The following is a 72,089-nucleotide window of genomic DNA, read 5'->3' on the forward strand; positions in this document are numbered from 1 at the left end:
CCTGAGGCGGAAGTCGAGGGCGGACCTGCTGAGCCAGTGGTGGACCTGGAAGAAGAAGAAGCCGAATAGGACTTCGAGGAGGAACTTAGCGATGATGGTGATTCAGACGCGGAGTCCGAAGTCATCAACCCCCCTTACCCAACTAGGGTGCCCGCTCATCGGATGGGCCCGACTGGCCCTACACCCCCCTGGGGTATCGATCTTTGGAGGTGGAGCAGACAGCAGGGACATCGACTCCCATTTGGCATGGCACGCGAGTTCTACGACTCGAAGGAGGGAGGACCGGCTGATCGCGTGCTTCCGGTCATGGTGCGACGATTGCGGAACACTGGCGACCTAGCTCAGAGCACCGCCGATCAGATGCACCAGATACGGACTAGAGTCGAGCGTGCAGAACAGGAGACGCGAGAGGTTATCCGAGAGTTCCACATGAGGCAGGTTAGGTGGGAGACTCGACTCTCAGACGCGGAACGACAGGTGGCTCGCCATTAGGGAGCGTCCACTTCCTCAGCACCACCCCCCTGGCGCATCCCACCATGACTAGGGCTAATCATATCTATCTTTAGTATTATGCTTATATGATCTATGCTATGTACCATCGACTCTATGTTTAAGTGATTACACTACTCATGGAGTCGTTATGCTGTCGAACTTGCACCACTTATGTATGCTCCTTCGAGCAAATTTTCATGTATCAAAGTACGGATATTATTAATGGAAAATTTTATGTGCTCTATTGTGATGTTGTTATGTGTTATGTATCCATGATTGCATGTTAACATGTGAAACTACTTAAGTACACGTAATACACCTAGTTTATAGGACCACAAACTCACAAAAATCATAGGCACTCAACATCTTTCCGTTCAATGACAGAAAGATGCCTCAACGACCAACCCATGGAAACCCTGGACCAACCCCACCCGAAGTCAACTCAGCTGCATTCCAAGCAGCTGTATCTGCTGCGGTTACTGCAGCCATGGCGCAAATCCACCAAGGGAACAATGGTGGAGGCAATGGACAAGGGGCTGGAAGTTCGAACAACGGAATAAATCAAGGACCTACCAAGACGTGCTCTTATAAGGATTTCACCAATACCAAGCCACGAACCTTTAATGGTATGGGTGGAATGATAACCCTAAAGAGATGGATTGAGAAGGTGGAATTGGTATTTGAGATATGCGAATGCCCCGAGGAGATGAAAGTGAAGTTTGCTGCATCCACATTCGTTGACCAAGCTCTCACCTGGTGGAATGGACATGTAGAGGCCATGACTCTCCCCGTAGCCAACGCCATGCCATGGGCGGAGTTGAAAGAAATACGGATGGCCGAGTACTGCCCGCGAGGCGAAATCCAGAAAATGGAGCAAGAGTTATGGAATCTCACCGTCCGAAACTCCGACATAGATGCATACATATCAAGGTTTAGCGAACTGTCACTGTTGTGCCCTGGCATGATTACTTCAGAGGGAAAGAAAATCGAACGATTCATCTGGGGATTAACCTCCCCAATTCAAGGAAATGTGATATCTGCAAATGTCGAAACCTTTGACAGTGCCAAGAGGTTGGCCAAGAAACTGTACGACCACAACAACAAGAAGGGCGAGAAGCCAGTGGAAACTGAAGGCAAGAAGGAGAGTGACAACAAGAAAGGAAAGAACAGCAAGAGAAAAGGGCGACAAGGCTCAGAGTTGTCAAAGAAGCAACAAACAGTGACAGTCAATGTTGCAACCACCCAAGTTCCCTCCACACCACATGCTCCAGTCTCAGCTAACCCAAGTGCCCCTAGGCAGTATTCCGGGAATCTCCCAAAGTGCAACAAGTGCAGTCTCCATAATAATGGCGAATGCAGGGAGATACATTGTATCAGTTGCAATCGGAAGGGTCACACGGCAAAATATTGCAGGACCTATCCTCCCCAGAACCAGCAGCAAGGAAACAACAACAACAACAACCGCAACAACAACAACAACAACACCAACAACATCAACAATATCGGTAATAATGCAGGATCAAGCCCCACCTGCTATGGATGTGGAAAGACTGAGCATATCCGTCGAAACTGCCCCAACATCAACAACCCTGGGATTGGAGGAGCAGGAAGATTGTTGACCATGGGACACGGAGAAGCGGTTCATGATCCCGTTGTTGTTACCGGTACGTTTCTCCTAAACCACACTTATGCATGTATCCTATTTGATACCAGGGCAGAACGAAGTTTTGTGAGTAATAAATTCAAACACTTGTTAAAACAACAACCCCAGAAGCTTAATGAAACCTTTACGGTGGAAATGGCTAATGGGAAAACAGAATCCACTGGGGAAATCTACATCGGATGTACCCTGACCTTGAACCATCACGTCTTTCAAATAAACTTAATGTTTGTATCCATTAGGAATTTTGATGTGATTATCGGCATGGACTGGTTAAGCCCCCACCATACTGAAATTATGTGTCACGAGAAGGCCGTTCGCCTTTACCTCCCAAATCATGAAACCATAACTATATACGGAGACAAACCCAGCACGAACCTTCGTCTCATTTCGTGCATTAAGGCACAAAAGTCTCTACGAAAGAAGGACTTGACGTTTCTGGCTCACATAGTGGATAAGTCCATAGAAGAGGTCCATATTCGAGACATCCCGGTGGCTTGTGAATTCCCGGATGTATTTCCTGAAGACCTTCCGGGGATACCCCCATCACCAAATCGTCCTACAGATTGGCTCCTGCAGAAATGCAAGAGTTGTCCAGCCAAATCAGCGAACTTTTGGACAAAGGATTCATCCGACCCAGTTTCTCACCTTGGGGAGCTCCGGTTCTCCTTGTTTAGAAGAAAGACGGTACCTTTAAGATGTGTATTAACTACAGGGAACTTAATAAGCTCACTATCAAAAATCGCTATCCACTTCCGAGAATCGACGATCTATTTGACCAACTCCAAGGAGCAAGTTACTTCTCTAAGATAGATATGCCATCCGGATAACATCAACTCAAAGTCCGGGAGGAGGATATCCCCAAAACCGCCTTCCGAACTCGTTATGGACATTATGAATTTGTTGTAATGCCCTTCGGTCTAAAGAATGTCCCTGTCGCATTCATGGACCTAATGAATCGAATCTGCCGACCATTCCTTGACAACTTTGTCATCGTTTTCATCGACGATATCCTAGTCTATTCTCGAAGCGAAGAGGAACACGGCCGACATCTCCGATAAATCCTGGAAACCCTGCGAACTGAAAAGTTATATGCAAAACTCTCTAAGTGTGAGTTCTGGCTTCGTAGTGTGAACTTTTTGGGTCATGTTGTTAGTCAGGAAGGGATACATGTGGATCCTTCTAAGGTCAAAGCCGTTGAAGGATGGGCGATCACAACAACACCCGCAGAAATTCGCCAATTTTTAGGCGTCGCAGGCTACTACAGGAGGTTCATTCAGAACTTCTCCAAAACAGCCAAGCCACTTACCTTGCTTACGCAAAAGGGCGTACCCTTTGAATGGATGAATAAGCAAGAAGCTGCATTCCAAACTCTGAAGCAAGCACTCTGCAGTGCACCAGTGCTATCACTACCAGAGAGAACAGAGGACTTTGTAGTTTACTGTGATGCGTCGAATCAGGGTTTAGGCTGTGTACTCATGCAGCGTGGAAAGGTGATAGCTTATGCGTCCCGACAACTAAAGACCCACGAGGTGAATTATGCCACCCATGATCTTGAATTAGGAGCTGTGGTCTTCGCCTTGAAGATTTTGAGGCACTACCTTTACGGTACAAAGTGCACCATTTTCACTGACCATAAGAGTCTCCAACATATTTTAAATCAAAAGGAGTTAAACATGAAGCAACGAAGATGGGTTGAATTGTTGAACGATTATGAGTGCGAGATCAAGTACCACCCAGGTAAAGCTAACGTAGTAGCTGATGCCTTGAGTCGAAAAGAATATTCGAATCGTCGTTTGAAGACTCTCTCCATAACCATCCAATCCCACCTGACCTCTCAAATCAGAGCAGCCCAGTTCGATGCCATGAAGGCAGAAAACAAAACAAGCGAAGCGTTACGTGGAATGGAAAAGAATTTCGAAGTGAAGGAGGACGGAGCATATTACTTCATGAACCGCATTTGGGTCCCTAAACTTGGGGGATTCAGAGAAGTAGTCTTGAATGAAGCCCACAAGACACAATACTCCATCCATCCGGGTTCGGATAAAATGTACTCGGATGTCAAGCAACATTATTGGTGGCCTAACATGAAGGCAGAAATTGCCACTTACGTTAGCAAGTGCCTCACATGTGCTAAAGTAAAGGTGGAATGTCAGAAACCCTCGGGATTACTATAGCAACCAGTAATTCCCGAGTGGAAATAGGAAAGGATTACTATGGACTTTGTGACCAAACTACCCAAGACGACTGATGGTTTGGATACCATATGGGTAATAGTTGATAGGTTGACAAAATCCACTCATTTCCTGCCAATAAAAGAATCATACAAGATGGAATGATTGACAAGGATCTATATCAAGGAAATCTTGAGACTCCACGGAGTGCCAATATCTATCATCTCAGATAGAGATAGTAGGTTTACTTCACGCTTTTGGCAATCGCTTCAGAAAGCTATGGGAACACAACTTGACATGAGCACTGCCTACCACCCACAAACGGATGGTCAAAGCAAGCGAACCATTCAAACGCTAGAAGATATGCTTCGCGCATGTGTGATAGACTTTGGAAGGTCGTGGGATAGCCACTTTCCTTTGATCGAATTCTCGTACAATAACAGTTATCACTCAAGCATCAAAGTCGCTCCTTTCGAGGCATTGTTCGGGCGTAAATATAGATCACCGTTGTGTTGGGCTGAGGTAGGAGACACTCAGCTAGCAAAAGGACAAACACCAGACAATGCATTAACAGGACCGGAAACCATACGCAAAACGACCGAGAAGATAATTCAGATCAGGGCCTGACTGCAATCATCACGAGACAGACAAAAGAGCTACGCCGATAAGCAGCGAAAGCCCTTGGAATTTAAAGTCGGGGATAGGGTGTTATTAAAGGTCTCTCCCTGGAAAGGGGTGATTCGTTTTGGGAAGCGGGGAAAACTAAACCCTCGATACATTAGACCCTTCGAGATCCTTGCCCGAATAGGTCCAGTGGCTTATAGACTGCAGCTACCCGCTGAGCTCAACAGTGTACACGCCGTGTTCCATGTTTCCAATTTAAAGAAGTGCTTATCCGACGAAACTCTCGTCACTCCATTAGAAGAAATCGAAATCAACGAGAATCTCCTGTTCATCGAAGAACCAGTCGAAATCATGGACAGGGAAGTGAAGCGTACTAAGCAAAGTCGCATTCCGATTGTTAAAGTTCGGTGGAATGCGAAACGTGGACCAGAATTCACATGGGAACGTGAAGACCAGATGAAACAGAAGTACCCTCACCTATTCGTGCATTCTCGAATTTAGCTTTAAAAAGAATTTCGGGACGAAATTCCCGCTAACGGGGGGATGATGTCACAACCTGGAATTCGGATACCTTGTAAAACCCTTAACAAAGATAACATTGTAGTTAAAGCTTGGAAAACATGTATGATGCTTGTTCAATGATCACCAAATTCCATCAAATACTCTACACAAACATTCAAGTAGTCAACAAAGGTTGGACACCTTAAAAATCCCGGTTCAAGTCCATTTTGGACTAGGATTTTCTTATTGGGCCTAATGGACCACTAAGCTTCCAATTTGACTATTTTGGGCTCAGAACTCTTGTATGGGCTCTAATTGGACCCACTTTCATGAAACTTAAACTTTTGGGCCTTATAAGCCTAAAATGGACTAGTTTATCTTTAATGGGCCTCATTGGGCCATAACAAATCTAATTAACCTAAATGGGCCACAAAACCCATTCACTTTGACAAATTGGGTCGTAAGCTGTCAAAGGAGCCCAATAGGCCGAAAAATAATTATTGGGCCTCATAAATTTAGAACAAGATCAAACAATGGCCCAACATAAACTATTTCCTTCCTCCTAAGCAGAATAAATTCGGCCCAAGATAAAAAAAAGAAATAAGAATAAAGGGTGATTAAGGGGGGAGTGACACCTCATAATTATACTTTGGATATCCATGCACCCATCTCATACTTCCAAGCATCTATCACTTCACTCTCTCTCTTCTCCCCTCTCTTTTTCTTCTTCGGCCGAGAACACAAAGGAAAAACACACACACCTCACAAATTCTCTCCAAACACTCTCAAAGAACACTCTTGTTTCTCCATCAAAACTTTCGAGATCTAGGGCATTTCAAGGAGGTTTTTCCACAAAAATCATCATTCTAGGTAAGTTAATGCTTAGATCCATGGGTTAGCTTCTTGAAATTGTTATAAATCTCCTTCTAACTCATGAAAGTTCATGATCATGCTTCTTAGAACCTATCTAAGCCAAAGTCTTCTCAAGAAGCTTTCTAGGGCCGAGAATAGCATCAAACTTCTTCCATTTCTTCTTCAAATCGAAAACAACAAGCAAAGGTGAGTTCATACCCCTCTATTTTCGGTTTTCACAAGTTTTATGGGGGAGAATACAAGTAAAATGTGTAGATCTATGTGTATGTGTATGTTATGTATGATTTCATGTATATATGTGTGATTTTATGTGTTTATGTGGTAAAAATGTAACAAAAAGGGAAGAAATCTCGAGATCTATGGCACAAAAGAGGAAACAAACATGATCTAATATACTTTTCATTGAACAAGTCAAGAAAAGTTTCTAACCTATGTCATTATAAACAAAATGCAACATAAAACTCATTCTTGGGCTAAATTTGTAAAATAAATAAAAGTTGAGTTGAAATTTATCATTTACGGTTTTCTTAATGATTAAAAGAGTCAAAACAGTAAAAACAAATGTTTTTATGAAACTTATACTCTTTAAAGGACTTGAAATGTAAATTGTAGCTTAATGGGCTAATTTTTGGGATTTTCGACCCATAGGCCCAAAAATTGCAAAAAAATACGATTTTTAAGGAGCTGAAATGGTACAATTCCCAAAACAGGGGATAAAAGGGGTAAACAAAACTATTTCAAGGGTTAAAATGTTTTTCTTTTCCAAAAAGGATAAAAAATGTAAAGTTTTTGGAATTTGGGCCAAAATTGTAAAAGTTGCAAAAAAGTTGGACTTTAACCGAAAGACTCTTTGCTGGAAGCGCTGAAACTGTCAAAGAGTAAATTTTGAGCTAAAAACATTTATTTAAACAAGTCTATGGGTCAAAAATGTCAGGATAATGAGTTAAGGGCCTAAAATGTCTTTTTCTTTATGTAAGGGACTAAAATTGTCATTTTTATTAAAAAGGGGCTGAATGGGTCAAATCAATATTTTGAGTCAATTATTTTGGTTTTAAGATATTTGGGTCAAAAGAACACCAAATTACAACTTATGAAAATAGAATGAAGAATATACATATATTTTCAAATATCGTTATAAACAACCGACAGGTTTCGTGCCGTTTAGAATTTAACAATTGTTCAATCAAACTTCCGACCATTATACTATACCTAAAACAAGTAAATATTCAAATAGTTGGGCTTGAAAGATCTTAATCATGCTTATTGGGACTTCGTGACCCATTGACATGACTTTTGGGCCCAACAATAATAACACATGTCTATTGGGCCTCCTGTGACCCAATTACATGTTTAAGGGACCCTCAATGGCATATATGTGCTATTGGGCCTTGGTGGCCCATTAGCATTGCTAGTAAGGTCCAAACTAAATCAAATATGAAATGGGCCAACGCGTCCTTCGTATAACCAACAGCCTAAAATAACTCACGTAATTAGCAAGACTTTGTAATCCTCTTCTCCTCGTTTGTTATGCTTACTTGCAAGCAAAGTAAACAAATTCAGGTCGTTAATCAATAGTAATCAATTTTGTTTGGATTAAGTGAGTAATAACGGGCGACACCTCTAAGTGTCGTTCGTAGTCTGTAGTTATAATCAAAGTCTCCTGGAAGGAGAGCGAGAGTTTGTGTATAGATCTATACGGGGGTGACTCCGCCACACCTCAGCTGTTCGCTATAGTTAGACTCGGCCAGTCTAGGGTGACAAAATCTTAAGATCAATTTTGGCGTTCTTTAGGATGCCAAGACAGGCGAACTAGTCATTATTATGCATGGTTATAACGACTCACGAAATTAAATAAATCCAATACTATCCGAGTAATCAAGGAAAAGTAATCAAAATCACTTGTGTGGCGGTTTACAATTTGAAACAATTATATTATGTTATCGGAAAACATCGGGTTTTTCGAGGAAAATCAACGCCACTCGCTTGTATTTTCAATAACTATAATGCAAAACTTCCCATTTATACACGTTTTGAAATCATTCATGCACCAACTTATGGATCTTCACACTTCGGTATAAACATTTGTCTTTTCAGAAAATATCGGATTTTCTGGGTTTTATAAACTACACAAATCATTTTTATCACACCCTGCTTATGAACTCACCAATATTTCATATGTTGACGTTTTCAAAATAACTTGTATTCTCAGGTAACAGGTAAGCTGAAGGGTAATATCAAGTATGTTAGGATGTTATGTTTTGAAAACACTCGAACAATTGATGTTATGGATATGTAATATTTAAACAATGTACTGGATGTGAACAATTTCAATCGTTATGTATTAATGCATGGTGAAGTTTATGTTGTGTTTCATGTATAATCATTGTGATGATATTCAATTTAAGTCACGCGAGCCCTCAGACGTTTCCGCCGTCTGGTTCGGGGGTGTGACATTGTGACATATCCTTATCGCACTTTCTGAGTCACAATAGAGTTGAATCTTCTTCATACTTAGCCCATAGTCTCTTAGTTGGCTTTGTATCCATATTACTTGAGAGGTACAGGATGTTGCAGCTATATACTCAGCTTCGGCTGTTGAAAGTGACGCACATGTTTGCTTCTTGGACTGCTAGCTAACAAGTTTACCGTCGAGGAATTGGCATCCACCAGTAGTGCTCTTTCGGTCCATACCACATTCTCCATGATCAGCGTCAGAAAAAGCTCGAATAAAAAATCCAGATCTAGCAGGGTACCAAAGACCGAGAGACGAGGTTCGCTTCAGGTAACGGAAAATATTTTTCACTGCCACCATGTGAGGTTCTCTTGGATTAGCTTGAAACCTGGCACAATAACAAACAGAAAACATAATGTCCGGTCTACTATCTATTAGATACATAAGGGACCCTATCATTTGACGATATAGTGTTATGTCAACAACAGGTTTTTCCAGAGATGGTGTTAACTTAGTGCCAAATGCCATAGGAACCTTCTCTTTCGAATCTCCCATCATACCGAATTTTGCCAGCAAGTTCTTTGTGTAGGCCTCCTGGTTGATAAAGATACCTTCTGGTCCCTGTCTATTATTCAAACCAAGGAAAAAATTAATCGGACCCATTGCGCACATTTCAAATTTAGTCTCCATCAACTTCCTGAATTCAGCCGTTAAGCTAGGATTCATGGAACCGAAGATGATATCATCGACATAAATTTGAACTATCATTAGATGTTCGCCTTCTTTCTTTCGGAAGAAGGTTGGGTCAACCAAACCTTGCTTAAATTTCGACATTTTCAGAAAGCGAGTTAAAGTTTCATACCAGGCCCTCGGTGCTTGCTTCAAACCATATACAGCTTTATCCAGCACATAGCAATGATCAGGGAATTTCTCGTTCACGAACCCAGGTAGTTGCTCAACATACACTGTTTCTTCTAGTTCTCCATTCAAGAAAGCGCATTTTACTTCCATTTGGAAAACTTCGAAGTTTTTGTGAGCAGCATATGCCAGAAAAATTCTAACTGATTCCAACCTTGCTACAGGAGCGAAGGTTTCCTCATAATCAATCCCTTCCTCTTGGCCATATCCTTTCACCACCAACCGAGCCTTGTTTCGAATAACGTTCCCCTCTTTGTCCAATTTATTCCTGAAGACCCATTTCAAGCCAACCACTGAAGCATCCTTTGGTGTGGGAATCATCCTCCAAACTCGATTGCTTGAACCCAATCAGAATGATCAAGTGCAGCATTAACTGTTTTTGGTTCGACTTTGGAGACAAACGAATTAAACATACAGAATTCAACATTACAGAATAATGCAGTTTGTTTCGCTTTCAATTGAGAACGTGTTAGAACTTTCTCAGATGATTCACCAATTATTTGTGTTTTTGGATGGTCCTTAGTCCATTTCGTTAAAGGAGGGTAATTCGGATCATAAGCTGGATCCAACTCAGCGTTTACTTCTTCTTCAAGCTCTGATTGATCACCTTCGTCAGTTGTGTTCTCTTTCTCCCCCTCAAATGACAAAGTGTATCCCTTGTCAGGTTCAGAGTTTTCCTCTTCTGTGGGAGTTGGATTCTCCCCCTCGATTGGACTATCATTGGGTGGTGTTGGAGTTGGATTCTCCCCCTTGACTGGACTATCATTGGGTGGTGTTGGACTTGGATTCTCCCCCTCAGCTGGACCTTTACGGGTTGGGGATGGTGTAGGCTTCTCCCCCTCTAAAGACATTTTGGTTGTCTTTGGTGCAGAAGAACTCTCCCCCTTGAACATTGAGTTGTTGTTTGGAGAGTCGGTTGAGGGTTGACCACCAGTCGGTTTAGGAGGTTCATTTGCCATCTCTTTTGCAGCTTCATCTATGATCTTTTTGAGATTGTCGATTTTGTGGTCTGCTGCTTTCGCCTCTGAGTGTGCAGCTTTCTCTGGTTCATCAAATAGCCAAATGTACTCTTCAAACAAGTTGGATATAGGAACCGAGACTTGTCCTGATTCAGGAAATATTTCCCCCAAGGCACTTTCGCTCCTTTGAACTTTCTTCATGTAATTATCGTCAAAGGTTACATAATATGTTTCTTCAATTCGTTTGGAGCGTTTGTTCAAAACTCTATATGCCTTTGAAGTAAGTGAATAACCAAGAAAAATTCCCTCATCAGCTTTGACGTCCAACTTGTTTTGGTTCTCTTTTGAATTAAAGATGAAACACCTTGAACCGAACACATGGGAAAATTTGACATTGGGCTTTTGATTGTTCAGAATCTCATATGGAGTGATTGAGAATCTTTTGTTGAGCAAGGATCGGTTCTGAGTGTAGCACGCGGTTGCAACTGCATCAGCCCAGAAATATAGCGGTAGAGAAGCGAAGCTAAGCATGGTTCTGGCAGCCTCACATAACGAACGGTTTCATCTTTCAACAATTCCGTTCTGCTGTGGTGTATAGGGGGCCGAAAAGTTGTGAGATATCCCCTTGTCAGCCAGAAAATCTTCAAAATCTTTATTCTTGAATTCCAGCCCATTGTCGCTTCTGATATTCCTCACTGTCTTTCGCAGCTGCACTTCCACTTGCTTGATGAACGTCTTCAACTTGGGAGTTGCATCTGATTTCTGTTTAAGAAAGAAAACCCAGGTGAAGCGTGAAAAATCATCTACTATGACAAGAATGAACTTACTACCACCGAAGCTTTCGATAGCCGAAGGTCCACATAAGTCAATGTGCAGAAGTTCAAGAGCTTCAACAATCTTTGTATTGATTCGTGTAGGATGGCTCTTTCTGCTTTGTTTGCCCATCTCACGCGCTGCACACAGATGTTTCTTATCAAACTTGAGAAGAGGAAGGCCTCGAACGTGATCACCAAGCACCAACTTATTAATGTCTTTGAAGTTCAGGTGTGATAGACGTCGATGCCATAACCAGCTTTCATCAGTGTTCACCTTTGATAGCAGGCATATCGCTGGTTTTCCTTTAATTGGGTTGAGATTTAAAGGATACATCTCTCCCTTGCATTCAGACTTCAACAGAACCTTTTTAGATTGCTTCTCAATTATTTCTGAGCCCTCATCATCGAATGAAACCTTCAATCCTATTCCTACAACTAATTATGATACACTTATGAGGTTATGCTGCAACCCTTCCACATAAGCTACTTTTCGAATCGAGAAGTCTCCGTTGGTTATCATGCCATATCCTTTGATTGTGCCATACGAGTTATTGCCATACTTCACACATCCACCATCCTTTAGGGACCGAAACTCCCTCAGCTCTTCCTTCCTTCCTGTCATGTGACGCGAGTAGCCACTGTCTATATACCATTCATCATCGAACTGCTCGTCACTTAACACCTGCAAATTCAAGCAGATTTAGGAACCCAAAGTTTCTTGGGTCCTGGTAAGTCTTTCACAGAAAGAGGAATTGTAGTAGAAATATCAACCAAATAAGTTCTTTTTATTAGAGTGGATTGATCTTTTCTTTTGATGGTGTACACCTTGATTTTAGTTTTATCTTGTTTAACTTTTGGTGTATTAGATGGTGTGTTGTTAGATGGTTTTGGTGTTTTCTTTTGAATCCTAGGGTTAGCTGACTTTTTCTTATTATCAAATGCAGAATCAAGCTTTCCCTATCCTTTGATGTCCTTCACTGAATTTGATTTTCTTTGGGAGTTGGAAGGACCGAAACTCGACTTGGGACCGAAACTTGTCTTGGGACCGAAACTTGACTTGGGACTGAAACTTGACTTTCGGTTCTGAGCGCCGGTGTTGGAACCGAAAGTAGACGTTTGCTTGGTAGCCTTGACATTTGGACAAAAAATAGACGTTCGGTTATGCGCGCTAGTTTTGGAACCGAAAGTAGACGTTCGGTTCTGAGCTTTGGAATAGTAGGAATTTGGACTGAAATTTTCTTTTCCTTTTAGCTTTTCCTTTCCTTTGTCAATTGATTCTTTCTTGGAAGGAACGTAGTTGGGGTTTTGAGATTGCCAATAACGTTTTCGCTCATTCAGATTTTTCATGTATCTTTGATTTCTTTGGCGTTTCTGTTCAGCTAACTCCTTCTGAGATATGTGGATATTGAAGCTAGCCTTTGGCTTTTCCTTTTGAGTTTCGGTTGACTTAGTAGGAACAATCGATGTTCTCTTTGGTTCTTCAGGGATTTCTTTTGTTCCACTTGTGCTTGGTTTGTCAAAACTCAAGGGTTTGTTGATAGGTTCAGCAACATATCTTCCTTTTACCCTCCAGGAGGTTTGCTTAGACAAGCCGATGGTTTCGTCTGCGTTATCAATAGGGGTTGACCAGAAATAATCATCGCACCCTTCAGCATTGTCTTTGTCAACCAAGATTTTCAATTCTGCTGTTTGTTTTGCAGTGACCCCTGTAACAGCATATACCTGATTCGGCACAGTTTGAACCTTATGATAAACCATTGCTTTCTCTTTAAGTTTCTGTGGCTTGTCTTTTGACAGGCGAGCGTATTCAACCGAATTTTCAGAAATGAGGGGTTTCTCATTCTCGGTTTCGCTCTTCATAAACTCTGAGCAATCAACCACGTCTTCTACTGAGATTTCACTGATCTCACTTTCCTCATCAAATTCAGACGTATTTTCTATGTTCATTTTATTTTCTGAAATTAATTTGGCGTTAGACGAATCAAACGATTGAATAGTTTCGGACTTAATTTTTAACCTATCATTTTCATCTAAAAGATCTTTGAGCATACATTTATGTTCCTTAGAGTCGATGAAGGTTTCTATTTTGTCCAGTCCGATGTTGTAATGGATGGATGTCTCTTCTGAGGACACAATTGATTCACATTCACCTATGACTTCATCCTCCTTAAATTCAAGGAAGGGTAAAATCATTTTATGAATCTTTTTCCCTATTTCACAATTTAAATGCAATTGAGTAATATTAGTATATAAGAGCTTTGCAATTAAACAAAAAACATTCCTTTGTTTCAAAAAATTTAAATTGTCTCGTTGCAAATAAATACTTTCATCCCTAGCCCTATTTAACTCCGACTCCTTCAGCTCAATCCACATCCTTCTCTCCTCACCCTTTGAAGACACCCTGCTGAGTTGGTCAGTTAGGTTAGAATTCGCTAAGCGAGTTTGCATGAGACTTCCACTTAAGTTAGAAAATTTAAATTTTAATTCGTTTAATTCTTCTTCATAATTTGTTACTAGAACTTTAAGTGATTCAAGGATGGATTGTACCTTTTTGATCAGCCGATCACATTCGTCGATCTTCTCACTCACGGGCTTGGCTGCAAAGCACTTGTCCTCAGTTAGGTTCGGCTCCTTACTTGCACTTTCGGTTGATCCACCAGCTGTGACCATCAAACATCTTCCAGCCGAACCTGCTTCCTTTGCCACATAAGCTCTTCCATGAGTGGGCTTTCTCACCTCTTCATCCTCAGAATCGGTTGACTAAACTTCAACGCTACCGAACTCATCTTCATCTGTATTCTCCTGCACAATCAAGGCATTCATTGAACTGTTAGATGCCTTCTTTTTCTTGATCTCTTCTAACTTTCGCATGTAGTACACCTCATCGTCTTCACCATCTCTTTTCTCAGCCATCTTCCTCAGCATGCAATCTTTGGAAAAGTGGTTCTTGCCATGGCAGTAATTGCAGTTGAATCCAGAGTCTCCTGCAAGCTTGCTCTCCTTCTTGTCATCATCCTTTTGAGAAGTAATTTTCGGTTCATCTTTCACCTTCTCAGAACTGTAACTTCCCTACCAGTTTCGGTTCTTATTGACAGGAAATTTCCTTCTGCCAAACTTCTTTGGATTGGTGACCATCATAGCGTATTCTTCGCTTGTAAGGTCACATTCAGACATATCTGAATCCTCTTCATCTTCTGCAACACTTTTTCCTTTTCAAACAAGGGCCAATGATCCCACACCCGAAACTACCTTCGCCTCCTTGGTTACCACATTCTCATGGGACTTAAGTATTCCCACAAGTTTCGCTAGTGAGTAAGATTTAAACTGTTCATGTGCTTTCACTGTTGAAACCACAGCCATCCATTATGGTCTCAGACCGTTCATGAAGGTTACCTTCTGCTCGATCAACTTTCTTTCTATTCCATGCTTGATCATCTTACTTAGGAGATGATTGAACCGGTCGAAAGTTTGTATCAGTTTTTCTTCAGGTTTCCGTTCGAAAACTCCAAATTCTGAGAGCAGCATGGTTTGAATAGATTGTTCTAGATCTTCATCGATTGAGTAAATTTCTTTCAACCTATCCCAGATTTCTTTGGCCGTTGTGCATGAACCAACTAACCGAAAAGTGTCAGATTGCAAGGCGAATCTGATCATTCTCATGGCCTTCACATTACACAGCAACCTGTCCTTCTCATCCTGTGGCATCTTGTCTACGTCCGCCACCAGCTTGTTATATTCTTTTTAGGTCTTAACAGTCGTGTTCGTTCCAGAATGAACAAACGGCCCAAGCGTGATGGCTTCCCAGATGAGATAACCATTATCTTCAGATCCGACCACATAATCTTCAAAGTGATGTTCCCATACTTCATAGTCTTGAGTGTAAAGAATGGGAATCCTGGTAGTGGATCCAATGCTGTTACAGATGTTGATGGGATTTGTTTGAGAATCTTCGTGAGACATGGTGAGCCGCTGGAATCAGACATGTAAACTTGAGATTAGGGTTTTATCGGAAACAAGAGTTAACGTTGATAGGAAGAAGACGACTTCTATATATTCGATAAAAGCGGAAACCCTAAAGAATTCTTAACACAGAAGGAATGTGTATTGATCACACAATCTCCTGCTCTGATACCAATTGTTAGAACAAAGTTCTATTAGGATCGATAGATTCTATGCAGGCAAACAATTAAGAACGTAATTATGAACACAAGAATGGCTTTAAAGATGTCGTATGATTAAAACTTTAACACCTCAGAAGAGCTCGATTAAGAACTTCGACTATAGAGGTGTTTAGGGTTACAAAACAATAATAATGATAATCAAGATCGTATCTAATGCATACATGCATGCACTATTTATAGTTAAACCGTACTAGATAATCACAGATGGACAGGCCCAATCCGAATATACAAAACAAGCCCATGACGCAACACAATAATACCCAACAAAGCTGCAGCTAACCGCCGAGCTCAGCAACGTACACCCAGAGTTCCACGTCTCAAATCTGAAAAAGTGTCTATTAGATGAAACCCTTATCATCCCTTTGGAAGAGACTGAGATAAACGAGAACCTCCTGTTCGTCGAAGAACCAGTCGAGATTATGGATATGGAGGTGAAGCGTACAAAGCAAAGTCGCATCCCGATCGTGAAGGTTCGATGGAGCGCGAAACGCAGACCAGAATTCACGTGGGAACGTGAAGATCAGATGAAGCAGAAGTACCCTCACCTATTCTTTCCTTCACAATCCTAGTTTTCAAAAGAATTTTGGGACGAAATTCCCTCTAACGGGGGGATGATGTCACAACTAGCATTTTAGCTAGGAAATTCTATTCCTATGTAACCATTCAACTATTGTAAATCTTATACTCTAAGTAAATCTCACTCAATGCTCATTTAGATGCATCAATTATGTTCCTCAAAGAGTCTGAAGTCCTAAGAACCATGGTTTGAGTCCATATTGGACTAGAAATTTCTTATTAGGCCTAATGGACCAATAAGCACCCAATTCAACTTTATTGGACTTAGAAGCCCTAATTGGATCCTAATTGGACCCAATTCATAAATATAAAACATTTTGGACCATTTGGGTCTAGAATGATTCATTCTAACCCTAATGGGCCTTATTGGGCCATAACTAATCCAATTAACCATAGTGAGCCATAAGCCCATTCTTTTTATTCTATTTGGGCTGTGAATGCTTCCAAGAGCCCAATGGGCCGAAAATTTTTATGTTTAGGACCCAAAAATCCTAACTAAAGTTAATGGGCCCAAACTACTCCACCCTTTCTTCTTGGCCCAAAAAAACTCGGCCCATGTATAATTCAAAAAAAAAAGTAAAACGGGGGGAGGTTGACTTTGGAGGTGCCACCTCCATAATACACACCATGTATCAAGACATGGTTTCTCGTGTTCCCATGCTAGTCACCTCACCTCTCTTTCTCCCCTCTCTTCTTCTACTCTCGGCCGAGAGCCACAACACACACACACACACACTCAAAAATCCTCTCCAAACATCTCTAAAATCATCCTCTTCTTTCATCAAAGATCACAAGGTTTTGTTTGTGCTTCAAAAGTAATCTTCAAGGTTTCAACTTATTGGTAAGTGTTTATTATATATAAACACATATTATCCATCTTAATGCTAAAAATCTTTTCTTACATAACATTCTTTCATGCTCTAACTCATTACAAGCCCCTAAGTTCGAAAACTACTCAAGGGAGTTGCTAGGGCCGAAAATCACTTCATCTCTCTCCATTCTTCTTCACAAACTGAAACATTAAGCTAAGGTGAGTTCATACCCCCTTTTTTTCGGTTTTTCATATGATTTTTGGGGGAGAATGCAAGTAAAATGTGTAGATCTATGTGTTATATGCATGTATTGTGTGAATTCTTAGTTTATTTGGTAATAATGTGTTAGATCTTAGCAAATATCGAAATTTTAAGTATTAGTTAGCAAATATCTATGAACTATGACATTATATACATCACATTATCAAGCCAAAAGTGATTACATGTTTAAGATACAAAAGATTTCAACAAAAACCTTGTTAGAGGTCAAAATTGTCAAGAAAACAAAAGGTAAGGGCTAAAAGTGACATTTATGTTTTTATAAGGGCCAAACAGATCCTACATGTATAAAAAGGTGTGTTTATGTTAAACATACTTTAAAAAGGGCCAAAAATGCAAATTTAAGCTTAATGGGCCAAAACTTTTGGGCCTCACGGTTTTGGGCCCAATTTGCTAAAAAAAATGAAGTTTTGGGGTTAAAAATGTTATTTGGCCAAAGTTTGAGTCATAAATGTAAATAAACCAAATTTAGGGGTGAAAATAACATTTATTTTCAAATTGGACCAAGAATGTAAAATTTTCCAAAATTGGACCGAAAGTGTAAATTTTTACAAACAAGGGGCTGAAAATGCACTTTTCTACAAAACAGGGTTCTAAATGTGAAAATATAAATTTTTGGGGTAAAACCATAAATTTTTAGAAATTTGGGACAAAATTGCAAATTTTTATAAATTATGGATTAAAGTGTCATTTTTACAAAACTTTGGGCCTTAATTAAGAATTGGAGGATTATTGGCCAAAAACGTCATTTTTACAAAAAAGTAGGATTTTATCATCAATCTATTAAACCCCGAGCTAAAACGAACAACGGAATAATACAAACGAACGGAATACATCGATAACTATTTATTAGGCCTAATATACACGTTACTTGGCCATTGGACCCTAAGGGCCCAATTAAGTGTATATTGAGCCCAATGTTTTCCATGATGTGTTTATTGGGTCTTGCGACCCACTTACATGTTAATTTGGGCCTAAGTCATGGATTACATGTTATTGGGCTTTTGTGGCCCATTTGCGTGCCTAGTGGGCCTAAATTACTCTCTTATATGTTATCGGGCCTTTGTGGTCTTATTACACGCTAATAGGGCTTGGAAATGGAAATTTCACATGTTAGTAGGCCGTAACTATACCTTTGCGTAATCATTAAACTTCGTATACTTTTATATGTACCTTTCGAATACAAAAACATACCACATATACGTAAACATTAAATGTAGAACAAAAAGGGGTTGAGAATCTAGTGAGACATGTCGGTTGGCACCTCCGAGTGTACAATCGTAGCCTGTAGTTATAATCAGAGTTTCTTGGTAGGAAAGCGGGAGTTTGTGTATAGATCTATACGGGGTGACCCCCCACGCCTTAACTGTTCGTTACAACTAGACTAGGCCAGTCTAGGGCAACAAAAATCCTTAGCAAGACCGGCTTTTGGAAAAATACCAAGACGGGCGACCTAGTCATTATCATGCATGGTTATAACGGCTCATATAGGGATTCAATACCAAAAGTTTAACCTTTTGAAGATAAACTCTTTAATTGTGTCAATGCAAAACGACTTATTTAACGATACAAGAATCTAGACGATGTTATAAAACAGAAAATATCGGATTTTCTGGGGAAATTATTCATATACACTTATCATTTATTCAAAATACAATGAATCTAAACTACACTCATACAAGTTTTAACTACGAAATTCACACATGCATTTATACCTGATTACACATCATTTTCAAACATTTTACAGAAAATATCGGATTTTCTGGGTTTTTATGAAAGATACTGTGAGAACCCGAAATTTCTTTCGTTCAAAATCGTTAAAAATAAATCATTCTGGAATTTATTTCTGCTCTTGCTGTCATTATTTTAAGCTTAATTAAATATTCTAGGCTCGGTCCAATTAAGTTTTGGGTTCAAAATCGAGGTTTCTAAGTCAAAGCATAGCATCCGGGCCAAACACCCGCTTCGAGAGGAGTTTACGGCCGCAAACTCAGTTTACGACCGTAAACCCTGTTTACGACCGTAAACCATGTTCACGGCCGTAAACCCCCCACCCCTTGGCCTTAAACTCACCCCTATATAAGGGATGAGTGGCCTTCATTTCAAGCTTTAAGCACTCTAAAGGCTTTCTCTCTCTACTCTCTCTCTACCTTCATCGAAAATTCTTCAAGATCTCTAAGTGGTAAGTGTTTTTCACCTCTAATTGTTGCTTCATTCCTCTATTTAGTGGTAAATCAATGTTCCTATCTCATTAAATCTCATCTTTGTCTAGATTTTCTCTCTCACCAAGAACACCAAGAACACATACTAGTTCTTGGTGGCTAAAAACCTCATTCCAAGCTCCTTAACAGTAAGTAACTACCATCTGTACTTGATATCCGCTAGAAACCATCGATTTTCGCCTAAAAATCGAACCAAATCATGAACACGAAATGAGTTTACGGCCGTAATCCCTTCAATGGTCGTAAACTCCCTTTTTGGTCGATTATTGGCCTTTAAGCTCTTCCTTGAGCTGGGCACAAGGCTTAGAACACTTCCAAGAGGCTAGAAAGGACCTTGAAACACCAAAAATCGCACCTTTCACCAAGTGTTTACGGCCGAAAACTCATGGGCCGTAAACCCATGGACCGCAAACACTTGGGCCGCAAACTTGTGGGCCGTAAACCTGGTTGGGCCGCAAACCCCTGACCGTATACTCCTGATTACGGCCGCAAACTCCCCATCTTCAATCACGTGTGATTCTAACACTTTTTTTCAAGTGTTTTCCTAGTCCCAAATGTGGTTTCCTTCCATAACAAATAGTGTTATGTCCCCATCTAATGCATATATGTATTATCATATGTTAATAGGATCCACTTGCGTACGAAACATCAGTTGACACTCGGCATTCACACCGACCTTACGCTCGGGTCTTACGTCAAACTGTGAGTTCATACCCCTACCTTTTTCCATGGTTTTAATGTTTTCAGGAGGGGGAATACAAGCTAAACTCAAAGTATTTTATTTAGTTTTAAACTTATTAATACAGTCCAACGATTTCCACGTTTAATAACATACTCGTATACTTAATCCCTTTTGTAATACGTTGAGCATATGGGAAACTGTTATTTTGGAAATTTAACTTCACGGCTTTCAGAAAGGTTTTACAAAGCATCTCCACATCAACTCTAATAAATTATAATGGGTATAGTTTGGGATAACCCTCTAGACAGTCTCTACTAAATCAGATTTCATGGATGAATATATATAAACTATGGCAGATTTAGTTTATGTTATATATGTTTTCTCAGAAGTATAAGGTACATTTATTCAAGGATAATTACTGTTTCATACTCTTTCACGCTAGTAAACTAGATTATACAGAATTGTAAGGCTCTACTTCAATACTGTTTCTCTTAGGTGTACAATGATAAATCCTTTTAGTATAACCAGAGTCTCCTGGAGGGAGAGCGTGAGATTTGTGAATAGATCTATTCGGGACTGACAATCCCACACCTGAACTGCTAGCTACAGTTAGGCGGGCACGCCTGGGGTGAACAAATGTCATTTAGCTTAACGCCTGAAGAACGTTATAAAGGTCTCTCGGTCATATCAAGTATGGTTATACGACTCACAAAACAAGTATAAACTATTTTTGGTCTACGGACTCTAATCTTCATTTGTTTTATTTTGAGTAATAAAACTACTTTTATGTATACTAATAGTAATCAGGGATCTGTAGACTGGCATCTCTACCTCTAGTACAGATAACCTGTTTTTAGGGAAAATATAGGATTTTCCCAGGATAACACTAGTATTTCTAAAACTGATGGTTTACTTTCTACCGCTAGATACTCTTTCAACACTACTTTTCATAAGAAAATATGGGATTTTCTTAAGGAACACTTTTCAAAAGGATTTCGAAGGAACATTTTTCACCAAAACTAAATGCTTATGAACTCACCATCTTTATGCTGATATTCTTTCAAACCGCTTGTACTCTCAGGGAATCAGTAGACAGGTACCTGCTGGATTTTGAGGAGCCGGAGCAATAAGAGTTATATTTTTATATGATTACATACTTTTGATGTACTTAAAACAAGTTTTAAACTGATGTAAACACTTTTTCATATTTGTATTCAATGTTTGGTTGTGTTTACTATGCTTGCTATACAATCGTTGTGATACTACGCATGACGTCCTCCACCCCGGAACGTTTCTGCCATTCTGGTTTCGGGGTGTGACAGATACAAAGACTTTTACTCAAACATACTTATGAACTCACCAACATTATATATGTTGACCGTTTTCAAAATAACTTGTATTATCAGGTAATCGTTAAGCTGGAAGATATGCAAGTGTGTATGGTTTCGTTTTATGTAACAACACTTATCGTACTTTTAACAATTGGAACTGATGTATTTTAACAATGTACTTGATGTGAACAATGCTAGTTGTATTATGTAATGTTGGTGATGAATGTGTTATGTTTCATGTATATTCATTGTGATGATTATTCAATTGTTAGTCACACGAGCCCCCGGACGTTTCTGCCGTCTGGTTCGGGGGTGTGACATGATCATATATTCCTCCATTCTAGATATCACATGGACTGAGACATGGATTATAATCATTCTCTTTTTCCATTTGTTGTTTCCTGATTTCTGATTTATGACGACCGACTAATTTAACAAATCAAATCAGTCTAGGCCCAGCCGAGCACTTACGTTTGTCACCACTAAATCATTGAGAGGCCCACAGATATCGATTTTATCCATCCAAGGGTAAAAGGAATGGATAAACTTCGACCCAAATGTTCGCTTGTACTTACTCATCAAATTACACACAACGATATGTTTTATAACAACCAAGTTACTGGTTGCGTTTACATATGTCAATGTGTAACCGACGCGCAACTACAACTAACATGTCTCCGTTTGAAGAATATAATATATTATCATCTCATGATCACTCGTGATAAAATTCATGAAGAGATTCAAATGAGCGTGTGTTTAATCCAATACTCGAATCTCATTCCAGGAGCACTCATGAATGTTACAGCAACTTTTGCTATGTCTAAACACTTTAGACATCTACAAGCCCAATTCATGATAGTCTTGATTCATACCTACTTCCAAAGTATGATTGACTGTGGAGAGTTTGAATAACCTAGTTATTCAGGAAGTCAAAACATGCAAAGTGAAACACAAGAACAATCGAATCCAATATGGTCTCAGAACTTATAAATATAAATAAAACACCTTTTATTTATCACCATATTTATTGCACGTTATTCATTGCATAATGTTTCAAATAATCAACTTAATACTTGAATTAAAACAATAGTTGTCCCATGCTCCAAGCATGCACACCATGTTTTCTAATCAATAGTTACGCCATACTCCAAGTATGCACACTATGTTTGTCTATGATCCTTACTTTGTGAAATAGATCAATTGAACATGATCCCAATGATGCTCATTTCACAATCCCAAATCCTTACCGCAAATGTAAGAATACAAGATTCTTTGCCATTTACCGAAATCTGTTAGATTCTAAACTTATATGCATTTATCCTCTTGTAATGACTATACACAAAGGTCACAAAGACTTGGCAACGGATATTTACAAAATATTCCAATGGAGAGCAATTCCATGGGAACGAAGTCTCAAATTTAAAGTACATTCCTTTGAACATCCTTCTTGAATTAAGTTTTCTAATCTTACCCATATTTAATGAATAACTTCCACCTATGGAAACATTTCCACATACCCATTTTGACTATCACTTCTGAACAAGAGTTGCCTCCTTTCAGAATATGTCAATATGGTCCTTCCAAAATTAAGACTATACTTCGAATTGTCCATGAGCAACCAATCTTTAGTAAACCTCAGATTGTCCTCGACAATTGCTTAATCATTTTAGTCATATCCAGTTCTAGTACTTTTTCCCTCTTAATGCTATAGGCATTTGGAAAAATTTAGAAAGGATAAATATTATAGCACATGTAATCGATCCTATACCCGAAGCATATGGGATACGATTCATGATGTCTCACATAAAGACATGATCCTAGACCAGTCTTTTGCTACAATATTTTTTATTTGCCATGTTTTCATAATTCGACTATGAAGAGGGATGCCGTAATCATAATCGAATTTTGAGAACGCAATATATATAGAATTTCCTTATGTTGAACCATTCCAACATAAAATTCATATATATATCCTTGACTAAAGATGATTAAAATCTCAATCTATGCTTTTAGAATTGAAATGAAGTATAATTTCCTCTCCCTTAAAGCAAAACAACTTTTCCCAATTGAAACTTTTTGTTTTCTATAATTAACATTGCTAACTTGCAACACTTATCATAATTGATTATGCTCCCACTAGCATAATAATTACTAGCATAACAATTATGCTCCCACTAGCTTTGACATGTGTCCACAAATCAGTTGGACTTCTAGAAATCAATACTTTATTGACTTTCTTACCAAAGTTCAGATTTCTGATACGAGATGCTTTGATAAGACTTTATTAATATCATACACCTTTCTTTAGATAGCTCATATGTGTGTCTAAATAATTTTTAGAACTATGAAAAGGGATGCCGTAATCATAGTCTCAATTGTTTAGACCTTTTCCATTTCTCACAAGTCCATGTTAGTGTGTCGGTTAACCACACACGCTCCACTAACGACTTTGAGAATGCAAATATCACAATTACTATATACTTAAAATATACTTAGTGAAATCTTTTCTTCACCATCATTTTCATGAATCGAAGAGAAAAATTATGACACTTCGATTTTTACGGTGTATGTGTTCCTATCCATGTAAATTTGTCATAACCACAAGAGGAGGTTAGTGACAAATCCAAACTCATATGGATTGAACTTGTTTCAATCTTAACTTCTTTCCACTTGGCAGCACAAGGTCCTACCATTGCTTCCAAGTAGTTATGAAAACAACTGAGAACTCATAGAACTCACATGCATATTCAACTTTTAACTGGAATGGGCACATAAATAAGAATATGTGAACACGATAGGTTGCAAACCTCAAGTCGTGTGCTGGTGTTAAACAACAGGTTTTATTCTTGATTAGTTCTTGAAACTTTTCAAGATCTTTAAGACTCCCACTGACCTCTTGACATATAAGATTCTCTTGTCAAGAACCATTCCTTGACAAAACAAATATTCAAGAGTTAGTGCGGATACTTATCAAGATAAACACTTCACACAATTGGTCTTAGTTGGTCTTTGATTTATCCAAAACATCACAAGTTACCAATTTCAAATGTACAAGAGTAAGAAAACATTTTCCTCTACATTTGAAAAGTGTTATAAATCTTCTAAGGATTATGTCACTCAAGTTACAATTTTGGAGCATCACTCTAAGAATTGTTTTGGAACGAAGTATGATTCATCTTCTTGATCTAACCATTTCAACAATTCACGATTCCTCTTATTAGCCAAACAAATGCACAAAGATGTCCTTAGAGAATCAATTGTGATATGGTTCCATAATCATTAAGATAACCATAAACAAGATACTTAAGTACTCTTCCATCTTTTCAGATTGGAGAAACTTTTATCTTTCTGCCTACTTTGATTCTTCTCATCCGTTCTGCCTTACATTGAAACTTTTCCAATGTTTCAGAATTACACTTAAACTTGTAAGCATAACCATATTTACTAAACATTAGTAAATCATGACGAATAGTCTCATCCATCTTTGTGGTGGACTTGACCAGTGCACAACCAAGTGTACCCAATCTCCTAGTCCTTCACTTGACTCACATATACATGTGAACAAGGAATTAGTCTTAATTTCCCAAAGATGAAAATTCTCATTCATCATACAATACAAGTTGCATGATTCCAAGTTTATATCCAACTGAAACTTGGGTGATGAGAATCTTTCCTTATTTTGTAAATTATGACACTACCACAAACAAAAGAATCAAATCCATTTTCCAATATTGCTATCAATGGAATCATATAAACAACAATTTTCACAAATGCCATTGTAATGATACTTAAAATAAATAAAATCAAAAACTTTTCTTTTATTTAAAACTTGTGGAAAAACTTATCCTTACGATGGAAATACATACGAAGATTATGTTATTATGCATTCCTAAGCAATCTGTCATAACTCTTAAGCAGCAGCTCAAAATTCTGATCATCGAACCATGCGATCGAAATCCATCTTCGCGATCAGAATCAAAATATTCTTCTTTTAATCTTCCTCTTTTTTCTTTGATTCTTAAAACATCAAAATGCGACCTAGTCACATCATGTAATAAGAATCTCAAAATAGGAACTTAACAAAGTTAGATAGAGGACTTACCTGAAGTAGAGTCATACATTCTGACTTTACAATCTTTATGATTCTTCAGGTAAATAGGGCATCTTCGAAACATATATCCCTTCTTTTTGGCAATAGAAACATATGGACTCTTTGGGAATGGTACACGGTACTATCTCAGACTTGGCCTTTCTCTTTACCATTTGGTCAACCGAGTTGACTATGGCCGATCCCTTTCCATTGGGAAGAGAAAAGCTTTTCTGGATTTCCAATGTCACCATTGTCAATGTCCATAGAAGTTTGGGAAGTAGATCTTCCAATCAAATTTGCTTTACCAATGCTCCAAATCATTGATGATTCAGTAGCAACAAGCAAATAGGTAAGATCATTAAGGGTCATGCCGTGATCTGTCATCAGGAAGTGACTAAGGAACCCAGTCAACAGCCAACTTCTTCGAGACTTTGACACCCAACTCTCCCAGCATGTTAATATGTAACTTCATCTCCAAGATGTAAGCACATATAGACTTTGCTTGCCAATAGGGATTGAGCGACCTTCAACTTTTTCAAGAACTTGTGGGTTAAGGAGAATAATTTGAGGAGGTGGAGTAATAGAAGTATGATTTCCATGATCCAATCGCGGGACATCATCTTCATTTAGGAAAGCTTGTTCCAAGAGATTTGGGAAGATCATAGTTGTCTGAACCAGACATCTACAATTGGAGAAATTCAAGTTAGTTGATTTAGGTCCTTAATATAACATCCAATATGAAATAATAAGGCAAGGACCCAACACAATACTTTATAACTTGGAAGAGGGATGCCGTAGGCGAATGACGATTCACCAATTTCCACCATGAAAAATGAAATAGGTATTAGGTTTTTATTGGATTGAAACTCCTAGATCTTTTGAGGTTCATTGAACTTTTCAATGGCATGTTTAAATCTCGATTGTGCCCTCTCAAGTTTGTGATTGGGATGTCGAGGATCACAAACAAGGTGTGAATAACAATGCAAATTAACATGGTACCCTTAATTTTATCACCTAATCGATGTGTCGGTTACCCACATGCGCTCCAACGATCTATGATAAACATTAAGTCACCATTTACCACTCTTACTAGTCCATGTTAGTGTGTCGGTTACCCACACACGTTCCACCAACGACTTGGTAAGGTACAAAGTGTAATTTCATGGGTTAGCACCAATTTCACATTTTCCTAAGTAACTAAGGTTGGGAGTTTATAAGTGTTTAGTTACTTAGTATTTATCATTATACTTTTAATGAAAATTATAGTCCTTGTCCTACCCGTTCGGATAACGACCCTCCACCAGTCAAGGAAGCGGTGGGTGAGAGTGGACACCCATTAAACTGCCATTTTATAGGCAATAACCTTATACCCCCTTATAGCCGGCTTCATGAATGAGGCCTACTAACGGTAAGATTGACTTTTACTCTTATACATATATATAAATATTAAACCTATAATATTATAATAGTATAAGGGTTGAACTTTAAACTATTTAAATTTCTAGGAATTGGAACTAAAGTATTCAAAACTGTAACTTTACAAATTCCAAAACTTGAGGGCAAGTTTTGAACAATTCAAAATCTTTTGGTTTCCATAACTTATGAGTTTAAAGTAGTTTTAATGAAAGAACTCTTCAAGTTCCATAACTTGAGGACAAGTTATGGAAGACTTTAAAACATTTAAAAATGAGACTCTTCATTTTCATAACTTATGGAAATCTTATGAGTTTTAAAAATCATAAATGAGCCTTTTCATATAACTTGAGGAGAAGTTACAAAAACACATTTTATGAACAACTTTTATATCAATTTGGATCGAAAACAAATTATCACATAATTTTTCTATTAATCTAAACTAACTCATAAGAACAAGATAATTCAAATCATCAATCTTCAAGAAATTAACATGAACATATAAACTAATACAAATCTTGAAATTATGACAATTATCTTTGAAATTGGATTAGCATGAACATTACCACATCAAAAACAGGTTTATAAGTTCAAAAACAGCTTAGGGTAATGTTCCTAGTCCAATTCCAGCCAAAAACCTCGAAAATCTGTTGTCAGGGGCTCCAACTCGCCGAGTGCAAGAACAAACTCGACGAGTTGGATGAGTTTGTTCATGGACTCGTCGAGTCCCTCAATGGACTAGTCCAATCCCCTGTCCAGACAGCAAAAAACTTCGATTTTCAGCCATTTGCATCAAGTATAATTGAAAACGAGCCTTGTCTCTGATACCACTGATGGGTTTTAGTATACTACAACATCCTATGGTGCACATACAACCCTAAATACCTTGGATCTATGTTTTCACTAATTATACATGCAAACGGTTTCCAAGGCATTAAACCTATAACTAGCATGCATTTTGACATAAACAATATAAGACACTAGTTAGGATAACATACCTCTTTGTTGTAGCTTGATTCCAAGGAGCGTAAGAGCCTAGTGCCCCAAGTGTGACACCTCAAATGGTTCACACAACACCACCAACAACTTGGAATAACTTGAGAGAAAAGTTCTTATGCTAAAAAATGGGTAGCCCACTCATATCAATCCTTAGGGCCGATTTCTTGAGCTATGGAGTCTTTATATATTGTGGCTATTAGGGTTACACCATGTAACTCATGACTTTCCATATTCCTCATGATCCATGGGTTTTAACCTCCTTGGAGTATCTATGGGTTACTCCATGCGTTTTGCCCAACATGGAGAACTATGGATCATAAGCCCACATATATAAGAATGAATGATTTACATAATCAATCCCCATATATTTAGTTAGTCTCTTTTGATCACAAAATTAATTCCAAATTAATTCTTGATCAATACTAATTAAATAATATGATTTCATATTAATATATTAGAACTTATAATATATTAATAAATCATAAATATCCTTTACTCACAAAAGTCTATCCAAATTGTTCCGATGTCATGCAACCCAAATGGACCATGCCAAATCGGGTGAAGTACATACCAATTATAGTTATGGACTTAGACACTAATCCAACAGGTACTCCACTTGCCATCTCACAAACTCAAGTCTCAAAATAATCCAAAAAATTTGGGCGCCACAGTCGGATACCCCGGTACACCATCACAGAATCTCACGATGTCTCGCCTCAACCATTGATCTTCCACTCATGACATCATACTCGGGTACCGTAATACACCCTCTCAGAATATCACCATGTATTGCCTCGATAGTAATCTTCCACTCGCACAACTCGTGACCTCGAAATACTCTAACTCACAACTTGAAACACGGAGGAAACATCAATGACTAAGAACACGTTGACAACAATCCGAAACTCCATCCTCTACTGTTCAAAACCCATGCGAGAGTACTCCTACCGACTCTGAAGTTGGTTGCCAAAACAACTGCTGCCCTTCCTGGAGTGCATATAACAACCTACACATCGAACTAGAAATTCTCAATAGTCGAAACTGGACGTCAACGAGCCAACCGCCTCGAACTCAATCACTACAAACTGAACACGATGAGTTCATAACCACAATAAGGTCTCTGGCCAACTGCTACTCACTGTGGATAAACTCATCCTTTCCTGAATTTGTGCAACATGCATCATCTCGCTTTGCACCTCTCCTCATCCACCAATAACCCGAGCCTCATGTGTCCATACCGTAGATCTCCACAAGAAGTTCTCCAACCGTCCTTGAACAGATCACTTATCCTCTCAATAGAATACCCAGTTCTCCCCCCCCCCACTCAGGGTTCGAACCATTACCAAATGGCATACCAACAGTCTACTCCATAGACTGTTTCACCAGGTACATCATATTTGACTCTTGGAATCGTACAAAGTAACACTCGATGATCTTCCCGATAGAGACCAAGCAACTCCAGATATCCTGAATCTCAGATGAAATCCTCAGAACCCTCCCAACGTGACTACCTCTAGTCATCCCGAAATCTCATACCGACACACCATCGGACATCCCAACTGTCTTGAACTAGTCAAGACTCTCAACATGGAAGTAATGCACTATCACACACCGTGTCTCCGATCCCTCAACCAACATTCCATCACGTGGATCATCATAGAAACAAGAGACCTCACTCTCACAGTCGATACACAACGTAGGCAACGAGGGCCGCTGCCCCGGTATACTCCTCTTGATCACCTAAATCTGCTACTAAAAAGTATGCCTTACTCGACCAAGGCATCTCCTTGTCCTCATCTATCTCAGTCCCCACCAATGACTCTTTCACAGTATTAGAAATACCTCGTAGCAACAAATCACAATTACTCTGGTGAAAATATCGCAACTAAATGATACCCCACATAATTACCTCCAAACTCTGGAACCGGAAGCTCGTTATCTCTTTTGCTCCACATAAGAAGAGGAAAATAGTGTAATCTTCGTCACAGGATGTGGCATCTCAACCATCGGTCGATCGCTCAACCCAGACTGAAATTCTCCTCAACATATCACCTCTACTTTTCCTCAAGCCCTGCGGCTCCAACTGGCAGCCCACCGGTCAACTCCTCGGGATCTAAACTCAATTCCCTTACAAGGTACACTCCATCGAATCCCGGTCGACATGGCCTTCTGGCCCCACAGTTTACCATATCCTCTCTCTCAATCCGAACACCTATTGTCGGATAACTGGTAAAGATGAAAATACCCTCTACTACGAATCATGGTACATGAACCGTGCTATCTCCCCTTAACCTTCTATTTAGAGCCTCTGGGATTCTCCCTGCTTCGAGTATGGGTCCTCTGCTTTCAGTAGTACGGGCCCATACTACCTGCCACATCTACCCATACTTTCCACACGGATCGTCCCAAATTTCCTAAATAGCTGCTCAACCTCCTCGATCACCAATCCCGTTACAGATGGTCGCTATCCGGCGAATACTCTCCTCTATCAGCGTACTCATCTGACTAAAGTCACTCCCCAGGCTCTTCCTAGCTTCTCACACTTCTCTGCCATCAGCTGCTGAAGAACTCCTCATGATGCCAACCATCTACCTCCAAAATATCATCATATTCACTCGGTAGCTGACTCCCATCATCAAGAGTTCCACAAATCACAAAGCAAGTAGCATTCGGGCATCAAATAATCTCCACCAGCACGTAAAACCACTATGGCATATAAATCCTCTCACTCTGTCCACAACTCAAAAGGCATCGCCGACTCAGGCAGCCCTACCTCTCGTGGCATCTAACTACCCTCTCAGTAGATTCCTCCAATAGCAGATCTAGGTATCTCTCTTAGATTACTCCACTAATCAAAGCTCTCTCTAAAAGATTCATGCTAGATACTCCTCCTCAGCACATACTCAAGACACATAACAGATAGCAACAACTCTTAGGCTAAGGCATCACAAGTCAGGCAACTCTAGCCCTAAAATATGAAATACCTAGCCTATCCTCTAGCATGCATCAATAATATCTTATAACACAAATGAGTAAGGGTATTTTGGTAAATCACCGTTCGGGCTCTGGCTGATTGTACACACTGCTCCAACTCGTTTTCTCTTAAAACTCTTTCTCATTTTAGAAAAATCATTTCTTTTGAAAAAAAATTTCTCAAATCCTTTGAGTCCAGACACACCCGAAGGTACATCTGAATCCCTCAAACCAAGGCTCTGATACCAACTTGTAACACCGTAAATTTTCAAACAAATTTTTCATTTAAAAATCACATTTAATATCATTAACACAATCTCAGAATCTCCAAAAATGTCAAATTATCAAAGTCACACGTTCATAAGTTGATTAAATCACAATCCAGGATCCTCCAAAAAACATCTCCAACTCGTGCGTACAATCAAGCCAGTGCCTTCCCGCGATCCTGAGAAGTACTTGAAACACATAACACATAACACGGTAAGCACGGAACTTAGTGAGTTCCCCAAAATACCACATACACAAATAATAAGCCTCTCATGGCTATACTCGGCATGGACCCTCCAGTCTCATGCGTCTCGGTGTGGACCCTCCGGTCATGTGTCTCGGTGAGGACCCTCCGATCTCACAGCTCGGGTTGGACCCTCCAGTCCTATATCTCAGTGAAGACCCTCCAGTCTCACAGCTCGGTTTGGACCCTCCGGTCCGATCTCAGTAAAACACGGAATAACATAGCATATATCACAAAGATAGAAATGCACAATATCACATAACTTAATATAAGCACATAGGACCCTCTGGTCATAGCTCAAATGAGACCCTCCGGTCACTCGGTATTACCATTCAGGTAAGTATAGTGAGAAGACTCACCTCGTAAGCAAACAAGGAAACTGAATACCCCTCGAACAGTCTAACACCCGCCTACATGTAATAAGCATCTCTAATTAACACTTAAAGATCACAACTCTAAATAAATTCATGATAGTCCCTCTTTAACTCCTGGGATGGGTAAAAGACCATTTTACCCCTTCATGGTCCCCATAATGTTGGATTAATGTGTAAGTCCATAACTATAATTGGTAAGACTTGACCCGACCCGGCATGGTCCATTTGGGTTGCATGGCATCATGCATTTGGATAGACTATAATGAGAGAAATAACACTTAAGGTTGGTTAATATATTATAAGTTCTAATATATTAATAAGGTTATTTAATTAGTATTGATCAAGAATTAATTTGGAATTAATTAAGTGATCGAAAGGAGACTAATTAAATATATGGGTTGATTGTGTAAATCATTCATTCTTATATATGTGGGCTTGTGATCCAAGATTCCTTATGTTGGACTAAGTCCATGGGGTGACCCATGGATACTCCATGGAGGTTAAAATCCATGGAGCATAAGGAATGGGTAAAGTTATGAGTTACATGGTGTAACCCTAATAGCCACCATATAAAAGAATCCCATGGCTCAAGAAATCGTGCACTAATGTGTGAGTGTGAGGGCTAGACGATTTCAAGGAGTGTTCAAGTTTCTCTCAAGTTATTCCAAGTGTATTTGGTGTTGTGTGAACCATTTGAGGTGTCACACTTTGGGCACTAGGCACTCAAGCTTCATGAAGACATTCTACATCAAAGAGGTATGTATTCTATCTTGTTATATTTATTATTTTGTATGCTAGATTAGGATAATACCTTGGATGTTCATAATTGTATGTATAATAGAGAAAACATAGATCCAAGGTATTTAGGGTTGCATGTACACTTAGGAGTGTTAGAATGCTCATAACCCAACAGTGGTATCAGAGACTGGTTTTTTTTCTTGTTATACTTGCAAAAGTAGCTGAAAAATCGAGTTGGATGCATATATTCGATTGCTTTGGCTGGAATTGGACTAGGTACATTACCCTAAGATGTTTTTGGACTTATAAACTTGTTTTTGATGTGGTAATGTTCATGCTAATCCAATTTCTAAGATAATTGTCATAATTTCAAGATTTGTATTAGTTTGTATGTTCATGCTAAGTTCTTGAAGATTGATGATTTGAATTATCTTGTTCTTATGAGGTTCTTAGATTAATAGAAAAGTTGTGTGAAATAGTTGTTTTCAATCCATTTTAATCTAAGAGTTGATTCCAAAGTGTGTTTTTGTAACTTGTTCTCAAGTTATATGAAAAGTCACATTTAAGAATCATAAAGCTCATAAAAGTTGGCAAAGGTTACAAAATGAAGAGTCTAGTTCTAATTAAATGGTTTTATGACTCCATAACTTGTCCTCAAGTTATGGAGGTTCAAGAGTCTCTTCATTAAATTAAAAAAAAAGTGTAACGTTAATTAGTTCCATAAGTTACAATAAAAAAAAGTTATTTTTTTATTAATTAGTTTAAAGTCTTCCATAACTTGTCCTCAAGTTATGGAACTTGAAGAGGTTTTTTTTTTTTTTTAAAATTAAAACTACTTTAAACTCATAAGTTATGGAATTAATTAGTTTTGAATAGTTTCAAAACTTGTCCTCAAGTTTTGGAATTTGAAAAGTTTTCACTTATGAATACTTTAATTCCAAGTTAGCCCTTAGAATTTTAAAAGTTAAAATTCAACCCTTATAATATTTATATTTATGTATAAGAGTAAAGTCAGTCTTACCGTTAGTAGGCCTCATTCACGAAGCCGGTCTATAAGGGGGGTATAAGGTTACTGCCTATAAAATGGCAGTTTAATGGGTGTCCACTCTCACCCACCGCTTCCTTGACTGGTGGAGGATCGTTAGCCGAACGGGTAGGACAAGGACTATAATTCTCCTTTCATTAAAAGTATTAATGATAAATACTAAGTAACTAAACTCTTATTAATACCCAATCTTAGTTACTTAGGAAAATGTGAATTTGGTGCTAACCCATGAAATTACACTTTGCACTTTGCTTAAGTCGTTAGTGGAGCGTGTGTGGTTAACCGGCACACTAACGTGGACTTAACAAGGTAGGCAAAGGGTAACTTAATATTTATCATAGTATCGGTGGAGCGTGTGTGGTTAACCGGCACACTGATTAAGGGGTAAATATTAAGGGTACCAAGTATATTTGCATGGTTATTCACACCTTGTTTTGTGATCCTCGGCATCCCAGTCACAAAACCTGAAGGGCACACTCGAGATTGAAACATGCCTTTGAACAGTTCAATGAATCTCAAAGATCTAGGACTTTCAAATCCAATTAAAACCTAATGAATTATTTCGTTTTTCATGGTGGAAATTGGTGAATCGTCATTCACCTACCTTCAAATATTTTATAGCTTGGATTACGGCATCCCTCTTCTAAGTTATAAAATAGTTTGTTGGGTCCTAGCCTTAATATTTCATATTGGGTGTCATATTAAGGACTTTAAATCAATTGTCTTGAATATCTCCCAAAAAGATGTCTGGTCTAGACATTTATGATCTTCCCAAATCTCTTGAAACAAGCTTTCCTAAATGAAGATGATGTCCCATGGATATCATACTTCTTTCACCTCCTCCAATTATTCTCCCTAACCCACAAGTTCCTAAAAAGTTTAAGGTCACTCAAGCCCTATTGGCAAGGCAAGGTCTAGGTGTAATCACATCTTGGAGATGTAGTCACATATTGACAAGCCGGGAGAGTTGGGTGTCAAAGTCTTGAGAAAGTTGGTGGCTCAACTACTTTCTAAGTCACATAGTGAGTTCTTTTGGGAATCCTATGAAACAGACTAAGACAAGACCCTTAATTATCTTATCTATTTGCTAAGATCAACTTCCTAAAACGCTATGGACATTGACAATGATGACATTGGATATCCAGTAAAGCTCTCTCTTCCCAATGGAAAGGGATCGGCCATAGTCAACTCGGTTGACTCAATGGTAAAGAGAGAGGCGAAGTCTGAGATAGTCCCATTATCAAGGGTCCATATGTAACTATTGTCAAAGGAAGGGGCATTGGTTACGAAGCTGCCAAATTTACCTAAGGATGTTAAAGTCAATAAGTTTGGCTCTACTTCAGGTAAAGTCCATTGTCTAACTCTATTAAGTACATGCTGATTCTGATCGCGAAGATGGATTTCAATCGCATGGTTCGGTGATCAGAATTTTGGGCTATTACTTAAGAGTTATGATATTTATATTGCTTAGGAATAGATAACAACAAGGTTTTCATATGGATTGTAAGGATAAGTTTTTCCGCAAAGTTTTAAAATAAAAGAAAAAGGTTTTGATTTTATTTATTTTAAGTATCCTTACAATGGCATTTGTGAAAAGTTGTTGCTTATAAGATTCCATTGATAGCAATATTGGAAAAATGGATTTGATTCTTTCGGTTGTGGTAGTGTCTAATATTACCAAATAAGGAAAGATTCTTATCACCCAAGGTTCAATTGGACCGAAACTTGGAATCATGCAAGTTGTATAGTATGATGAATGAGAACTTTCAGCTTGGAAAATTAAGACTAATTCCTTATGTGAATAAGGAAAGGACTAAGGGATCGAGTACACATTCTTGTGCACTGGTCAAGTCCACCACAAAAGATCAAGAAGACTATTCGTCATGATTTACTTAAGTTCAGTAAATATGGTTATACTTATAAGTTTAAGTATAAGTGTGTAGCATTGGAGAAGTTTCAATGTGAGACAGAACGAATAAGAAGAATCAAAGTATGGCAGAAAGATAAACGTTTCTCAAATCTGAAAAGATGGGAGAGTACTTTAGTATCATGTTTATGATCATATTAATGATTAAGATACCATATCACAATTGGTCCTCTAAAGTCATCTTAGTGCATTCTTATGACTAAAAAGAGGAGTCATGAATTGTTGAAATGGTTAAATCAAAAAGATGAGTCATACTTCGTTCCAAAACAATTCTTAGAGTCATACTCCAAGATTGTAACTTGAGTGACATATCTTAAAGAGGGTTTGTTAACACTAGTCAAATGTAAGAGTAAAAGGTTATCTACTCTTGTACATTTGAAATTGGTAAGTTGTGATGTTTTGGATAAAACAGAGACCAACTTAGGCCAATTGTGTAAAGTGTTAGTCTTGATAAAGAATCCACACTATCTCTTGAATATTTGACAAGGGAGTCTTATATGTCAAGAGGACAGTGGGAGTCTTAAAGCTCTTGAAAGTTTCAAGACTTAATCAAGAATAAAACCTAAAATCCTTCACTAGCACACGACTTGAGGTTTATAACCTATCGTGTTGAAATTTTTGTGCCTATTCAAGTTGGCTTTGCATAGGAGTTCTGAGAGTTCTCAATTGGTTGCACAACTACTTGGAAGCAATGGCAGGCACCTGAGCTGCCAAATGGCAAGAATTTAAGATTGCACAAGTTTAATCAATATGAGTTTGGATTTGTCACTAACCTTGTCTTGTGATTATGGTTTTGACAAATTCACATGGATAAGAACACATACACTATTAAACCTAAGTGTCATAAGGTTTCTCTCCGATTCATGAAAATGATGGTGAGGGAACACTTTCACTAAGTAGATTTTAGCTAGATAGCAATTGTGATATTTGCATTCTCAAAGTCGTTAGTGGAGCGTGTGTGGTTTACCGGCACACTAACATGGACTTGTGAGAAGTGGCAAAGGTCTAAACAATTGAGACTATGCTTACGGCATCCCTTTTCATAGTTCTAAAATTGTTTAGACACACATGTGAGCTATCTAAGAGAGGTGTATGATTTTGATAAAGTTTTATCAAAACAATCTAGTATCAGAAATCTGAACTTTGGTAAGAAAGTCAGCTGATTTCTGAGTATATGTCAAAGCTAGTGGGAGCATAAGTGTTATGCTAATAATCATCATGTTAGTGGGAGCATGATAATTATGACAAAGGTTGCAAGTTAGCAATGTTAATTATAGAAAATAAAAGTTTCAATTCGTGAGGTTGCAGGGGTTGAAAAAGCTGTTTTGCTATAATTAAGGGAGAGGAAATTATACTTCATTTCAATTCTAAAAGCTTAGATTGAGATTTTAATCAAGGATATATATATATGAATTTCATGTTGGAGTGGCTCAACATAAGGAAATTCTATATATGGGTCCATTATTTGCGTTCTAAAATTCGATTATGATTACGGCATCCCTTTTCATAATCTGAATTTTGAGAACTTGGCAAATTGAAATGGAAATATTATAGCAAAAGACTGGTTTAGTCTTTATGTGAGACATCATGAATCGTGTCCCATATGCTTCAGATATAGGATCGATTACATGTGCTATATTCATCCTTTCTAAAATTTTCCAAATGCCTGGGGCATTATGAAGGGAAAAGGTCTAGAATTGGATATGACTAAAATGATTAAGCAATTGTCGAAGACAATCTAAGGTTTACCAAAGACTGGTTGCTCAAGGACAGTTGGAAGTATAATGTTAATTCTGGAAGGACCATATTGATATAATCTGTAAGGAGGCAACTCTTGTTCAGAAGTGATAGTCAAAATGGAATATGGAAATGTTTCAAAGTTAGAAATTATTCAATCTGTGTAAGATTAGGAAACTTAATGAAAGAATGATGTTTCCAAGGAACTGGTCTCCTTTGGAATGCTCTGTAATGATTGTTGTCAAGTCTTTCTGACTTTGTGCATAATCATTAAGAGGATCAATGCATATAAGTTTAGAATCTAACAGATTTCAGTAAATGGCTTGAATTTGGAATTCTTGCATTTGCAGTCAGGATTTGGGACTGTGAAAAGAGGATCATTGGAGTGATGTTCAATTGATCTATTTTACAAAGTAAAGATCATAGACAAACATAGTATGCATACTTGGTGTATGGCATGACTAGTATTTAGAAAACATAGTGTACATGCTTGGAGTATGGGACAACTATTGTTTTAAATTCAAGTATAAAGTTGATAAAACCGAAACAATGAATAATGAGTAATTAGTATGGTGATAAATAAAAGTGTTTATTTATATTCATAGGGTTTGATACCATATTTGATTCATTTATTCTTGTGTTTCACTTTGCATGTTTTGACTTCCAGAATAACTAAGTCGCTCTTCCTGAATGATTAAGTTATTCAAACCATCCACAGTCGGTCATATGTTGGAAGTAGATATGAATCAAGACTGTCATGGGTTGGTTTGTAGAGGTCCAAGTTGGTGGACAAAGTGGTGGTACAACACTCATGAGTGCTCATAAGTTCTGAGTATTGGATTCAACCCGCGCTCATTTGAATCAATTCATGGATTTTATCACGAGTGATCATGAGACGATAATATCTTATATTCTTCAAACCTAGAGATATGAGTTATTACTATGCGTTGGTTATACATTGATTGCACGAAAACGCATTGGTAACTCGATGTTATAAAACGTGCCTTTATGTATGATTCAACAAGTAGTAGAACAAGCCATATGAGTCGAAGTTTATCCATTCCTTTTACCTTCGGGATAAAAGCGATATCTGTGGGCCCCTCGATGATTTAAAGATGATACATGTGAGTGCTTGGCCAAGCCAGGACTGATTTGATTTGTTCAATCAGTCAGTCATCATGAATCGGAAATCGGGAAACAACAAATGGACAGAGAGAATGATTGATAATCCATGTCTCAGTCCATATGATATCTAGAATAGAGGAATATATGATCCCTTATCTAATGGACAAGTCATTGACAAAGGTCAGAGTTCATCGACAAGGTCAGAGTTCGACAGAAGCTTTTGAGAGCTACGATTGTTGATCGGTTCCTGAAGTCATACGCAATAATAGTTTTAGACTTATCCAAGTGGGAGACTGTTGGATTAATGTCTAAGTCCATAACTATAATTGGTAAGACTTGACCCGACCCGGCATGGTCCATTTGGGTTGCATGGCATCATGCATTTGGATAGACTATAATGAGAGAAATAACACTTAAGGTTGGTTAATATATTATAAGTTCTAATATATTAATAAGGTTATTTAATTAGTATTGATCAAGAATTAATTTGGAATTAATTAAGTGATCAAAAGGAGACTAATTAAATATATGGGTTGATTGTGTAAATCATTCATTCTTATATATGTGGCTTGTGATCCAAGATTCCTTATGTTGGACTAAGTCCATGGGGTGACCCATGGATACTCCATGGAGGTTAAAATCCATGGAGCATAAGGAATGGGTAAAGTTATGAGTTACATGGTGTAACCCTAATAGCCACCATATAAAAGAATCCCATGGCTCAAGAAATCGTGCACTAATGTGTGAGTGTGAGGGCTAGACGATTTCAAGGAGTGTTCAAGTTTCTCTCAAGTTATTCCAAGTGTATTTGGTGTTGTGTGAACCATTTGAGGTGTCACACTTGGGGCACTAGGAACTCAAGCTTCATGAAGACATTCTACATCAAAGAGGTATGTATTCTATCTTGTTATATTTATTATTTTGTATGCTAGATTAGGATAATACCTTGGATGTTCATAATTGTATGTATAATAGAGAAAACATAGATCCAAGGTATTTAGGGTTGCATGTACACTTAGGAGTGTTAGAATGCTCATAACCCAACACATAATCCCTGCCTTGACCAAACCCTAAAGTCAACAGAAGTCAACACCCGAGTCAACTGTCCATGTTGACCTGACTCGCCGGGTGCACCTATGTGACTCGCCGAGTCCCCTTTGTTCCTCAGAACATCGCGAAAACCCAACTTAACTTGATCCAAGCTTTGATGCTCTCCATTTCTCTTTCCAAAGATCAAAAAATTTCCAAGATTAACTCTCTTTTCTCTCTTAGCTCACTCTAGGCGATTAGGGTTTCACTCTAGGGAGTAAGGTAGCTGGTGAGGCGGAAATAAGGGCTTAAGGTCCTTTAAATAGGACCCAACCCTGGAGATTTAGGGTTTCTTCACACAGCGCCAACTCGGCGAGTCGGCTCTCTGACTCGTTGTAACGACGTAAATTTCCAAAACAATTTTTCATTTTTAAATCATACTTTCAATCACACGATAATCACAAAACATAATGTATCCACTGTGTCATAATAAAACAAGTCCCGGAATCTCAATAACATAAACTCTATAAGTGTGTAAGGATCATGTCGGCGCCTTCCCGCGATCATCACTAGTACCTGAAACACATAATATAACAACTGTAAGCATAAATGCTTAGTGAGTTCCCCAAGATACCACATACAACACATACGCCTTTCCAGGCCATAACTCTGTAGGATCTTCCGATCCATGTGTCTCAGGGGACTTCCATCCCGAATCCCGGTAGACCTTCCGGTCCTACCCGTATCTACCTTCCGGTCCGTAACCACTTGACCTTCCGGTCCATATCATCTTGACCTTCCGGTCCATATCATCTTGACCTTCCGGTCCTTATCGTACATAACATACATAACACATACATATCACAAAACAACATACAGCTCATACATCTCATAGCATATAAGACCTTCCGGTCACACATAGGTACCCTTCCAGGTACAGTATAATGAGAAGACTCACCTCAATGAAGTCGGATAAACTTTCGTGCTCAACGTCCCGGCTTAGCCTCCTCCTATTATTCAAATAACATCCCCGATCAATATTCTCTCGTGATCTCATCTCTATAGATTGGGTAGAAGGCCATTCTACCCTTCCCTGAACTCTCTTGAATCAGTCTTGACCAGAACCCTAAGGTCAACGAAAGTCAACAGTCAAACTTTGACCCGACTCGTCGAGTCCACAAGGGCGACTCAGCGAGTCCATGCGGGTCCTGTGAATCCTTTCAGCCTCTCTTGGCTCGTCGAGTCATCCTTCCACTCGACGGGTTACACCTGTCACGAATCGCGGGGCAACCCCGACTCGACTCGTCGAGTCCACTTATGGACTCGGCGAGTTGTTCCCATAACAACTCTCAAATGACCTTCTGAGGTCAGATCTGCTTCTCTAAGCTATAGATCTGGCCTTCAAGTGCTCAAAGGTCACGTAGAGGTGCAACCTTTACGTGCATGCAACCCACATCAAGTCATAAATGGAGAAATAACTCTAAAAATGGCAACCTAGTCTCCAATCCTCCATGAACAAGCATAAAGCAGAATGGGAAAGGTTCTCTGGACCTCTATGGGTCCAGATCTGAGGTCTAACCCAGCAAGGGACCATAACCTCAACCTTTCAAGCCTAAAAAGGTTTATAGAAAACCCTAAATCATAGATCTTAACCCGAAACAGAAGGGAAGTTCGATTTGATACCTCAATAGTGTAGATCTGAACTTGAAAACCCTGGATCCACAGCTCCCTTGACCTCTTCTTGTTAGAAACTACTTCTCTTTTGCTAAAACACACAAGAAATGGTGAATTAGCCTTCCTCTTGCACCACAAACGTTCTCTTTCTCTCTCTAGGGTTTCTGAGGGGTGAAGTGGCCGCAATGGAGGCTATAAAGGCCTTTAAATGGGGCACAGGCCCCGAGAATTAGGGTTTCACTTAACAGCGCGGACTCGCCGAGTCCACGCATCGACTCATCGAGTCCTTCATTAAATCAGACCAGAAATGCGCGATCCCACTCGGCGAGTCTGAGTGCCTACTCGCCGAGTCCCTCTCTAAAATTCAATATAAATACTTAAAATAAGATACCCGGGAATCCGGATGTTACAATTCTCCCCCACTAGAATCAGACTTCGCCCTCGAAGTGCTGCTCGGCAAACAACTCTGGATGCTGCTCCCGCATCTCCAACTTCGGCTCCCAGGTCAGCTCGGACCCTTTCCGATGTTGCCACTGGACCTGCACCAGGGACACTTCCTTGTTCCTCAGAACCTTGATCTTCCGATCCCGGATCGCGATTGGTCTCTCAGCATAATTCAGGCTCGCATCCACCTGAATATCCTCCAGCGGTACCACCGCCGATTCGTCAGCTATACACTTCCTCAACTGAGACACGTGAAAGGTATCATGAATCTGTCTCAGCTCCTCAGGTAGCTCCAACCGATAAGCTACCCTGCCCACCCTCGCGGTCACCCTAAATGACCCGATATACTAGGGACCCAGCTTGCCCCTCTTCCTGAATCGGATCACTCCTTTCCAAGGAGACACTTTCAGGAGTACGAAATCTCCCACTTGGAACTCAAGCTCGGATCGTCGCCTATCCGCATAACTCTTCTGACAACTCTGAGCCGTCAATAACCTTTGTCTAACCTGTTGTATCTGCTCTGTCATCTGAAGCACTATCTCAGTGCTACCCATCACACGCTGTCCTACCTCTCCCCAGCAAATGGGAGTCCGACACCTCCTACCATACAACAACTCGAAGGGAGGCATACCAATACTCGAATGGTGGCTGTTGTTGTAGGAAAACTCAGCCAACGGCAAGTACGTGTCCCAACTTCCTCCGAAGTCCAACACAGATGCTCGAAGCATGTCCTCGAGTGTCTGAATCGTCCGCTCACTCTGTCCGTCCGTCTGGGGGTGGTAGGCGGTACTGAAATGCAACCTCGTACCCAACTCCTCGTGGAACTTCTTCCAGAACCTGGAAGTGAAACGTACATCTCGATCTGACACAATCGAGATCGGTACTCCATGACGCGAAACCACCTCCCTCACATACAACTCTGCCAAACTCTCAGCAGAAGAGCTCTCACTGATAGCAAGAAAATGTGCGCTCTTCGTCAGCCGGTCGACGATCACCCAAATTGCATCGACACCCCTTGCGGTCCTCGGCAATTTGGTGATCAAATCCATGGAAATCTATTCCCACTTCCACTGGGGAACCTCAAGCGGCTGCAACTTGCCATGCGGACGCTGGTGCTCGGCCTTAACCTTGCGACAGGTCAAGCACCTCACGACAAACCACGCGACATCCCTTTTCATACAGGGCCACCAATAATCTTTCTTCATGTCCAAATACATCTTAGTGGCCCCGGGATGGATCGAGAACCTCGATCTATGCGCCTCCTCCATCAGAATGGTACGTGCCCCGCCTGCATACGGCACCCAAATCTGACCTTGAAAGGTCATCAGCCCTCGACTACCGGTAACGAACTGGGACACCTGCCCGATCACCCGTTTCCTCTTGCGGTTCTCCGGTATCACGGCCTCTGCCTGGGCCTCCCGAATGGTGTCCAACACCGGAGTCATCACTGTCAGTCGCATGCAAATGTCTCGAATCGGGCCACTCTCCGCCCTACGGCTCAGGGCGTCAGCTACGACATTAGCTTTGCCCGGGTGGTGCAGGATCTCACAATCGTAATCCTTTACCACGTCCAACCATCTCCTCTGGCGCATATTCAGATTGGGCTGATCCATCAAATACTTCAAGCTCTTGTGGTCCGTGTATATGGTACACCGAACCCCATATAAATAATGACGCCATATCTTGAGGGCAAACACCACTGCCCCCAACTCTAGATCGTGGGTGGGATACCTCGTCTCATGAGGCTTCAGCGGCCTCGATGCATACGCTATCACATGCCCTATCAGCATAAGCACCGTACCCAACCCTGATATCGATGCGTCACAATACACCACAAAAACCTCCATCCCTTCCGGGAGGGCTAACACAGGGGCTTCGCATAACTTCTGGCGAAGTGTCTCAAACGAGGTCTGCTGCTCCAGACCCCATGAAAAAGCAACACCCTTCCGGGTCAACCTGGTGAGAGGCACGGCGATCTTGGAGATATCTCTGATAAATCTCCGATAGTAACCGGCCAATCCTAGGAAACCCCGGATCTCGGTGGGAGATCTCGGCACCTCCCAGCTCATCACTGCCTCAATCTTGGCCGGATCGACCAAAACCCCATCCTGGTTGACGAGATGCCCCAAGAACTGGACCTCCCGTAACCAGAACTCGCACTTGGAGAATTTGGCATAAAGCCTCTCCGCCCTCAATACCCCGAGGATCTCTCTCAAATGCTCCTCGTGCTGCTCTCTAGATCTCGAATACACCAGTATATAGTCGATGAACACGATCACCGAACGATCCAACATCGGTCTACACACCCTGTTCATGAGATCCATGAACGCTGCTGGTGCATTGGTGAGCCCGAAAGGCATCACCACGAACTCGTAATGCCCATAACGAGTCCTGAATGCCGTCTTCTGGATATCCTCATCACGCACTCTCATCTGATGATATCCAGACCCCAGATCAATCTTGGAGAACCAAGACACTCCCTGCAACTGATCGAACAAATCGTCGATCCTCAGTAATGGGTAACGGTTCTTGACCGTCAACTTGTTCAACTCCCGGTAATCAATACACACCCCGTGTAAACCATCCTTTTTCTTGACAAAAAGGATCGGTGCTCCCCAAGGGGAACTACTCAGTCTAATAAACCCCTTCCCCAGCAGCTCCTGAAGCTGCGAGGATAACTCCTGCATCTCTGGCGGCGCAAGGCGATAAGGCGCCTTGGCGATAGGCGCTGCCCCCGGAACCAAATCGATGCGGAACTCTACCTGCCTCTCGGGAGGCACACCCGGCAACTCCTCGGGAAAAACATCCGGGAACTCACGCACTATCGGAACGTCATCCATCGAACTTGGCCTCCCAGCGGCCTCTCGTGCGTCCATCACATAGGCTACAAACCCGTTGCAGCCCTGCTGTAAACTCTGTCTCGCTCTGGCAGCCGAACAAATCGCCGACCCACATCGGGTACCCTCGCCGTACACCGTAAGTACTCCCCCACTAGGGTCTCGTATCGTCACCAACTGTCGCTCGCAGTCTATAACAGCCCCAAATCGGCTCAACCAATCCATGCCCACTATGACACACACGTCCCCCATCGCTATCGGGACCAGATCTATCGGGAACTCAACACCGAAGATCTCGAGTACACATCCTTGTATCACATCCGTAGCATACACCGCTCGCTCGTCAGCTATGGAAACTCGCAGAGGTCGACTCAACGCCTCTCGTCTGCTACTGATGTGTCGACTAAACGCTATCGACACAAATGATTGACTCGCACCCGAGTCAAATAACACTAAGGCAGGTACAGAACTCATAAGAAAAGTACCTACGCTTATCATCATATAAGCACAATATCTCAACTCAGCATAAATAAATAAGAATACATACCAGCCACTACATCGGGCACTGCGCGGACCTCCTCCGCTGTCAACTGGAAAGCTCTCCCGCGAGCCTTTGGTGCCTCGGCCTTCGCTGGCCGAACCTCGGTAACCCTAGCAGCAGGGGCAGATCCCTGTGCTGATCCCTGATGTAACTGCGGGCACTCGGCCTTCCGATGGCCAGTTTGGTTGCAATGAAAGCAAACCATAAATCCCTTGGGGCAATCCTTGGCGATATGCCCCTCCTTGCCACATTTGTAGCAAGCACCTGATCGACAGACCCCATCATGTCCCTTGCCGCACTTCCCATAATTGCGATCCTTCTGGCCTCCAGATCTCGTATCAGCGGACTTTGCCCGCTTGGCTGCCGGCTGAGACTGTGCCGGCCGCCGATCCATCCTCTGAGACTCGGCCTCCTCCCTGGCCTGAGTCTCCAACTCAATCTCCCTCTTCCGGGCATTTTCCTGGAGCTCAGAAAATGTCTGGTAAGTCGAGTTCGACACGAACTCCCGAATATCCCTCCTCAAAACGCCCAAATACCGGCTCATGTGTGCCTGTTCAGTAGACACCTGCTCAGGGCAGAACATCGCCCTCTCATGAAACTTCCTGGTAACCATAGTAACCGAATCAGTACCCTGCTTGAGGGTCAAGAACTCCTGAACCAACCGTTCCCTCTCCACCGGGGGAACATACTCGTCTCTGAACATGGTGGTGAACCTCTCCCAGGTCACCGCTGAAATCTCTGCAAGGGTGAAGCTCGCCGTCACAAACTTCCACCAATCCTTCACTCCCAAGCGAAGCTGGTTCAACGCGAACCGTACCCTCAGATGCTCCAGACATGAACACATGTAGAAGCATCCCTCGATATCAGAAATCCATCTCATCGTAGCGATCGAATCCTGCGTCCCATCAAACTCTGGTGGCTTCGTGTTGCTGAACTCTCGAAGCAACAACGAGTCACCTCCCTGAGGTCTGGCAGCAGCTACAGCTACAGTAGCTGCAGCAGCCGTAGCCTCAGTCACCGCTGCGTACCGCTCATCAAAAGTCTCAATCAATGTGGTCTTGATAGACCCAAACATCTCCGGAATCTCGGCTCGAATCGCCGCTCCCACCTCATCGTGGATCATCTGACGAAGCTCCTCGTCACTCACGCCACTCGGCTCAGGTCTGTGACGTGTCCCAACCATGATGTCTTTGAAATACAACATAAAAATATCAGAGACTCGCTCGAGCATACTTGCACTCGATAACTCAACCCTACTTGTTCCTTAGTACCCAAAGGATTCTTACTTAGAGTGCGCACTGCTCCGGTGTCTTCAGTAGTACGGGCCCTATACTACCGTCCACACCGCATCAGTATTCACCCTAAGTCCTCCTCCTTGGATCCCAGATCACAAGTACTCTATATCTTACTGGCATAGGCTACCCTTGGTAGACCCCTCATCAGCTCCTCACTGCTACCTACTCGCTCTCAAGCATCACATAGCAACAAAATCCTTCCTAGGCTAAGGCATCACAAAATCAGGCCACTCTAGTCCTAATATGAATACCTAGCCAACTCTATCATGCATATCATATCATAACATATCTCATAACACATAATGTAAGGGTATTTTGGGAAATCACCGTTCAGGCGCTGGCTGATCGTACACACTGCTTCCTTCTGCCTTTCTCAAAATCTTTTACTCTCTTAAAAAAATTGTTTATTTTAAGAAAAACTTTCTCAATTCCTCAGTTTGAGTTCAGATTCATCCGAAGATGCACCCGAATCCCTCAAACCAAGGCTCTGATACCAACTTGTAACGACGTAAATTTCCAAAACAATTTTTCATTTTTAAATCGTACTTTCAATCACACGATAATCACAAAACATAATGTATCCACTGTGTCATAATAAAACATGTCCCGGAATCTCAATAACATAAACTCTATAAGTGTGTACGGATCATGCCGGCGCCTTCCCGCGATCATCACTAGTACCTAAAACACATAATATAACAACTGTAAGCATAAATGCTTAGTGAGTTCCCCAAGATACCACATACAACACATACGCCTTTCCAGGCCATAACTCTGTAGGATCTTCCGATCCATGTGTCTCAGGGGACTTCCGTCCTGAATCCCGGTAGACCTTCCGGTCCTACCCGTATCGACCTTCCGGTCCGTAACCACTTGACCTTCCGGTCCATATCATCTTGACCTTCCGGTCCTTATCGTACATAACATACATATCACATAACAACATACAGCTCATACATCTCATAGCATATAAGACCTTCCGGTCACACATAGGTACCCTTCCAGGTACAGTATAGTGAGAAGACTCACCTCAATGAAGTCGGATAAACTTTCATGCTTAACGTCCCGACTTAGCCTCCTCCTATTATTCAAATAACATCCCCGAGCAATATTCTCTCGTGATCTCATCTCTACAGATTGGGTAGAAGGCCATTCTACCCTTCCCTGAACTCTCTTGAATCAGTCTTGACCAGAACCCTACGGTCAACGAAAGTCAACAGTCAAACTTTGACCCGACTCGTCGAGTCCACAAGGGCGACTCGGCGAGTCCATGCGGGTCCTCTGAATCCTTTCAGCCTATCTTGGCTCGTCGAGTCATCCTTCCACTCGACGGGTTACACCTGTCACGAATCGCAGGGCAACCCCGACTCGACTCGTCGAGTCCACTTATGGACTCGGCGAGTTGTTCCCATAACAACTCTCAATGACCTTCTGAGGTCATATCTGCTTCTCAAAACTATAGATTTGGCCTTCAAGTGCTCAAGGGTCACGTAAAGGTGCAACCTTTACGTGCATGCAACCCACATCAAGTCATAAATGGAGAAATAACTCTAAAAATGACAACCTAGTCTCCAATCCTCCATGAACAAGCATAAAGCAGAATGGGAAAGGTTCTCTGGACCTCTATGGGTCCAGATCTGAGGTCTAACCCAGCAAGGGACCATAACCTCAACCTTTCAAGCCTAAAAAGGTTTATAGAAAACCCTAAGTCATAGATCTTAACCCGAAACAGAAGGGAAGTTTGATTTGATACCTCAATAGTGTAGATCTGAACTTGAAAACCATGGATCCACAGCTCCCTTGACCTCCTCTTGTTGGAAACTACTTCTCTTTTGCTAAAACACACAAGAAATGGTGAATTAGCCTTCCTCTTGCACCACAAACGTTCTCTTTCTCTCTCTAGGGTTTCTGAGGGGTGAAGTGGCCGCAATGGAGGCTATAAAGGCCTTTAAATAGGGCACAGGCCCCAAGAATTAGGGTTTCACTTAACAGTGCGGACTCGCCGAGTCCACGCATCAACTCATCGAGTCCTTCATTAAATCAGACCAGAAATGCGCGATCCCACTCAGCGAGTCTGAGCGCCTACTCGCCGAGTCCCTCTCTAAAATTCAATATAACTACTTAAAATAAGATACCTGGGAATCCGTATGTTACACTCGTCGAGTTGGTCATTAAACCCACGTGGCCAATCCGACTCTACTCGTCGAGTGACTCAATCAACCCCAAAAATAAATATATTAATATTATACCTGGGAGTCGGGATGTTACACTTTGGGAATGTGGTAGAGCAACAACATCAAATCACCTTCAATATACAATGGATAGTTTGAAGAAAATTAATGATGAAGCTCTTGCTTGGTTGTGTAAGATTCCTATAAACACATGGTCGAAATTTCACTTCAGTGGTATGTCACTAAGAAGTTGTTGAGTTTAAAGTTTTTTTAATATAAAATGTGTAATTTTCTTTTTTAATATGTTTTACACAGGTAGGGCACACACTGATTGTTTGTTGAATAATCTTTGTGAGGTATTCAATGCTAAGATAGATGAAGGTAGGGAAAAACCAATCATTACCTGCTTAGAGTATATTAGAGAGTATATCACGAAGAGATTATGTGTTGTGTAAAAGGAAATAGATAAGTGTCAAGGGGAACTAAGTACTAATATAACTATAATTTTAGAAGAGATGAAGACTGAAGCAACGAAGCATGTAGCTAAGTATAACGAGGAAGGAAAGTACCAAGTTGCAAGCACATGGCAGGATCAATATGTGGTAAACTTAAATGAAAGAAGTTGCACTTGTAGGTTCTGGGAGATTATAGGTTTTCCATGTAGACATGTTGTTTTTGCTATATGGAAGAAAATTGAAAATGGAGAAGATGCCATTGATGTTGAGGATTGAGTCCATCCTTGCGATAGGTTATCAACATAGAGAGTCATGCATCTGAAAAAAATTTACCCAATAAATAGTCGTTCAATGTGCAAAAAAGTGACTGTCCATTCACTTTAACTCCACCAAAACATCACACAAAGGTTGTTATTTCAACTAGGATAAATATCTACTTTGAATGTCAACATGTATGTTTATGTTTTAACTACAATATATGCATATGTGTAGGTTGGGAGGGAAAAAAAGAAGAGAAAGAGAGGCGTTGATGAGCCCAACAGCCAAACCACTAAATTCAGCAGGAAATTTCTTGTAGTCACATGTTCAAAGTGTCATAACAAGGGGCACAAGTCCAGAACATGTAAAGGGCGGGGAGGCATTGATGAAGTTGGAGGAAAAGGGAAGACACTAGGAAAGAGGAAGACACAGAGAAATGGGAAGAGGGCTGGAAATTTTGTTAAGTAGTTAGTTGGATGTTTGTGTAATTAGGTGTTTTGAAACTTAAATTATGGTTTGGTTGTTTAAATTTGTAATGTCTGTATGGGTTAAGACCTTCCAACATTAAGTATTTTGAAACTAAGTCTCATGTTTAAACTTTGGCATGTAATGGTTTTATCAACAATGTGCTTATGAATTACCATCTCCAAACCATTCTAAAAAAGATGCATGTATAACAATGTACATTTTGAAATACCATTCCTAAGCATTCAAATAGATGCAGTTATAGCAATGCATTTACGGAAGCGAACATGAAAACTACTAATTTATAACAGACTACATTACATTAAACTTCCATTGACTTAATGTGTTACATAAACCTTCATATATGTAAATGAAACAAAATATCCTCATTCCATCATAATCCAAAAATCCCTAAACTAGTTAGATGGTTACAAAAGAAACCAAAAACCCCATCCCATTACCATCCAAATCCTACAATGACCTTACTGGTTAAAAAAAACCAAAAAAAAAAAACATCCACGAACATAACAACATTAGGCGGTAGTTCCACAGTTCTGCACTTGTAATCGCAACCCTCTCTTCCAATCGATTCATTGATGTTATCAAACCTGGAATCACCACCAATTCCCCAGCACACATTGAAGGGTCAACCCACCTTACACAACCACATCTTGAACAATTCAAAAATTGTCTGCCAGGGTTACGCTCCATCCACAAGGTCACCTTCGTTGTTTCGATTCCACATCTACAAATCGCCATCTTCGACACCTGCAAAAGAGTTTTCCAAATGGATACACAGTAGAGTGAGAATAGATGAGGGTGCGAGAAGGGTTTTCAAAATGACCAAACATGCATTTGGTTATAAAGAAGAGGGTACAAGTGAAACGACCAATTTACCCTTCTATTATTTTAATAAAATAAGAGTTAACGATTGGGTTCTAATGGTGCGAGAGTTAATGACTAAGCGTCAACAGTTTTGAAAGCACATGGATCATCTATCAAATTTTTGAAACCTAAGAACTAAACTTCAAATCTGGAGAAACCACACGGACCATTTATAATGTTTTTTCTTATTTATATATAAATATATTGTTAAACCCCAAATAAAGAGTATCTATCACATCTATTGTAGTATATTTTCTTAGATTTATTTCAAAACCTTAGTTATTTGTACAAAATAATATGTGAATAATCTTATTATACCCTTGACTATCTTTTGGATTTGGTTATAACTCGATAGAAAAAATATTAATATGTAAAATTAAATGCAAATATTGTCAACAATATTTGATTAAACCTTCAATTGACGTGCCGTTCCAACGATTTTGACAAAATGGTATGTTTTCTTAAAGGTAAACAAATTAACATAAGATTAAAAAAAAAAAAAAAAGTCACAAAGGGCAAAAACAAAAGTTTCATACTTGTTGAACCACTATGAAAAACAGATACCGGAATCTAGAACATGGAAGAAAGGCGAACAAAACTAAGAATAAGATTATAAGAAAGAAAGAATCATGCGAGCGGGTTGATATATAAATTATAAACTAATTAAACAAAGAAATTTTTTCAGTAGTGTAATCTTTTTAGGAAAAAATTTTAAGATACCCTTTTAATTACTCCCCTTCACTTTGATCCCCTTCACTTTGATCCTGCTGCTGATCTCATGGATGTGATGGCTTTCTGAATTAGTTGAGACTGTTTGTGAAATAAGTGTACCCGTTTCTTAGTACGCCTTATCTCTTCAAGATGATACTCATTCCATTCATCTTCCATATCATCGAGTTCCTTTTCAGAATTATAAACCATGCATTTTCTCATCATTTTCTTTTCATCTCTTGTCAAATCCTCAAATAGTTCGATCTCATTTAGACCTGCATCAGTACGGGGATACTTGGCACGGAAATCTCGTTCGCTCATTATAGGCTGTCTCCTCTTCCCATTTTCTTCTTCCAAAGACTTTTCTGACATCCTGTTATTCTTCTTTTTTGGTTCATCTGCAGAATCCATCGGATTTTTCTTCTTCTTTTTTGGTTCATCTGCAGAATCCATCGCATTCTTGTCGAGATCAGCATCTTTGTTTTTGTCTTTCCTAGGTGAACAACTTTTTTCTGGGACATCGATTACAGTGTTATTCATTTTTCAAGGTAGTAATTGATGATGAGAAAAAGTATTAAAATATGTTATACATATATAGATCCTAGCTACCTTAAGGAAAACTACTATTTCTCCACGATTTTCTACAATCTTTTCCTTTTCTATACAAATAATTATATAAATGCCTATGATTATATATATATAAGACAACATCCAAATATACATGGATACACATTTTGTTAATTATATGAATAAATTCTTAGTCATAAATAAATAAAGGGTGATGATTCTTTCATAAAATTTTCTCATCCATATATACCCCTCATTTAAATATATAATGTATTTTAGTTTAGGGGTTGATATGTTTCCTTATTCCTCGTTCTTCCTCCTTCACTCGAGGCTAACGCACATGATTGGTTTCCAAAAGATCCCAAGATAATCTTCAAATCATATGATTTCATGTGTATCGAATTATAATCTTCACGTGTATTATTATGTATGTTTCTGATTTCATGTTAATTTTCTAAGTATTGAAATATAACCTTCACAACCTATGTTTCCGTGTCTATGTGTGATTCCATGTGTACGTATATATATGTTAATTATATGATACAAGTTCCATTCTCTTTCTTTTCAAATGCATCTATTACCTCCAAGAAATCAAACCATAAACTCTGTTTCTTTTTTTCCCTGTAAGAATCAAAAACAAGCTTTTAGTTGATAAGAATCAGCAATAGAAATGTAATTGTCAAATTGGAAAAACTGAAAATATTGCAGAATCATTTGCTATAAAAGATAGAATCTTATAGTCGATATACCCCCGATTTTGGTAAAGGTTACTGAAAACTGAATGTTTTTACAGTGTCGAAGACTTAATAGTATACGTACGGGGGATGCAAGGAAAACAAAATGCATGTAACCTAGCTCTTTGAACAAAAGATTAGTAGATCTTCAACTGAATCCCCTTTAGGTTACCTTTATTCTATTCCCAAAATCTTCACTGCTTTAGATATGAACTGGGATTGGGGTTCTATCAATAAACTTTCTTGACTAACTAACTGTGGTAACAATTATCTTTATGTCTGTTTTCTGAATGCAAGGATGAACTGGGATTAGGATTGAATCAAACAGATCCGTTCACTAATTGACTACAGACTATTTCTAATTGGAATTTGATAATTGATATTAACATATAACCTTTAGATGACATTCAATCCCACCTCAAGTATTATGATTATTTAATTATGAATTGAGTTTATATACCCTGTTATAGTTCATACCAACACAAAGATTGGTAAATTACTATTCTACCCTGCTGCTAGAGATGAAAGATGATCTGAGACTACTTTTTTGCTTTATTCAGGTCCCTCTGATGCCCATCCTGTTGCAGACAACTTTCTCAAGCTACCAGATTTATAATGACATCCTTTTCCTATTTCCACTCAATTATATTCAATAAAATTATTACATATCTAAAATAAATGAAAAGGAAGTAAACTGTAGAGGTGAGAAAAAATCGGTGGTAATATTCAGACATGAAAGTTACATATCTTTCTTAATTTGTTAATAGGGGTAAAATTGGAAATACCATCTCATAGGAGGTGATAATGACACAACAAAGGCTCTAAAACAATCTTTGTGAGGTTTATATATGTGATGTGTTTTGAATCTGGTGTGAGTTTGCATGCTACAGTTGCTATGTATATGTTCAAACTACATAAATTGTTCTTAATTTGTTATCTATTTTGCAGGAACACCTTAAATCTGTTTTGTGGCGTTTATATTTGTTATGATATTTGAATACGGCGTTTATATTCATGTTAACTGATTCAATGGAGGACGAAGTTGATTCAATGGAGCAGGGATTTGACAGATATAAAATCGTGTTTCTTTTCACCTTAATATAAACAAACGGGTTTGACGGGTTAACTGATAGAAAAAGTGTCTTTATTCATTAAGACTTTATTTTTTCAAAGCTATCCTTTAACCTAACTCTTTGAGACTTAACTCTTTGAGACTTATCTATTAATCATGTTAAATTTTGGGTTTAACATATGTAATGGAGCTTATTATTATTTTGTTCAATTTAATGTATTAATCATGTTACTTTTTCATTTATTGTGGTCATTTAAAACGTCTATTTAGACCTTAATAAAGTCGACCTCTTTTCTGCCCTTTACCTTTTCTAACCCCGCAAAACGAGGTTTCTTCTCTGGTTTATACTAAACATAAAAGGATACCTAGTCTAATTCGGCGCAAATTTTTTTAAGCGACTCGTTTGCTTTGTGTTTATTGTTCTTCCTTCTCATCACCATAGATCTGCAGCCCCACCATCACTTTCCACTGACAAACTTAAAAAATTCATCAATTTTTGTACAAACTGGATTAACTCCATCCTTGGCGAAACGCAATTCCTAGAATTGAAATCTTTTAAGGGTTTGAACAGGTGTACGATCAGTTTCCTGTGTCGGAAATGAAGAACCTGGCAACGAAGAATTCCTCCATTGGAAGACGAAAACTGCACCATCCATAGTTACTGCAATCAGTCCAGTCTTTAATGTTTACTCGTTGTCAGTCCCGGTCTAAGATGGTAGCATGATCCAGTTTCCATGAATAAACATTTAAGTATTAAAGTTGAGGGACATATATGTCAATTAACTATAAAATGCCATGGAAGGATGAAAAAATGTTGTGGAATAATCAGCACCCTTAATAAAGATCGATGGTTAATTTGCATCTCTAGATCTCCTTCGAGTAAAATATATGCATCTTAACAAGTTCTTATGCGGCATATATATTCCTTAATAGGTTTAAACCTGTGAAAATCATGGTTGAGAAAGAAAAAACAATACTCATAATTCGAAATCGTAACGACTAATTAAATATTTGCAAAATATTTATTAATTTACATAGATAGAAGTTTAGTCGTTAAGGTCATTATTTTGTTTTAAAATAAATATATATACCGTTATGAATCCAATTTATGTTTTGTAAGTTTAGATATTTGATAAAATCATGAGTTTGTACTATAAAATATACATTTGAGTATAATAAAAAAACGCACAATAAATTATGGAATGACATTGATATAGGACAAATTAAACATGATGGTAATTGTAATCGATAACACAACACAATAAATTGTAATTAAAATGACTAATGAAGTGTGAATATAAAAAGCAAAATTAGGAACTTCCATAAATAACCTCTACATTCTAAACCATCAAATACTTTCTTACTTTTATCAAAAAAAAAAAAAATCAAAATCTCAAAATTTATAACCCTCCACTTCACACATGATTTTTCTTTTCCGTGCAAAACTTCTATTTTTATGAAAATCTCAAAACCAAAAAAAATCAATTTATTTATATAAAAGAAACTTTCATATTTTTAGTAATATCTTTAATAAGAACATAAAAGAGAAAAGGAAAATTATTGTTTTCCATGTAAATTATATGTGCTTTTTTTATTACATTTTTAGCATTTAAAGTAGAAAAAACCACCAAAAAGTCCAAAGAATCACTATTTTTACTATTTGAAAGACTATAAATTTTAAGACATTTTAGGTGGTAATTCTCACATATAACATAATGAGTGCCCTCTTCATACATAAAAGGAATATAGCCATAGAAAACCCTCACGATTTACTTGGATAAGAGATGATGTAATGTCTTAAATTTCAAACCAAAATTTTCATTTAAAAATAAAAGTATTTTCAAATTACAACTTCAAAGATCTGGATAAACCATTTGATTCAAAAACATGTATCAGAGTAACGTCAAAAGTTATTAGGTGCGGAAATCTCCAATGGATACGATGCAATCGAGTCGTGCCCCTCCTTTAATATAAGAAAACCTGAAAACATATAAACCACAAATCGTAAGCACAAAGCTTAGCGAGTTCCCCAAAATTACATACAACACAATATAAAATAAACAACTATGGGTTATCAGCAACCTTGGGGAATATCAATAATCCCAATGGGCAAACAGCACGTCCGGTGGATTATCAGTAACCCTAGAGACTATCAGTAGTCTCAGTGGGCTGACAGCACGTCCAATGGGTTATCAGCAACCCAAGAGACTATCAGCAGTCTCAGTGGGCTAACAGCAAACCCGGGAGTTATCAACAACTCCGGAAAGCACATAACAACAAATATCAAGTAAGACCCAGCTGGTCAACATGCATACATACTACCACACAAGCAAGTATAGTGAGAGGACTCACCTCGATCTCTTAATGCATAAAAAATGAACCTCTAGAAATTCAAAGCAAATCCGAAGTCACTTAAGTCCAAGATCTGAAGAAGCTTCGAAGTCCTTTTGTATCTGAGATGAAGATGTTCCGAAGTATGAGTCTGTAAAAGCATTTAATGTTTTTTGGCTTTTGTTGATGTAACAGTTCTCAGGACAATTTCAGCAAATCTTTTAAGTGTCAGATTTTTCAAACTCTTAGTTTTAACTAGTCCTTAGAATGTATCTTGGTTTATACCATATCCCACATTTACTAATTAAGGTGTAGATTTTTCATGAAAACACACCAAGAATAGCAATCAATCAATATTCTCTTTATTTCAATTTATTACTCTTTTTCAAGTCAAATTTCTTTCACTTACATTCTAATTGTTCTAAATTGTCTTTACTTTGATTATACTCGATCTTACTTCAATTTACTCACTTGAATACTTTGTTGAATATTATCTTCAAGTCTTGACTGGTTTACCAGACTTGATTGGACCAACTTATTAGAAGCAGACATTGATCTTAAAGAGTTAATTTAAGGTTTGAGTTTTCAAACCTTGTCCGCACATTGAATCTTGTTCTCACAATTGGTATCAGAGCTTGAGTGGTTGTCTTTTGAATCCATAAGAACATATTATAGTTGATATGAGATTACCTTGGTATTTCAATCATTTCTATTGATATGAGATTACCTTATCAAAACCGATTCCAAACCCTTCATCAAAATAATCCTCAACCATTTCCTAAACCTTCAGAGAACCCACATGCTTACATACCCAACATCTTGTCATCAAGTCACCCCTCGGAATCCCATGAAATTCCGAAGTCAGAGAAACCCAAGATAGTTTGTCATAAGTGTGGACATGGTAACCATTTTTCCAAAGATTGTTTGGCCGAAACCTCTCAGAAGCCGAAGGTTAAATATTCTACATACTATGCTCGTGGAGCTCAAGAGTTGGCGGCTAGTAAGAAAGCTTTTGTTACTACTGTGTCAAGAGATGTTGAAGGGTACTGGTCTTTTGGAGACGATGATGATGTGAGTACAGGAACGAATATGTTTCTTATGGCAAGACAGTCGATCGAATGTGATGAAGGCTACTGATCATTCGGATCAGAAGAAGACGATGAAAACGTTGAGTCGAACTTTTGCTACATGGCAACCAATGATCCACCATGCAGAAGCATCGTTCAACAGGTAAGATCTATGATCACTGAAAATATTTTTGACTTATCTCTTTGTGAACCATATTTAACCCACATCCAATCAGATATGACCATTATCCATAAAGCGTATGAGTCTACCATAGAAGTAAGTGAGAAGATGGAAAGTGAACTGACTTTCCTTATATTACGCTTTGAAGATCGAATGCTTAAGATAGAATCAGTAGAAAGAGAGCTTGTAATGTCTCAAGATGAATGTATCATTTTAAAATAAAAATGTGAAATCATTTTTTTCTGAAAGAAATGTCTTAGTTTCTGATAACAAATGTCTTAACGCCAAAATTGATGCTTTACATCATCCAATTGATATTTTTGAAGCAAACGAACGGATGACTCATAATTTTCGTCATCCATCATCCAAAGCACCAGGCCCCGGAAGCGAGTTTCTGAAACCTGTTGCTCGTCTCTTGAAGGAGTTTCAAAATCTAACTTTTACGGGAGACGTTCCAAACATCAAACATTCGGATACCCCTGTCTCGCCACTGTCGCCCCTTCCTGAGACTTCAGACCAGTTCCAATCTTTGATTCCTAAGTTCCAACCTATACATGTCAAATGTCCTGATTCGACGCCTCTTCCGCCTCTGATACCCCTGGACCTGAATCAGTCTTCGAATTCATTCCCTACCATCATCTGTACTGGAGTTCAAATTTTGAACTTCGGTCCTCCAAACAATTGTGTTATTAAGGAAATAATTCCTGAGACAACTGCTCTGATAAATCAGACCTCGTTTGGGCATCATTAGATAGTGACGTTGATAAAGAAATTATATGTTACGATTCATCTGATTCCTGTATCTCAAACTCTGAGGTAATTTCAAAAACAAATGTAGTGCCAATTAAGCCTAAGTTTGACAATCCATCATCTGGACAAACTTCTAAGTCATCATCTGACTCTCGGAAGAAACCTTGGTTAAATAAGAAAGATGTTGTCAACCCTAAGATCGAAGCCAAAAATTCCCTGAAAATGGAAATTAGGTCAAGACAAGATTCCAGATTTATTGAGAAATCTGAAAAGAAAGTGTCCCAGACAGTTAGTCCAACCACTAGGAACCATAATACCTTTGCGCCTGTTAAGATTCTTAAAAGGCCATCAAATCCTCATAGTTCAGTCGCTCAAACAAGTTTATCAGTCCTAATCCAAAAAATGTTGCTGTTGAGACTCATTATGTGAAAACTTACTCTTTCGGGACTGCTTCGTCTGTATTTATTGCTAAATCTGATGGTACTATTTTCAAACCACAACAATTTTCGAAACCAAATGTACCATCAAAAGCAGCAAGCAAAGAACGAGTTGGTAAGAACACTGTTTGTCAGAAATCTTCAAAAGATTCAAAACAAAATTTTTTGTGGAAAATTAAAAATGTTTAAAACATATGAGTAGCTTCTGTTAACACAGTGATTCCTACATCTCAGAAAATTGTTGGTCCGAGAAAAGCAGTGATCAAACAGCCTTTGGTTGAATACGATTTATGGATTAATGAAAAGACCATGGTATTCTGCATCTTTCCCAAAGTTTCTCAGAACAAACTCTCCGAGACGCCAGTTGTTCTGTGACAACCCAAAACTTTGTCCGTTTCCGTTACGTGATTTCCGTTAATAAAATTTCGAATTCATTAACTTTTCCCGTCAAACTTCTTGGTTTAGAAAATGATCTAGTTATATATAATTAAATTATTTACGAGTCGGAACCAAAACTCGCGGGGAAACCCGAATATCTCGAAAACCAAACAATTCCGGCCTAAGTAGGGTTACGACCGTAAACTACTTTACGACCGTAAACCCGTTTACGACCGTAAACCCGTTTACGGCCAGTAAAGAGTGGACCCCACCACCGACCTCAAAACCCCTATAAATACGAGACCTCCACCTTCATTTGAACACTTCTGGCCGAAAACTCTCTCCTTCTCCCTCTAAGAACCCTGACCGTAAACACCTAAAAACACCTTCAAACTTCGGGAAACATCGAGAAACACTGTTTGGAGTCACTTCGAAACGTCTGGAGCACTTATCTCTTCGAAAACAGCACCGTTGTTCTTGAGTTTACGGTCCATCTTCAAAGACCGTAAACCCTGTTCTTGAGTTTGCGGTCCATCTTCAAAGACCGTAAACCCTGTTCTTGAGTTTACGGCCGTAAACTCACCAAGCCTTCAGAAACCGTAAACTATCAGTCGACCGTAAACTCTTGTTCACGGCCGCAAACACATTTTAAGTGGTGCATTTGGCTGAAAACCTACTTTCATCGATTCGATCAAGTCCCGGTAACATTCCTCAACCGAATACAAGTGTTCCTCTAACACGTTATCTAACGAAATCGCTAATTTAGATACATATATGTATTGATTTGATAATAGGATTCCGTTAAGTGTCACGTGCAACAACTCGAGGATCTTCATTTCAGTCAACGTTTTCACGCAACAACTGTGAGTTCATACCCCTACATTTTTCCATGTTTTTAATGTTTTCAGGGGGGGAATACAATGCAAAACATAAATTGTCACAACTGGCATTTTGCTAGGAAATTATATTCTCATGTAAACATCATCCGTTGTAAAAGCTTGTACTCTAAGTGAATACTATACTCTATGCTCGTTCAAATACATCTCATATGTTCAAATAAGGGTTGGAAACCCTAGAAATCCCGGCTCAAATTCATTATAGACTAGGAATTCTTTATTGAGCCTAATGGACCAGTAAACCTTCCACTTGACTACTTTGGGCCTAGAAACCCTAATTGGGTTCCAAATGGACCACATTCATAAAACTTTAGCATTTTGGGCCATGATGGGCCATAAAGGATTTAATTAGCCCTAAAGGGCCCTAAACCAATTTCTTTTACCAATTTGGGCCGTGAGCCTCCTTAAGAGCCCAATGGGACGAAAAATAATTCTTGGGCTCCATAAAAATTAGACAAAACCAAAAATGGGCCAAATTACTTCATTCCCATCTCTCATACGCCCAATTCTCGGCCCACCACGCTTAGTTGACAAAAAAAAGGAAAAATGAGGAAATTTGTGCTTATGACACCTCATGTTTGCATGGTGGATATCCATGCAACATCACCTCAACCTTTCTCTCCTCCCTTCTTATTGTTTCTTGGCCGAAACACCACCATACTACTCTCATATTTTTCCCTTCAAACACTCTCAAGAAAACCTCTCAAAACTTCTCCTTCTTCCACCAAAGTTTCGAGATTTTGGTTGTGTTTCAAGAGGAGTTTGCATCAAAGATCATCATCCTTGGTAAGATCTCACAACCTAAGTTGATTCACTACATCTTTAAACTCAAATCACTCCACTTACACCATATTTTCGTGGATCATGATCCCTAGAACCCTTTAAGTTCGAAAACATCCTCAAGGAGTTTGCTAAGGCCGAGATCTACTCATCTCTTCACCAAAAACTGAATCCAACACCTCAAGGTGAGTTCATACCCCTTGTTTTCGGTTTTCATATGATTTTGGGGGAGAATACAAGTTGCTTTGTGTAGATCTATGTGTATATGCATGACTATGTGTGTTTTCCATGAATTATTTGGTGATTATGTGTTGATTACTTCATTAATCTCAAAATATGTTAAGAACTTGAAGTTTAACACTTGGATCTTCATAAGAACCTTGAGAAAAGTATGTTTTATCACATATATTACATATAAACTTGTAGATCTGGGAATTATACACTTAAAATAGCAAAAATGAGTGTTGTGCTCAAAGATCTATAACTTATACTCAAAAATCAGCTTTTGACAGGAAAGTTTTAGCCCAATCTCGAACTGTTTTGACCCTCTTAATGGAAATATTTTTCAAAACTGTTTTACATGGATAAAGTTTTCAAAACTACTCTCACGTTTTCATACGATTTTTCTACAATTTTTGGCAAATTTTACAAAACTTCCTATCATATTTGAAATAATTTCTGACCAACCTGTGAAAGTGAGTAATTTCACACTAGTTTGAGGTCATCAAAAATTATGAGAAAAATTGTGAAAAAAGTAGACAAAATTTCCAAACTTCCAGAATTTACGGATCCAAATTTCAATTTACGATGATTTTTCTACAAATTTTCCAAAAAATAGGTCGGAAAAGCCCAAAACCAGAAAATGTGTATTTTCACAAAAATCAAGCCAAAAATGATAGTTTTGACAAAAATGGATTTAAAATGTTATTTTTACCACAAACTAGTCATCAACACAAGTTTTGAACAAAATGGAGACTAAAGTGTTATTCTTACAAAAATTGGGCCTTAATTATAAATTTTTGGCTTATTGGGCCAAGAACGTCATTTTTACAAAAGTAGGCTTTTATGCTATTTTAAGTAAATACTTGAACCAAAACCAACGATAAACTAACAAACGGATTAATTTGATCATTTTCTAGGTTATTGGGTCTTAGTGACCCATTTTTATGTGTGATAGGTCCTGTATACTATTTATATGTTTATTGGGCCTCATTGACCCATTAACATGTGCGACGGACCTTGGATACTATTTGTGTGTTATTTGGGCCTGTAAATACCTTACATGTGAAATGGGCCTTAGTTGTCCTTTCATATATATATTTCGGGCCCATGTTATATAATTTCATTCCAATTTGGGCCTTTAAATGATTTACATGTTTAGCGATGCCTTTGTGGTTCACTTTCATGGTTCATTGGGCCTTTAATGAGGTTATACCTTTCTTGGCGTAAATTCGATTAAGGATCTAGTGAGTTTTGTCGGTTGGCACCTATTAAGTGTACGATCGTAGCCTGTAGTTATAACCAGAGTCTCTTGGAGGGAGAGCGTGGATTTGTGTATATACGGGGATGACACCCCACACCTGAGCTGTTCGCTACAGTTAGACTAACTCAGTCTAGGGTGACGAAAACCTTATAATCAAAATCAAAACTAGCGTCCAACAACGCTAAGACAGGCAAAATTGTCATTATTTAGTATGGTTATGACGGCTCACTTAGAGGAATTAACGTTATGAAGTTTACGGAAGACCATTCTCTTTTCTTTTGGATTACTCGGAAACATTCTCGTACTGGTACTCAACCTCGAGGGTTGGTATGGCAGCTTTCTCTTTTACAGAAAACATCGGGTTGTCTGGGAACATTATCTTTACATGCTCTTTACATTCTCTCTACATTCTATTTACCCTTTTTGTCAAATAAACAATAATATACATGCGTTAATACAAGATCTGACACAAACATACTAAACAGTTTGCAGAAAATATCGGATTTTCTGGTGGTTTCAAAGTTATACAAATCATTTTCACAAACATGCTTATGAACTCACCAACATTTTATGTTGACCGTTTTCAAAATAACTTGTATTCTCAGGAAACCGTTGAAGCAGGATGAACGAAACAAACTAATGGATATTGTGTTATATTTTGTTTCATCATATTCTTACTATTTTGGCATGTAATATTCAAATACAATACTCGATGTGAACAATGAATGTTGTTATATTACATGTGTGATGATGATGATGATGTTATGTTTCATTTATATTCACTGTAATGATATTTCAAGATGAAGTCACGCACAAGCCCGCGGACGTTTCCGCCGTCTGGTTCGTGGGTGTGACAGATTGGTATCAGCGCATTGTTTGTAGTGAACTAGCATATCTAATCATACAGGATATGGAACTATAAATACAATGGGACTAAACAACTCTGAACATAATAATTTAAAATACATACCTTTGTGTGCATTTTAGAATAATAACACAACAAGAACAGTAAAAGTCTTTGGAGGATTTGAACATCGCTATTAAACTCGGGCAGTTATGTAGTCGTATTGGGGGTGAATGTAGCCTGATTAACTACATTCATTCAAAATACGACCAACATGTGTTCGGAGTAATTGTGATGGACAATGAATCAAAAACATACCATTTAATTATCCAAAGAGCTCATAGAACCAAACCTAAATAAAATTAAATTACTATAGGAGTAATTGGTATGTTATTCGTTTCTAGTATTTATACCCCTTCGTACAATACACTATATACGAGTATTATTAGCCAGGAAACCCCTATCTCCCTAGTCAGGGAATAGCAGGGTGGCTCGACCCAGAGGAAGATCCAGAAGGTGACTCAAAGGAAGAACCAGAGGAGGAACACGAAGTAGAACTTGTAGTGGACCCGCCGATTCAATAGTGGACCTCGAAGAGGAAGAGCCCGAGGGCAATGATGATGATGACCCGGATGCAGAATCCGATGTCGTCAATCCTCCATGTAGGGCCAGAGTACCGACTTATCGTGTGGGCCCCGATGGCCCCATGCCCCCTTAGGCACACGATATTTGGAGATAGAGTCACCAGCAGGGGATACGACCACACTACGGTAGGAACCGAGGTCTCTTCGACCTTTGTCATAGAGGACCAGCTGACCGGGCCCTCCTAGTCATGGTCCGGCGCACCCGAGGTATTGATAACCAAGCTCAGGACACCCCAAATCGAACGGAACAAATGCGGTTTGCTATTGAGAGAGATGAGAGATAAACACAGGAAGTGAACGGAGACTCCTGAGCGAGACAGTTAGTTTGGGAGGTACGACTACGAGATACCGAGCAACAAGTAGCTCGTCTCCGAGGTGCATCCACTTCATCAGCACCACCACCAGACACTTTCCGCCACAATTAGGATCAACCTTTTCTTCCCCCCCCCTACTATCCGATATTACTCTCTTTCGTGTACTAAGATGGTACTTACCAATGGAACAATTGTGTGCTATCTTTATTTCATAAACTTAATTATATGCACAACCGAACCCTCAAAACCGCTAGACTCTTAAGGATCTCGAAACCGAGACAACCCATATACTCTAGGGATAGACGTAACGATCGTGCCAAATCTGCGATTACCTACTACCGTAAATACATCATACGGATGTAGATGGAAGCAGTGAGAATTATACAAAAAGATGCAAAATTTATAGAGTACAACCAGGAATGACGATCATTACTTACGATCCGGCTTATCAACGTGCAGCAGGAAAATGTCATCCCACCAAGATAACAAGCATGCCCGTAAGACACCAATCATGCGGATGGACTTTGCTACATTCCAAGCTGCTGTAACAGCGACAGTAACCGCTGCTATGACACAACTCAACGCAAACAACACCAATACAGGTGGAAATAGCATCAACAACTCCAGCCGAGGGAACGAACATGGAAACCAACAAGTAACAGCTTATCAAGGAACTCCAAACCCCAAGCTTAAGAGCAGGAAGCGGAAGTCTGGAAGTAAGAGAAAGGGACAACCTACTCAAGGGTTCTCAAAGAAGCAACATGTTGTTGCTGTTCATGCAACCATGACCCCTATTACACCAACATCAGCGACACCATATGCCGGAAGCCTTCCAAAATGCAACCAGTGCAATTTCCATCATAAGGGAGCCTGCCTGGAGCTGGATTGTAAGAAATGCAACAGAAAGAATCACACCACCAAATACTGTAGAACTTATCCACAACAAAATCGTCAGCTAAACGAAAACAACAACAATTGCAACAACCTTAACAACAACACCAATGATGAGACCAGTCACACCTGCTATGGGTGTGGAGGAACCGGTCACTCCAGGTGCAATTGCCCCAAGGATAATAATCTAGGAGCAGAAGGATCAGAAATGGCCCTGACCTTGGGTCGAGGCGAAGCAGTCCAAGACCCGACGGTTGTTACTGGTACGTTCCCACTTAACAACTCTTTCGCTTACCACTTATTTAATAGTGAAGCTGAGCGAAGCTTCGTTAGTAACATATTCAAACACTTACTAAAACAACAACCCCATAGGCTAAACTAAGCCTTAACGGTGGAGATGACTAATGGGAAAACCAAATCAACCAAATATATTTGTATAGGGTACACCTTAACACTAAACAACCATTCATTTCAAATAAAATTTAATGCCAGTAAATATTAGGAGTTTTGATGTGATAATTGGCATGGTTGGGTTAAGCCCCCACCGTGCTGATACTATGTGTCACGAGAAGGCCGTTTGCCTTCACCTTCCCAATCACGAAACTCTAATAATCCATGGTGATAAACCTGGCACCAATCCTCGTCATATCTCGTGCATCAAGGCACAGAAGTGCCTGCACCAGAAGAACTACGTTTTCCTCGCTCTTGCTGTGGACAAAACCAAGGAAGAAGTAAACATACAAGGTATTCCAGTAGCATGCGATTTTTCCTGATGTATTTCCCGAAGAACTCCCGGGAATATCCCAGAGAGACAGGTCGAATTTCGAATCGACCTCATACCGGGAACCACATCAATTGCCAATTCACCCTATAGGTTAGCTCCTGCCGAAATTTACAAGTTATCCAGTCAAACTAAGAGAATGGTTGAGCAAAGGATTCATCAGACCCAGCATCTCACCCTAGGGAGCTCCAGTCTCATTCGCCAAAAAGACGGATCCTTCAGAATATTCATCAATTTTAGAGAACTGAATAAGCTCATTAACAAAAACCGATACTCACTTCCTCGGATTGACGACCTATTTGGCCAGCTCCAAGGAGCTAGTTACTTCTCTAAAATAGATCTAAGAACCGGTTATCATCAACTTCGAGTCCGAGAAGAGGACATTCCAAAAACTGCTTTCCAAACTTGTCGCGACCATTTCAAATTCGTGTGATACCCCTCGACCTAACAAATGCTCCCAAGGTACTCATGGACCCTGCGAACCGAGTTTTTCCAACCATTTCTAGTCAGCCTTTTAATTATTTTCATAAATAACATACTCGTTTGCTCATGAAACAAGAACAAACACTGTCAACACCTACGACCGACTTTGGAGACATCAAAGCCGGAGAATATCGCAAAAGAAGCACTTCATGGATTGGATAAAACTCTCAAAGACAAAAAGATGAAGCTTATTATTACAATAATTGGATTGAGCACTAACATGGTAATCGTCGATAGGTTAATCAAATCTGCTCATTTCCTTTAAATAAAAGAATTATACAAGATGGAAAGATTAACACAAATCTATATCAAAGAGATCGTGAGACTCCATGGAGTGTCAGTGCCTATAATCTCGGATCGGGAAAGTAGATTTACCTCACGATTTTGACAGTCACTCTGGAAGGCTATGGGAACGCAGCTTGTCATGAGTATTGCTTACTACCCTCGAACCAATAGCCAAAGCGAACGGACCATTCAACCACTCGAAGTCATGCTCCAAGTCTGGGAATTTGAATTCAACAAGTCATGGGATACCCAGTTGCCTTTGATTGAATTCTCATGCAACAACCACTATCACACGAGCATCAAGGTAGCTCTTTTCGAGGCTCTTTATGGTCGTAAACGTAAATCGCCTCTATGTTGGACTGAGGTGAGTGACATCTAACTAGCAAAAGGACGATCACCAGACAACACTCTCACAGGACCAGAAATCATCCGAGAGAATACCGAGAAAATAATCCAAAATCAAAGCCCGTCTTCAAACATTGCGAGACCGACAAAAGAGCTATGCGGACAATCGATGAAAATCTCTACAATTTCAAGTCGGAGATCGGGTGCTATTGAAGGTCTCTCCCAAGAAATGGATGATCCGTTTTGGGAAACGGGGAAAAACTGAACTGGCGCTATATTGGACCATTCGAGATTATTGCCGAATTGGCCCAGTGGCTTATAAGCTGCAGCTACCTGCTAAGCTCAGCAAGGTACACCCCGTGTTCCACGCCTCGAACTTGATGAAGTGCTTATCTTATGAAACTCTTATCATTCCTTTAGAAGAGATTGAAATAAACGAGAATCTTCTGTTCGTCGAAGAACCAGTCGAGATAATGAATACAGAAGTGAAGTGTACGAAGCAGAGCCGCATTCCGATTGTGAAGGTTCGATGGAACGCTAAGCGTGGACCGGAATTCACATGGGAACGCGAAGACCAGATGAAGCAGAAGTACCCTCACCTATTCTTTCATTCATGAACCTATCCTTTGAAAGAATTTCGGGACGAAATTCCCTCTAACGGGGGGATGATGTCACAACTGGCATTTTGCTAGGAAATTCTATTCTCATGTAAACATCATCCGTTGTAAAAGCTTGTACTCTAAGTGAATACTATACTCTATGCTCGTTCAAATACATCTCATATGTTCAAATAAGGGTTGGAAACCCCAGAAATCCCGGCTCAAATTCATTATAGACTAGGAATTCTTTATTGGGCCTAATGGACCAATAAACCTTCCACTTGACTACTTTGGGCCTAGAAACCCTAATTGGGTTCCAAATGGTCGACATTCATAAAACTTTAGCATTTTGGGCCATGATGGGCCATAAAGGATTTAATTGGCCCTAAAGGGCCCTAAACCAATTTCTTTTACCAATTTGGACCGTGAGCCTCCTTAAGAGCCCAATGGGCCGAAAAATAATTCTTGGGTTCCATAAAAATTAGACAAAACCAAAAATGGGCCAAATTACTTCATTCCTATCTCTCATAAGCCCAATTCTCGGCCCACAATGCTTAGTTGACAAAAAAAAAAGGAAAATTGAGGAAATTTGTGCTTATGACACCTCATGTTTGCATGGTGGATATCCATGCAAACATCACCTCAAACTTTCTCTCCTCCCTTCTTATTGTCTCTTGGCCGAAACACCACCATACCATTCTCATATTTTTCCCTTCAGACACTCTCAAGAAGACCTCTCAAAACTTCTCCTTCTTCCACCAAAGTTTTGAGATTTTGGTTGTGTTTCAAGAGGAGTTTGCATCAAAGATCATCATCCTTGGTAAGATCTCACAACCTAAGTTGATTCACTACATCTTTAAACACCACCATACCATTGTAATTTGGGCCTTTAAATGATTTACATGTTTAGCGATGCCTTTGTGGTTCACTTTCATGGTTCATTGGGCCTGTAATGAGGTTATACCTTTCTTCGCGTAAATTCGATTAAGGATCTAGTGAGTTTTGTCGGTTGGCACCTATTAAGTGTACGATCGTAGCCTGTAGTTATAACCAGAGTCTCTTGGAGGGAGAGCGAGGATTTGTGTAAATACGGGGATGACACCCCACACCTGAGCTGTTCGCTACAGTTAGACTAACTCAGTGTAGGGTGACGAAAACCTTATAATCAAAATCAAAACCGGCGTCCAACAACGCCAAGACAGGCAAAATTGTCATTATTTAGTATGGTTATGACGGCTCACTTAGAGGAATTAACGTTATGAAGTTTACGGAAGACCATTCTCTTTTATTTTGGATTACTCGGAAACATTCTCGTACTGGTGCTCAACCTCGAGGGTTGGTATGGCAACTTTCTCTTTTACAGACAACATCGGGTTGTCTGGGAACATTCTCTTTACATGCTCTTTACATTCTCTATACATTCTCTTTACCCTTTTTGTCAAATAAACAATAATATACATGCGTTAATTCAAGATTTGACACAAACATACTAAACAGTTTGCAGAAAATATCGGATTTTCTGGTGGTTTCAAAATTATACAAATCATTTTCACAAACATGCTTATGAACTCACCAACATTTTATGTTGACCGTTTTAAAAATAACTTGTATTCTCAGGAAACCGTTGAAGTAGGATGAACGAAACAAACTAATGGATATTGTGTTATATTTTGTTTCATCATACTCTTACTATTTTGGCATGTAATATTCAAGTACAATACTCTATGTGAACAATGAATGTTGTTATATTAGATGTGTGATGATGATGATGTTATGTTTCATTTATATTCACTGTAATGATATTCCAAGATGAAGTCACGCACAAGCCCCCAGACGTTTCCGCCGTCTGGTTCGGGGGTGTGACATAAATGCTTTCAAAACTCATGCAATTCTCATACTTTAACCATTTTGTACTGTGTTGAGCATAAGGGGCGTTTTCACTAAAATGGCATAGTTTTCTGGACACGTTATTCACTATACATGCAAACTATAATCGGTATAGTTTGGGATTCTTCTAAACATAACAAGTACGTAAACTTTCACTACTAAACATATGCGCTAAGATAGAAACAGTTTACAGTTACCTCACTACCTTATCATGGTTTTCATAACTATAATTATCACTACATACGGTATACATACGGATTTTCACTATGGTAGAACACTACTACACTACATGTAAACTAGATTGTACGATACTGTGAGGCGCTACTTCACTAATGTACCCTTAGGTGTACAGGGATAAATCCTATCATAGTATAACCAGAGTATCCTGGAGGGAGAGCGTGAGATTTGTGAATAGATCTATTCGGGACTGACAATCCCACATCTGGACTGCTAGCTACAGTTAGGCGGGCACGCCTGAGATGTACAAATGTCATTTAACGAGACGCCTGAAGAACGTTGGAAAGGTCTCTAGTCATATCAAGCAGGTTTATACGACTCACAATATGTATAAATCACCTTTAGTTTACAACTTAACACTCTTCAACAGTTTTATTTACATTAAATAGAACTAGTACACACTACAACTGGAGAACTTTCAGGGTTTTCAAACAGAAACGAGCATGCAATGGTTTCACGCACAAAATACTATTACATCAGGATTAGCATTAGCTAGTCACATGAAGTAATAATTTTGCATATCACTACAGTTTTCTGTGACAAACATTCATGGTTTTATACAGAATTGATAACACTACTTTCTCACTAAAGAAATTATCGGATTTTCTTGGAACTATACAAATATTTTACAAACTCATCAACGATTTTCACTACAAACCACCGCTTATGAACTCACCAGCTTTATGCTGATACTCTTTCAAACTGCTTGTATTCTCAGGAAATCAGTAGACAGGTACTTGCTGGATTTTCGAGGAACTGGAGCAATAAGAGTTTTAAGTTTATACTATACAAAGCTATTGAATGTAATTCAAACAAAGTTTCAAACTGATGTAAACATTTTTATTTTAGTATTCACTGTACTGGTTGAGCTGCTATGATTGCTATTATTCATTGGTTGTGATGCTACACATGACGTCCTCCGCCCCGGAACGTTTCCGCCATCGGTTTCGGGGTGTGACAGATTGGTATCAGAGCCCTTGTTTATAGCGAACTAGTATACCAAACCTTACGTGGTATACAACTATAAACACTAAGGGGCCTAAGTGCTCTACGCTAAAAGTATACTTTCAAAAATATAAGTATTTTTATAAAAGTATACGAGCATGCATACATAACAAAATTCGTGTAGCTAGTAGAACAAAACAAAAAATATTTGGATGTTGGAACGCTGCGGTTAAACCTGGGCAGTTATGTAATCATGTCTAGGGTGAATATAGCCTGATCAACTATATTCAGTCGAGACATGACCAACATGTGCTTGGGAGTGACTGTGGTGTTACAGCAGGCCTAAAACTTACTAAAATCATCTCACATAAAATACTATAGGAGTATTTTAGCTAGAGCCAAACTCAGTATACAGATTCACTCTAAGCGTTGCTACCTCTTCTTCCTTGAGCGATAACTTACTTGTGTTAGTAACCTTTCTGTGCTTATCGCTTGGTAGTATACTTTTATTTTCAGGATGAGATATATTTTGTTTTATATATATCTCGAGGACTTACCGTCCTCTTCTTCCTGACTGTTTACTAGAACGAGATGCCTCCTCGACCAAGACCCATCAGAAGGAACGACGACACTCCGCCACCACCACCACCTCCTCAGTTCGACCCTGTTATGTTTCAAGCAGCAATTACCGCCGCCGTGACTGCAGCAATGGCACAAGTGAACTCTGGTGGGGCTGGAGGTGGAACCGACCCACAGAGACTAGGTGGAAGTCAGGGACATCAAAAAGAATGTTCCTACAAGGACTTCATGACTGCGAAACCCATGTCCTTCGACGGAAATGGAGGTGTCATCGCCCTGACTCGATAGTTCGAGAAGATCGAATCCATCTTCGAAATTTGCGTCTGTTCTGAAGCAAACAAGGTGAAGTTCGCCGCCTGCACCTTCACCGACAGAGCCTTGACCTGGTGGAATGGTCGAGTCAAAACCCTAACCCTGCCAGTGGCTAATGCCATGGGTTGGGAAAGACTGAAGGAGCTCATGCTCGCGGAGTACTGCCCGAGGGGCGAAGTGCAAAAGTTGGAGCACGAACTCTGGAACTTGAAGATGAAGGGTTCCGACATCGCTGCCTACACCGCTAGATTCTGCGATCTGGCTCTCCTCTGTCCGGGAATGGTCACCCCGGAAAGCAAGAAAATTGAAAGGTACATCTGGGGACTGACACAACCAACAAAAGGGAATGTCTTGGCTGCTAGACCGATTACTTTTGAAAGCGCCAAGGATCTGGCACAGACTCTGATCGATCATGGAATCGATCTGGATGAGGTGGCAGCTATCTCCGAGCCACAAAAGGAAAGCGGTGGGAAGAAGAAGTTTGGTAACAAACGAAAGGGCCAGTCTTCGCAGGAGCCCTCCAAGAAACAACAAACAGTGGCAATTCATACTGTTACTGCTCCTGCTGCTGCTCCAGTCACTGTCCCAACCACTCAATCTCCTACCAGTGGTTATGCTGGAAAACTACCCCTGTGCAACAAGTGTAACTTCCATCATCACGGACCCTGCCGTGAGTTGAGTTGCAATAGCTGTGGAAAGAAAGGACACACAATTCGATACTGCAAGACACCGGCTCAACCAACCAACCAGGCTCCGGGAGCGGGCGCTGGTCAAACTTGTTATGGATGTGGAGAGGTTGGGCACTTCAGGAGAAACTGCCCCAAGGCAACAACTGGTGGCAATACAGGGAGAGTTCTCGTGATGGGCCAGGAGGAAGCAGTTGCTGATCCTACCGTTATTACGGGTACGTTCCTCCTTGACAACTCTTATGCATGCATTCTCTTCGACTCTGGTGCGGAGAGAATTTTGTTAGTCATACATTCAAACATCTAATCAAATGTAAATCCCAACCTCTAACC

This window comes from Lactuca virosa, chromosome 1 (assembly GCF_052849685.1).
Source record: "Lactuca virosa cultivar CGN04683 chromosome 1, Lactuca_virosa_CGN04683_v6, whole genome shotgun sequence".
Taxonomy (NCBI): Eukaryota; Viridiplantae; Streptophyta; class Magnoliopsida; order Asterales; family Asteraceae; genus Lactuca; species Lactuca virosa.